We start from the raw sequence: 72,089 nt of genomic DNA on the forward strand, positions 1-72,089 counted from the left end.
CCGCGAGATGAGGCCCGATTCCCCTGCACTGCATGCAGAGCAATTCCGTGTTGCACATCACACAAGAAAGAAGCCTTGATTTCCTTGATGGCACTCCAGAGAAACCCCAAGAACACTGTTTCAAGGCTAGAGGATCCTGAGGTCACTGAAGCAAAACGAAAGAGCTCCGCGGACCAAGAATCAACTCGAGATGAGAGGTTAGTCCCTGGCTTCGACTCCAGAGGAATACCACCTTACCACAAGCACCTCAAGAGGAGGCTTCTCTCAGCTCTAGGTATGTGAGAGGGACCCTGAGTTTGCGGCCTCAAGTGGAATGGACACTGCGATGCCCTGACGCGAAATAACGCCGGATATCCCTGCAGTGCCTTGAATGCAGGCTCGTCTTGCATCTCCCAAGACTAAAGGATGTCTGAATCCCCTGTGGAGACCACAGAGAAAGACCTAGTTCCCCACCTCATCGCGACCGGAGGCCTCACATCCTTTGAAAACTCCAGAGGTACGCGGAGATCAGTGCCTCCAAAGGAGACGATGCCTGACTCCTCGTGAAACTTGATAGGAGTCCCAGGATTCCTGTGGCACATGGAAAAGGACCCTTGGTCTCCCGCATCAGCTGGAGATGCCTCCCAGTTGCACTGCCAACCTTCGAGGACAATCCCGAGTAGTCCCTCGCAACTAGGCAGGAGTCCTGCCGTCGCTGAACAAACACGTGGGTGGAAGGGCCATCCCCTTCGTAACTTGAGAATATACCCCAGGTTCCCGCCGCAACTCGAGAAAAACCATGAGACTTCCCCCTCGCCGCGAGATGAGGCCCGATTCCCCTGCACTGCGTGCAGAGCAATTCCGTGTTGCACATCACACATGAAAGGAGCCTTGATTTCCTTGATGGCACTCCAGAGAAACCCCAAGAACACTGTTTCAAGGCTAGAGGGATCCTGAGGTCACTGTAGCCACACGAAAGAGCTCCGTGGACCAAAAATCAACTCGAGATGAGAGGTTAGTCCCTGGCTTCGACTCCAGAGGAATAACACCTTACCACAAGCACCTCAAGAGGAGGCTTCTCTCAGCTCTAGGTATGTGAGAGGGACACTGAGTTTGCGGCCTCAAGTGGAATGGACACTGCGATGCCCTGACTTGAATTAAGGCCGCATATCCCTGCAGTGACTTGAATGCAGGCTCGTCTTGCATCTCCGAAGATGAAAGGATGTCTGAATCCCCTGTGGAGACCACTGAGAAAGACCTAGTTCCCCACCTCATCGCGACCGGAGGCCTCACATCCTTTGAAAATTCCAGAGGTATGCGGAGATCAGTGCCTCCAAGGGAGACGATGCCTGACTCCTCGTGAAACTTGATAGGAGTCCCAGGATTCCTGTGGCACGTGGAAAGGGACACTTGGTCTCCCGCCTCAGCTGGAGAGGCGTCCCAATTGCCCTGCCAAACCTCGAGGAGAATCCCGAGTTGTCCCTCGCAACTAGGCAGGAGTCCTAACGTCGCTGAACAAACACGTGGGTGGAAGGGCCATTCCTGTCGTAACTCGATAATATACCCCAGGTTCTCGCCGCAACTCGAGAAAAACCATGAGACTTCCCCCTCGGCGTGAGATGAGGCCCGATTCCCCTGCACTGCATGCAGAGCAATACCGTGTTGCACATCACACATGAAAGGAGTCTTGATTTCCTTGATGGCACTCCAGAGAAACCCCAAGAACACTGTTTCAAGGCTAGAGGGATCCTGAGGTCACTGTAGCAGCACGAAAGAGCTCCATGGACCAAAAATCAACTCGAGATGAGAGGTTAGTCCCTGGCTTCGACTCCAGAGGAATACCACCTTACCACAAGCACCTCAAGAGGAGGCTTCTCTCAGCTCTAGGTATGTGAGAGGGACCCTGAGTTTGCGGCCTCAAATGGAATGGACACTGCGATGCACTGACGCGAAATAAGGCCGGATATCCCTGCAGTGACTTGAATGCAGGCTCGTCTTGCATCTCCCAAGATGAAAGGATGTCTGAATCCCCTGTGGAGACCACAGAGAAAGACCTAGTTCCCCACCTCATCGCGACCGGAGGCCTCACATCCTTTGAAAACTCCAGAGGTACGTGGAGATTAGTGCCTCCAAAGGAGACGATGCCTGACTTCTCGTGAAACTTGATAGGAGTCCCAGGATTCCTGTGGCACGTGGAAAGGGACCCTTGGTCTCCCGCCTCAGCTGGAGAGGCGTCCCAATTGCCCTGTCAAGCCTCGAGGAGAATCCCGAGTTGTCCCTCGCAACTAGGCATGAGTACTGTCGTCGCTGAACAAACACGTGTGTGGAAGGGCCATCCTCGTCGTAACTCGAGAATATATCCCAGGTTACCGCCGCAACTCGAGAAAAACCATGAGACGTTCCCCTCGCCGCGAGATAAGGCCAGATTCCCCTGCAGTGCGTGCAGAGCAATTCCGTGCTGCACATCACACATGAAAGGAGCCTTGATTTCCTTGATGGCACTCCAGAGAAACCCCAAGAACACTGTTTCAAGGCTAGAGGGATCCTGAGGTCACTCTAGCAACACGAAAGAGCTCCGTGGACCACAAATCAACTGGAGATGAGAGGTTAGTCCCTGGCTTCGACTCCAGAGGAATGCCACCTACCACAAGCACCTCAAGAGGAGGCTTCTCTCAGCTCTAGGTATGTGAGAGGGACCCTGAGTTTGCGGCCTTAAGTGGAATGGACACCGCGATGCCCTGACTCGAAATAAGGCCGGATATCTCTGCAGTGACTTGAATGCCGGCTCGTCTTGCATCTCCCAAGATGAAAGGATGTCTTAATCCCCTGTGGAGACCACAGAGAAAGACCTAGTTCCCCACCTCATGGCGACCGGAGGCCTCACATCCTTTGAAAACTCCAGAGGTACGCGGAGATCAGTGCCTCCAAAGGAGGCGATGCCTGACTCCTCGTGAAACTTGATAGGAGTCCCAGGATTCCTGTGGCACGTGGAAAGGGACCCTTGGTCTCCCGCCTCAGCTGGAGAGGCGTCCCAATTGCCCTGCCAAGCCTCAAGGAGAATCCGGAGTTGTCCCTCGCAACTAGGCAGGAGTCCTGACGTCACTGAACAAACATGTGGGTGGAAGGGCCATCCCCGTCGTAACTCGAGAATATACCCCAGGTTCTCGCCGCAATTCGAGAAAAACCATGAGACTTCCCCCTCGCCGCGAGATGAGGCCCGATTCCCCTGCACTCCGTGCAGAGAAATTCCGTGTTGCACATCACACATGAAAGAAGCCTTGATTTCCTTGATGGCACTCCAGAGAAACCCCAAGAAGACTGTTTCAAGGCTAGAGGATCCTGAGGTCACTGAAGCAACACGAAAGAGCTCCGTGGACCAAGAATCAACTCGAGATGAGAGGTTAGTCCCTGGCTTCGACTCCAGAGGAATGCCACCTTACCACAAGCACCTCAAGAGGAGGCTTCTCTCAGCTCTAGGTATGTGAGAGGGACCCTGAGTTTGCGGCCTTAAGTGGAATGGACACCGCGATGCCCTGACTCGAAATAAGGCCGGATATCTCTGCAGTGACTTGAATGCCGGCTTGTCTTGCATCTCCCAAGATGAAAGGATGTCTGAATCCCCTGTGGAGACCACAGAGAAAGACCTAGTTCCCCACCTCATCGCGACCGGAGGCCTCAAATCCTTTGAAAACTCCAGAGGTACGCGGAGATCAGTGCCTCCAAAGGAGACGATGCCTGACTCCTCGTGAAACTTGATAGGAGTCCCAGGATTCCTGTGGCACGTGGAAAGGGACCCTTGGTCTCCCGCCTCAGCTGGAGAGGCGTCCCAATTGCCCTCCCAAGCCTCGAGCAGAATCCCGAGTTGTCCCTCGCAACTAGGAAGGAGTCCTGACGTCGCTGAACAAACACGTGGGTGGAAGGGCCATCCCCGTCGTAACTCGAGAATATACCCCAGGTTCTCGCCGCAACTCGAGAAAAACCATGAGACTTCCCCCTCGCTGTGAGATGAGGCCCGATTCCCCTGCACTGCATGCAGAGCAATTCCGTGTTGCACATCACACATGAAAGGAGTCTTGATTTCCTTGATGGCACTCCAGAGAAACCCCAAGAACACTGTTTCAAGGCTAGAGGGATCCTGAGGTCACTGTAGCAACACGAAAAAGCTCCGTGGACCAAAAATCAACTCGAGATGAGAGGTTAGTCCCTGGCTTCGACTCCAGAGGAATACCACCTTACCACAAGCACCTCAAGAGGAGGCTTCTCTCAGCTCTAGGTATGTGAGAGGGACCCTGAGTTTGCGGCCTCAAGTGGAATGGACACCGTGATGCCCTGACTCGAAATAAGGCCGAATATCCCTGCAGTGACTTGAATGCAGGCTCGTCTTGCATCTCCAAAGACGAAAGGATGTCTGAATCCCCTGTGGAGACCACAGAGAAAGACCTAGTTCCCCACCTCATCGCGACCGGAGGCCTCACATCCTTTAAAAACTCCAGAGGTACGCGGAGATCAGTACCTCCAAAGGAGACGATGCCTGACTCCTCGTGAAACTTGATAGGAGTCCCAGGATTCCTGTGGCACGTGGAAAGGGACCCTTGGTCTCCCGCCTCAGCTGGAGAGGCGTCCCAATTGCCCTGCCAAGCCTCAAGGAGAATCCGGAGTTGTCCCTCGCAACTAGGCAGGTGTCCTGACGTCACTGAACAAACATGTGGGTGGAAGGGCCATCCCCGTCTTAACTCGAGAATATACCCCAGGTTCTCGCCGCAACTCGAGAAAAACCATGAGACTTCCCCCTCGCCGCGAGATGAGGTCCGATTCCCCTGCACTCCGTGCAGAGCAATTCCGTGTTGCACATCACACATGAAAGGAGCCTTGATTTCCTTGATGGCACTCCAGAGAAACCCCAAGAACACTGTTTCAAGGCTAGAGGATCCTGAGGTCACTGAAGCAACACGAAAGAGCTCCGTGGACCAAGAATCAACTCGAGATGAGAGGTTAGTCCCTGGCTTCGACTCCAGAGGAAACCACCTTACCACAAGCACCTCAAGAGGAGGCTTCTCTCAGCTCTAGGTATGTGAGAGGGACCCTGAGTTTGCGGCCTCAAGTCGAAAGGACACTGTGATGCCCTGACTCGAAATAAGGCCGGATATCCCTGCAGTGACTTGAATGCAGGCTCGTCTTGCATCTCCCAAGACGAAAGGATGTCTGAATCCCCTGTGGAGACCACAGAGAAAGACCTAGTTCCCCACCTCATCGCGACCGGAGGCCTCACATACTTTGAAAACTCCAGACGTACGCGGAGATCAGTGCCTCCAAAGGAGACGATGCCTGACTTCTCGTGAAACTTGATAGGAGTCCCAGGATTCCTGTGGCACGTGGAACGGGACACTTGGTCTCCCGCCTCAGCTGGAGAGACGTCCCAATTGCCCTGCCAAGCCTCGAGGAGAATCCCGAGTTGTCCCTCGCAACTAGGCAGGAGTCCTGACGTCGCTGAACAAACACGTGGGTGGAAGGGCCATCCCCGTCGTAACTCGAGAATATACCCCAGGTTCCCGCCGCAACTCGAGAAAAACCATGAGACTTCCCCCTCGCCGCAAGATGAGGTCCGATTCCCCTGCACTGCATTCAAAGCAATTCCGTATTGCACATCAAACATGAAAGGAGCCTTGATGTCCTTGATGGCACTCCAGAGAAACCCCAAGAACACTGTTTCAAGGCTAGAGGGATCCTGAGGTCACTGTAGCAACCCGAAAGACCTCTGTGGACCAAAAATCAACTCGAGATGAGAGGTTAGTCTCTGGCTTCGACTCCAGAGGAATACCACCTTACCACAAGCACCTCAAGAGGAGGCTTCTCTCTGCTCTAGCTATGTGAGAGGGACCCTGAGTTTGCGGCCTCAAGTGGAATGGACACTGCGATGCCCTGACGCGAAATAAGGCGGGATATCCCTGCATTGACTTGAATGCAGGCTCGTCTTGCATCTCCCAAAATGAAAGGATGTCTGAATCCCCTGTGCAGACCACAGAGAAAGACCTAGTTCCCCACCTCATCGCGACCGGAGGCCTCACATCCTTTGAAAACTCCAGAGGTACGCGGAGATCAGTGCCTCCAAAGGAGACGATGCCTGATTCCTCGTGAAACTTGATAGGAGTCCCAGGATTTCTGTGGCAAACGGATAGGGACCCTTGGTCTCCCGCCTCAGCTGGAGAGGCGTCCCAATTGCCCTGCCAAGCCTCGAGGAGAATCCCGAGTTGTCCCTCGCAACTAGGCAGGAGTCCTGCAGTCGCTGAACAAACACATGTGTCGAAGGGCCATCCCCGTCGTAACTCGAGAATATACCCCAGGTTCCCGCCGCAACTCGAGAAAAACCATGAGACTTCCCCCTCGCCGAGAGATGAGGCCCGATTCCCCTGCACTACGTGCAGAGCAATTCCGTGTTGCACATCACACATGAAAGGAGCCTTGATTTCCTTGATGGCAATCCAGAGAAACCCCAAGAACACTGTTTCAAGGCTAGAGGGAAACTGAGGTCACTGTAGCAACACGAAAGAGCTCCGTGGACCAAAAATCAACTCGAGATGAGAGGTTAGTCCCTGGCTTCGACTCCAGAGGAATACCATCTTACCACAAGCACGTCAAGAGGAGTCTTCTCTCAGCTCTAGGTATGTGAGAGGGACCCTGAGTTTGCGGCCTCAAGTGGAATGGACACCGCGATGCCCTGACTCGAAATAAGGCCGGATATCCCTGCAGTGACTTGAATGCAGGCTCGTCTTGCATCTCCCAAGACGAAAGGATGTCTGAATCCCCTGTGGAGACCACAGAGAAAGACCTAGTTCCCCACCTCATCGCGACCGGAGGCCTCACATTCTTTGAAAACTCCAGAGGTACGCGGATATCAGTGCCTCCAAAGGAGACGATGCCTGACTCCTCGTGAAATTGATAGGAGTCCCAGGATTCCTGTGGCACGTGGAAAGGGACCCTTGGTCTCCCGCCTCAGCTGGAGAGGCGTCCCAATTGCCCTGCCAAGCCTCGAGGAGAATCCCGAGTTGTCCCTCGCAACTAGGCAGGAGCCCTGACGTCGCTGAAGAAACACGTGTGTGGAAGGGCCATCCCCGTCGTAACTCGAGAATATACCCCAGGTTCCCGCCGCAACTCGAGAAAAAACATGAGACTTCCCCTTCGTCGTGAGATGAGGCCCGATTCCCCTGCACTGCATGCAGAGCAATTCCGTGTTGCACATCAAACATGAAAGGAGCCTTGATATCCTTGATGGCAATCCAGAGAAACCACAAGAACACTGTTTCAAGGCTAGAGGGATCCTGAGGTCACTGTAGAAACACGAAAGAGCTCCGTGGATGAAAAATCAACTCGAGATGAGAGGTTAGTCCCTGGCTTCGACTCCAGACGTATACCACCTTACCACAAGCACCTCAAGAAGAGGCTTCTCTCAGCTCTAGGTATGTGAGAGGGACCCTGAGTTTGCGGCCTCAAGTGGAATGGACACCGCGATGCCCTGACTCGAAATAAGGCCGGATATCCCTGCAGTGACTTGAATGCAGGCTCGTCTTGCATCTCCCAAGACGAAAGGATGTCTGAATACCCAGTGTAGACCACAGAGAAAGACCTAGTTCCCCACCTCATCGCGACCGGAGGCCTCACATCCTTTGAAAACTCCAGAGGTACGCGGAGATCAGTGCCTCCAAAGGAGACGATGCCTGACTCCTCGTGAAACTTGATAGGATACCCAGGATTCCTGTGGCACGTGGAAAGGGACGCTTGGTCTCCCGCCTCAGCTGGAGAGGCGTCCCAATTGCCCTGCCAAGCCTCGAGGAGAATCCCGAGTTGTCCCTCGCAACTAGGCAGGAGTCCTGACGTCGCTGAACAAACACGTGGGTGGAAGGGCCATCCCTGTGGTAACTCGAGAATATACTCCAGGTTCCCGCCGCAACTCGAGAAAAACCATGAGACTTCCCCCTCGCCGCGAGATGAGGCCTGATTCCCCTGCACTGCGTGCACAGCAATTCCGTGTTGCACATCACACATGAAAGGAGCCTTGATTTCCTTGATGGCACTCCAGAGAAACCCCAAGAACACTGTTTCAAGGCTAGAGGGATCCCGAGGTAACTGTAGCAACACGAAAGAGCTCCGTGGACCAAAAATCAACTCGAGATGAGAGGTTAGTCCCTGGCTTCGACTCCAGAGGAATACCACCTTACCACAAGCACCTCAAGAGGAGGCTTCTCTCAGCTTTAGGTATGTGAGAGGGTCGCTGAGTTTGCGGCCTCAAGTGGAATGGACACCGCGATGCCCTGGCTCGAAATAAGGCCGGATATCCCTGCAGTGACTTGAATGCAGGCTCGTCTTGCATCTCCCAAGACGAAAGGATGTCTGAATCCCCTGTGGAGACCACAGAGAAAGACCTAGTTCCCCACCTCATCGCGACCGGAGGCCTCACATCCTTTGAAAACTCCAGAGGTACGCGGAGATCAGTGCCTCCAAAGGAGACGATGCCTGACTCCTCGTGAAACTTGATAGGAGTCCCAGGATTCCTGTGGCAAGTGGAAAGGGACCCTTGGTCTCCCGCCTCAGCTGGAGAGGCGTCCCAATTGCCCTGCCAAGCCTCGAGGAGAATCCCGAGTTGTCCCTCGCAACTAGGCAGGAGTCATGACGTCGCTGAAGAAACACGTGTGTGGAACGGCCATCCCCGTCGTAACTCGAGAATATAACCCAGGTTCCCGCCGCAACTCGAGAAAAACCATGAGACTTCCCCCTCGCCATGAGATGAGCCCCGATTCCCCTGCACTGCGTGCAGACCAATTCCGTGTTGCACATCACACATGAACGGAGCCTTGATTTCCTTGATGGCACTCCAGAGAAACCCCAAGAACACTGATACAAGGCTAGAGGGATCCCGAGGTCACTGTCGCAACACAAAAGTGCTCCGTGGACCAAAAATCAACTCGAGATGAGAGGTTAGTCCCTGGCTTCGACTCCAGAGGAATACCACCTTACCACAAGCACCTCAAGAGGAGGCTTCTCTCAGCTCTAGCTATCTGAGAGGGACCCTGAGTTTGCGGCCTAAGGTGGAATGGACACCGCGATGCCCTGACTCGAAATAAGGCCGGATATCCCTGCAGTCACTTGAATGCAGGCTCGTCTTGCATCTCCCAATACGAAAGGATGTCTGAATCCCCTGTGGAGACCACAGAGAAAGACCTAGTTCCCCACCTCATCGCGACCGGAGGCCTCACATCCTTTGAAAACTCCAGAGGTACGCGGAGATCAGTGCCTCCAAAGGAGACGATGCCTGACTCCTCGTGAAACTTGATAGGAGTCCCAGGATTCCTGTGGCACGTGGAAAGGGACCCTTGGTCTCCCGCCTCAGCTGGAGAGGCGTCCCAATTGCCCTGCCAAGCCTCGAGGAGAATCCCGAGTTGTCCCTCGCAACTAGGCAGGAGTCCTGCCGTCGCTGAACTAACACGTGTGTGGAAGGGCCATCCCCGTCGTAACTCGAGAATATACCCCAGGTTCCCGCCGCAACTCGAGAAAAACCATGAGACTTCCCCCTCGCCATGAGATGAGGCCCGATTCCCCTGCACTGCGTGCAGAGCAATTCCGTGTTGCACATCACACATGAAAGGAGCCTTGATTTCCTTGATGGCACTCCAGAGAAACCCAAAGAACACTGTTTCAAGGCTACTGGGATCCTGAGGTCACTGTAGCAACACGAAAGAGCTCCGTGGACCAAAAATCAACTCGAGATGAGAGGTTAGTCCCTGGCTTCGACTCCAGAGGAATACCACCTTACCACAAGCACCTCAAGAGGAGGCTTCTCTCAGCTCTAGCTATGTGAGAGGGACCCTGAGTTTGCGGCCTCAAGTGGAATGGACACCGCGATGCCCTGACTCGAAATGAGGCCGGATATCCCTGCAGTGACTTGAATGCAGGCTCGTTTGGCTTATTTCAAGACGAAAGGATGTCTGAATCCCCTGTAGAGACCACAGAGAAAGACCTAGTTCCCCACCTCATCGCGACCGGAGGCCTCACATCCTTTAAAAACTTCAGAGGTACGCGAAGATCAGTGCCTCCAATGGAGACGATGCCTGACTCCTTGTGAAACATGATAGGAGTCCCAGGATTCCTGTGGCACGTGGAAAGGGACCCTTGGTCTCCCGCCTCAGCTGGAGAGGAGTCCCAATTGCCCTGCCAAGCCTCGATGAGAATCCCGAGTTGTCCCTCGCAACTAGGCAGGAGTCCTGATGTCGCTGAACAAACACGTGTGTGGAAGGGCCATCCCCGTCGTAATTTCAGAATATAACCCAGCTTCCCGCCGCAACTTGAGAAAAACCATGAGACTTCCCCCTCGCCGCGAGATGAGGCCCGATTCCCCTGCACGGCGTGCAGAGCAATTCCGTGTTGCACATCACACATGAAAGGAGCCTTGATTTCCTTGATGGCACTCCAGAGAAACCCCAAGAACTCTGTTTCAAGGCTAGAGGGATCCTGAGGTCACTGTAGCAACACGAAAGACCTCCGTGGACCAAAAATCAACTCGAGATGAGAGCTTAGTCCCTGGCTTCGACTCCAGAGGAATACCACCTTACCACAAGCACCTCAAGAGGAGGCTTCTCTCAGCTCTAGCTATCTGAGAGGGACCCTGAGTTTGCGGCCTCACGTGGAATGGACACCGCGATGCCCTGACTCGAAATGAGGCCGGATATCCCTACAGTGACTTGAATGCAGGCTCGTCTTGCTTATCCCAAGACGAAAGGATGTCTGAATCCCCTGTAGAGACCACAGAGAAAGACCTAGTTCCCCACCTCATCGCGACCGGAGGCCTCACATCCTTTAAAAACTTCAGAGGTACGCGGAGATCAGTGCCTCCAATGGAGACGATGCCTGACTCCTCGTGAAACATGATAGGAGTCCCAGGATTCCTGTGGCACGTGGAAAGGGACCCTTGGTCTCCCGCCTCAGCTGGAGAGGCGTCCCAATTGCCCTGCCAAGCCTCGAGGAGAATCCCGAGTTGTCCCTCGCAACTAGGCAGGAGTCATGACGTCGCTGAAGAAACACGTGTGTGGAACGGCCATCCCCGTCGTAACTCGAGAATATAACCCAGGTTCCCGCCGCAACTCGAGAAAAACCATGAGACTTCCCCCTCGCCATGAGATGAGCCCCGATTCCCCTGCACTGCGTGCAGACCAATTCCGTGTTGCACATCACACATGAACGGAGCCTTGATTTCCTTGATGGCACTCCAGAGAAACCCCAAGAACACTGATACAAGGCTAGAGGGATCCCGAGGTCACTGTCGCAACACAAAAGTGCTCCGTGGACCAAAAATCAACTCGAGATGAGAGGTTAGTCCCTGGCTTCGACTCCAGAGGAATACCACCTTACCACAAGCACCTCAAGAGGAGGCTTCTCTCAGCTCTAGCTATCTGAGAGGGACCCTGAGTTTGCGGCCTAAGGTGGAATGGACACCGCGATGCCCTGACTCGAAATAAGGCCGGATATCCCTGCAGTCACTTGAATGCAGGCTCGTCTTGCATCTCCCAATACGAAAGGATGTCTGAATCCCCTGTGGAGACCACAGAGAAAGACCTAGTTCCCCACCTCATCGCGACCGGAGGCCTCACATCCTTTGAAAACTCCAGAGGTACGCGGAGATCAGTGCCTCCAAAGGAGACGATGCCTGACTCCTCGTGAAACTTGATAGGAGTCCCAGGATTCCTGTGGCACGTGGAAAGGGACCCTTGGTCTCCCGCCTCAGCTGGAGAGGCGTCCCAATTGCCCTGCCAAGCCTCGAGGAGAATCCCGAGTTGTCCCTCGCAACTAGGCAGGAGTCCTGCCGTCGCTGAACTAACACGTGTGTGGAAGGGCCATCCCCGTCGTAACTCGAGAATATACCCCAGGTTCCCGCCGCAACTCGAGAAAAACCATGAGACTTCCCCCTCGCCATGAGATGAGGCCCGATTCCCCTGCACTGCGTGCAGAGCAATTCCGTGTTGCACATCACACATGAAAGGAGCCTTGATTTCCTTGATGGCACTCCAGAGAAACCCAAAGAACACTGTTTCAAGGCTACTGGGATCCTGAGGTCACTGTAGCAACACGAAAGAGCTCCGTGGACCAAAAATCAACTCGAGATGAGAGGTTAGTCCCTGGCTTCGACTCCAGAGGAATACCACCTTACCACAAGCACCTCAAGAGGAGGCTTCTCTCAGCTCTAGCTATGTGAGAGGGACCCTGAGTTTGCGGCCTCAAGTGGAATGGACACCGCGATGCCCTGACTCGAAATGAGGCCGGATATCCCTGCAGTGACTTGAATGCAGGCTCGTCTGGCTTATTTCAAGACGAAAGGATGTCTGAATCCCCTGTAGAGACCACAGAGAAAGACCTAGTTCCCCACCTCATCGCGACCGGAGGCCTCACATCCTTTAAAAACTTCAGAGGTACGCGAAGATCAGTGCCTCCAATGGAGACGATGCCTGACTCCTTGTGAAACATGATAGGAGTCCCAGGATTCCTGTGGCACGTGGAAAGGGACCCTTGGTCTCCCGCCTCAGCTGGAGAGGAGTCCCAATTGCCCTGCCAAGCCTCGAGGAGAATCCCGAGTTGTCCCTCGCAACTAGGCAGGAGTCCTGATGTCGCTGAACAAACACGTGTGTGGAAGGGCCATCCCCGTCGTAATTTCAGAATATAACCCAGCTTCCCGCCGCAACTTGAGAAAAACCATGAGACTTCCCCCTCGCCGCGAGATGAGGCCCGATTCCCCTGCACGGCGTGCAGAGCAATTCCGTGTTGCACATCACACATGAAAGGAGCCTTGATTTCCTTGATGGCACTCCAGAGAAACCCCAAGAACTCTGTTTCAAGGCTAGAGGGATCCTGAGGTCACTGTAGCAACACGAAAGACCTCCGTGGACCAAAAATCAACTCGAGATGAGAGCTTAGTCCCTGGCTTCGACTCCAGAGGAATACCACCTTACCACAAGCACCTCAAGAGGAGGCTTCTCTCAGCTCTAGCTATCTGAGAGGGACCCTGAGTTTGCGGCCTCAAGTGGAATGGACACCGCGATGCCCTGACTCGAAATGAGGCCGGATATCCCTACAGTGACTTGAATGCAGGCTCGTCTTGCTTATCCCAAGACGAAAGGATGTCTGAATCCCCTGTAGAGACCACAGAGAAAGACCTAGTTCCCCACCTCATCGCGACCGGAGGCCTCACATCCTTTAAAAACTTCAGAGGTACGCGGAGATCAGTGCCTCCAATGGAGACGATGCCTGACTCCTCGTGAAACATGATAGGAGTCCCAGGATTCCTGTGGCACGTGGAAAGGGACCCTTGGTCTCCCGCCTCAGCTGGAGAGGCGTCCCAATTGCCCTGCCAAGCCTCGAGGAGAATCCCGAGTTGTCCCTCGCAACTAGGCAGGAGTCCTGCCGTCGCTGAACTAACACGTGTGTGGAAGGGCCATCCCCGTCGTAACTCGAGAATATACCCCAGGTTCCCGCCGCAACTCGAGAAAAACCATGAGACTTCCCCCTCGCCACGAGATGAGGCCTGATTCCCCTGCACTGCGTGCAGAGCAATTCCGTGTTGCACATCACACATGAAAGGAGCCTTGATTTCCTTGATGGCACTCCAGAGAAACCCAAAGAACACTGTTTCAAGGCTAGAGGGATCCTGAGGTCACTGTAGCAACACGAAAGAGCTCCGTGGACCAAAAATCAACTCGAGATGAGAGGTTAGTCCCTGACTTCGACTCCAGAGGAATACCACCTTACCACAAGCACCTCAAGAGGAGGCTTCTCTCAGCTCTAGCTATGTGAGAGGGACCCTGAGTTTGCGGCCTCAAGTGGAATGGACACCGCGATGCCCTGACTCGAAATGAGGCCGGATATCCCTGCAGTGACTTGAATGCAGGCTCGTCTGGCTTATTTCAAGATGAAAGGATGTCTGAATCCCCTGTAGAGACCACAGAGAAAGACCTAGTTCCCCACCTCATCGCGACCGGAGGCCTCACATCCTTTAAAAACTTCAGAGGTACGCGAAGATCAGTGCCTCCAATGGAGACGATGCCTGACTCCTTGTGAAACATGATAGGAGTCCCAGGATTCCTGTGGCACGTGGAAAGGGACCCTTGGTCTCCCGCCTCAGCTGGAGAGGAGTCCCAATTGCCCTGCCAAGCCTCGAGGAGAATCCCGAGTTGTCCCTCGCAACTAGGCAGGAGTCCTGATGTCGCTGAACAAACACGTGTGTGGAAGGGCCATCCCAGTCGTAATTCGAGAATATAACCCAGTTTCCCGCCGCAACTTGAGAAAAACCATGAGACATCCCCCTCGCCGAGAGATGAGGCCCGATTCCCCTGTACGGCGTGCAGAGCAATTCCGTGTTGCACATCACACATGAAAGGAGCCTTGATTTCCTTGATGGCACTCCAGAGAAACCCCAAGAACACTGTTTCAAGGCTAGAGGGATCCTGAGGTCACTGTAGCAACACGAAAGACCTCCGTGGACCAAAAATCAACTCGAGATGAGAGGTTAGTCCCTGGCTTCGACTCCAGAGGAATACCACCTTACCACAAGCACCTCAAGAGGAGGCTTCTCTCAGCTCTAGGTATGTGAGAGGGACCCTGAGTTTGCGGCCTCAAGTGGAATGGACACCGCGATGCCTTGACGCGAAATAAGGACGGATATCCGTGCAGTGACTTGAATGCAGGCTCGTCTTGCATCTCCCAAGACGAAAGGATGTCTGAATCCCCTGTGGAGACCACAGAGAAAGATCTAGCTCCCCACCTCATGGCGACCGGAGGCTTCACATCCCTTGAAAATTCCAGAGGTACACTGAGATCAGTGCCTCCAAAGGAGACGATGCCTGACTCCTCGTGAAACTTGATAGGAGTCCCAAGATTCCTGTGGCACGAGGAAAGGGACACTTCGTCTCCCGCCTCAGCTGGAGAGGCGTCCCAATTGCACTGCCAAGCCTCGAGGAGAATCCCGAGTTGTCGCTCGCAACTAGGCCGGAGTCCTGACGTCGCTGAACAAACACGTGGGTGGAAGGGCCATCCCCGTCGTAACTCGAGAATATACCCCAGGTTCCCGCCGCAACTCGAGAAAAACCATGAGACTTCCCCCTCGCCGCAAGATGAGGCCCGATTCCCCTGCACTGCATTCAAAGCATTTCCGTATTGCACATCAAACATGAAAGGAGCCTTGATTTCCTTGATGGCACTCCAGAGAAACCCCAAGAACACTGTTTCAAGGCTAGAGGGATCCTGAGGTCACTGTAGCAACACGAAAGAGCTCCGTGGACCAAAAATCAACTCGAGATGAGAGGTTAGTCCCTGGCTTTGACTCCAGAGGAATACCACCTTACCACAAGCACCTCGAGAGGAGGCTTCTCTCAGCTCTAGGTATGTGAGAGGGACCCTGAGTTTGCGGCCTCAAGTGGAATGGACACTGCGATGCCCTGACGCGAAATAAGGCCAGATATCCCTGCAGTGACTTGAATGCAGGCTCGTCTTGCATCTCCTAAGACGAAAGGATGTCTCAATCCCCTGTGGAGACCACAGAGGAAGACCTAGTTCCCCACTTCATGGCGACCGGAGGCATCACATCCTTTGAAAACTCCAGACGTACGCGGAGATCAGTGCCTCCAAAGAATACGATGCCTGACTCCTCGTGAAACTTGATATTAGTCCCATGATTCCTGTGGCACGTGGAAAGGGACCCTTGGTCTCCCGCCTCAGCTGGAGAGGCGTCCCAATTGCCCTGCCAAGCCTCGAGGAGAATCCCGAGTTGTCCCTTGCAACTAGGCAGGAGTCCTGACGTCGCTGAACAAACACGTGGGTGGAAGGCCCATCCCCGTCGTAATTGGAGAATATACCCCAGGTTCCCGCCGCAACTCGAGAAAAACCATGAGACTTCCCCCTCGCCGTTAGATGAGGCCCGATTTCCCTGCACTGCGTGCAGAGCAATTCCGCGTTGCACATCACACATGAAAGGAGACTTGATTTCCTTGATGGCACTCCAGAGAAACCCCAAGAACACTGTTTCCAGGCTAGAGGGATCCTGAGGTCACTGTAGCAACGCGAAAGAGCTCCGTGGACCAAAAATCAACTCGAGATGAGAGGTTATTCCCTGGCTTCGACTCCAGAGGAATACCACCTTACCACAAGCACCTCAAGAGGAGGCTTCTCTCAGCTCTAGGTATGTGAGAGGGACCCTGAGTTTGCGGCCTCAAGTGGAATGGACACCGCGATGCCCTGACTCGAAATAAGGCCGGATATCCCTGCAGTGACTTGAATGCAGGCTCGTCATACATCTCCCAAGACGAAAGGATGTCTGACTCCCCTGTGGAGACCACAGAAAAAGACCTAGTTCCCCACCTCATCGCGACCGGAGGCCTCACATCCTTTGAAAACTCCAGAGGGACGCGAAGATCAGTGCCTCCAAAGGAGACGATGCCTGACTCCTCGTGAAACTTGATAGAAGTTGCAGGATTCCTGTCGCACGTGTAAAGGGAAACTTGGTCTCCCGCCTCAGCTGGAGAGGCGTCCCAATTGCCCTGCCAAGCCTTGAGGAGAATCCCCAGTGGTCCCTCGCACCTGGGCAGGAGTCCTAACGTCGCTGAACAAACACGTGGGTGGAAGTGCCATCCCCATCTCAACTCGAGAATATACGCCAGGTTCCCACCGCAACTTGAGAAAAACCATGAGACTTTCCACTCGCCGCGAGATGAGGCATGATTCCCCTGCACTGTATGCAGAGCAATTCCGTGTTGCACATCAAACATGGAAGGAGCCTTGATTTCCTTGATGGTACTCCAGAGAAAGCCCAAGAACACTGTTTCAAGGCTAGAGAGATCCTGAGGTCACTGTAGCAAAACGAAAGAGCTCCGTGGACCAAGAATCAACTCGAGATGAGAGGTTAGCCCCTGGCTTCGACTCCAGAGGAATACCACCTTACCACAAGCACCTCAAGAGGAGGCTTCTCGCAGCTCTAGGTATGTGAGAGGGACCCTCATTTTGTGGCCTCATGTGGAATGGCACTGCAATGCCCTGACGCGAAACAAGGCCGGATATCCCTGCAGTGACTTGAATGCAGGCTCGTCTTACATCTCCCAAGACGAAAGGATGTCTGAATCTCCTGTGGAGACCACAGAGAAAGACCTAGTTCCCCACCTCATTGCGACCGGAGGCCTCACATCCTTTGAAAATTCCAGAGGTACGCGGAGATCAGTGCCTCCAAAGGAGACGATGCCTGACTCCTCGTGAAACTTGATAGGAGTCCCAGGATTACTGTGGCACGTGGAAAGCGACCCTTGGTCTCCCGCCTCAGCTGCAGAGGCGTCCCAATTGCCCTGCCAAGCCTCGAGGAGAATCCCTAGTTGTCCCTCACAACTAGGCAGGAGTCCTGACGTCGCTGTAAAAACACGTGGGTGGAAGGCCCATCCCCGTCGTAACTCGAGAATATACCCCAGGTTCCCGCCGCAACTCGAGAAAAACCATGAGACTTCCCCCTCGCCGTGAGATGAGGCAAGATTTCCCTGCACTGCGTGCAGAGCAATTCCGTGTTGCACATCACACATGAAAGGAGCCTTGATTTCCTTGATGGCACTCCAGAGAAACCCCAAGAACACTGTTTCAAGGCTAGAGGGATCCTGAGGTCACTGTAGCAACACGAAAGAGCTCCGTGGACCAAAAATCAACTCGAGATGAGAGGTTAGTCCCTGGCTTCGACTCCAGAGGAATACCACCTTACCACAAGCACCTCAAGAGGAGGCTTCTCTCAGCTCTAGGTATGTGAGAGGGACCCTGAGTTTGCGGCCTCAAGTGGAATGGACACCGCGATGCCCTGACTCGAAATAAGGCCGGATATCCCTGCAGTGACTTGAATGCAGGCTCGTCTTGCATCTCCCAAGATGAAAGGATGTCAGACTCCCCTGTGGAGACCACAGAAAAAGACCTAGTTCCCCACCTCATCGCGACCGGAGGCCTCACATCCTTTGAAAACTCCAGAGGGACGCGAAGATCAGTGCCTCCAAAGGAGACGATGCCTGACTCCTCGTGAAACTTGATAGAAGTTCCAGGATTCCTGTGGCACGTGTAAAGGGAAACTTGGTCTCCCGCCTCAGCTGGAGAGGCGTCCCAATTGCCCTGCCAAGCCTTCAGGAGAATCCCGAGTCGTCCCTCGCATCTAGGCAGGAGTCCTTCCGTCGCTGAACAAACGCGTGTGTGGAAGTGCCATCCCCATCTTAACTCGAGAATATACGCCAGGTTCCCACCGCAACTTGAGAAAAACCATGAGACTTCCCCCTCGCCGCGAGATGAGGCATGATTCTCCTGCACTGCATGCAGAGCAATTCCGTGTTGCACATCACACATGAAAGGAGCCTTGATTTCCTTGATGGCACTCCAGAGAAACCCCAAGAACACTGTTTCAAGGCTAGATGGATCCTGAGGTCACTGTAGCAACACGAAAGAGCTCCGTGGACCAAAAATCAACTCGAGATGAGAGGTTAGTCCCTGGCTTCGACTCCAGAGGAATACCACCTTACCACAAGCACCTCAAGAGGAGGCTTCTCTCAGCTCTAGGTATGTGAGAGGGACCCTGAGTTTGCGGCCTCAAGTGGAATGGACACCGCGATGCCCTGACTCGAAATAAGGCCGGATATCCCTGCAGTGACTTGAATGCAGGCTCGTCATACATCTCCCAAGACGAAAGGATGTCTGACTCCCCTGTGGGGACCACAGAAAAAGACCTAGTTCCCCACCTCATCGCGACCGGAGGCCTCACATCCTTTGAAAACTCCAGAGGGACGCGAAGATCAGTGCCTCCAAAGGAGACGATGCCTGACTCCTCGTGAAACTTGATAGAAGTTCCAGGATTCCTGTGGCATGTGTAAAGGGAAACTTGGTCTCCCGCCTCAGCTGGAGAGGCGTCCCAATTGCCCTGCCAAGCCTTGAGGAGAATCCCGAGTGGTCCCTCGCACCTGGGCAGGAGTCCTAACGTCGCTGAACAAACACGTGGGTGGAAGTGCCATCCCCATCTTAACTCGAGAATATACGCCAGGTTCCCACCGCAACTTGAGAAAAACCATGAGACTTTCGCCTCGCCGCGAGATGAGGCATGATTCCCCTGCACTGTATGCAGAGCAATTCCGTGTTGCACATCAAACATGGAAGGAGCCTTGATTTCCTTGATGGTACTCCAGAGAAAGCCCAAGAACACTGTTTCAAGGCTAGAGAGATCCTGAGGTCACTGTAGCAAAACGAAAGAGCTCCGTGGACCAAGAATCAACTTGAGATGAGAGGTTAGCCCCTGGCTTCGACTCCAGAGGAATACCACCTTACCACAAGCACCTCAAGAGGAGGCTTCTCGCAGCTCTAGGTATGTGAGAGGGACCCTGATTTTGTGGCCTCATGTGGAATGGCACTGCAATGCCCTGACGCGAAACAAGGCCGGATATCCCTGCAGTGACTTGAATGCAGGCTCGTCTTACATCTCCCAAGACGAAAGGATATCTGAATCTCCTGTGGAGACCACAGAGAAAGACCTAGTTCCCCACCTCATTGCGACCGGAGGCCTCACATCCTTTGAAAATTCCAGAGATACGCGGAGATCAGTGCCTCCAAAGGAGACGATGCCTGACTCCTCGTGAAACTTGATATTAGTCCCATGATTCCTGTGGCACGTGGAAAGGGACCCTTGGTCTCCCGCCTCAGCTGGAGAGGCGTCCCAATTGCCCTGCCAAGCCTTCAGGAGAATCCCGAGTCGTCCCTCGCATCTAGGCAGGAGTCCTACCGTCGCTGAACAAACACGTGTGTGGAAGTGCCATCCCCATCTTAACTCGAGAATATACGCCAGGTTCCCACCGCAACTTGAGAAAAACCATGAGACTTCCCCCTCGCCGCGAGATGAGGCATGATTCCCCTGCACTCTATGCAGAGCAATTCCGTGTTGCACATCAAACATGGAAGGAGCCTTGATTTCCTTGATGGTACTCCAGAGAAACCCCCAGAACACTGTTTCAAGGCTAGAGGGATCCTGAGGTCACTGTAGCAAAACGAAAGAGCACCGTGGACCAAGAATCAACTCGAGATGAGAGGTTAGCCCCTGGCTTCGACTCCAGAGGAATACCACCTTACCACAAGCACCTCAAGAGGAGGCTTCTCGCAGCTCTAGGTATGTGAGAGGGACCCTGATTTTGCGGGTCATGTGGAATGGCACTGCAATGCCCTGACGCGAAACAAGGCCGGATATCCCTGCAGTGACTTGAATGCAGGCTCGTCTTGCATCTCCCAAGACGAAAGGATGTCTGAATCTCCTGTGGAGACCACAGAGAAAGACCTAGTTCCCCACCTCATTGCGACCGGAGGCCTCACATCCTTTGAAAATTCCAGAGGTACGCGGAGATCAGTGCCTCCAAAGGAGTCGATGCCTGACTCCTCGTGAAACTTGATATTAGTCCCATGATTCCTGTGGCACGTGGAAAGGGACCCTTGGTCTCCCTCCTCAGCTGGAGAGGCGTCCCAATTGCCCTGCCAAGCCTCGAGGAGAATCCCGAGTTGTCCCTCGCAACTAGGCAGGAGTCCTGACGTCGCTGAACAAACACGTGGGTGGAAGGCCCATCCCCGTCGTAACTCGAGATTATACCCCAGGTTCCCGCCGCAACTCGAGAAAAACCATGAGACTTCCCCCTCGCCGCGAGATGAGGCCTGATTCCCCTGCCCTGCATGCGGAGCAATTCCGTGTTGCACATCACACATGAAAGGAGCCTTGATTTCCTTGATGGCACTCCAGAGAAACCCCAAGAACACTGTTTCAAGGCTAGAGGGATCCTGAGGTTACTGTAGCAACACGAAAGAGCTCCGTGGACCAAAAATCAACTCGAGATGAGAGGTCAGTCCCTGGCTTCGACTCCAGAGGAATACCACCTTACCACAAGCACCTCAAGAGGAGGCTTCTCTCAGCTCTAGGTATGTGAGAGGGACCCTGAGTTTGCGGCCTCAAGTGGAATGGACACTGCAATGCCCTGACGCGAAATAAGGCCGGATATCCCTGCAGTGACTTGAATGCAGGCTCGTCTTGCATCTCCCAAGACGAAAGGATGTCTGAATCCCCTGTGGAGACCACAGACAAAGACCTAGTTCCCCACCTCATCGCGACCGGAGGCCTCACAACCTTTGAAAACTTCAGAGGTACACGGAGATCAGTGCCTCCAAAGGAGACGATGCCTGACTCCTCGTGAAACTTGATAGGAGTCCCAGGATTCCTGTGGCATGTGGAAAGGGACCCTTGGTCTCCTGCCTCAGCTGGAGAGGCCTCCCAATTGCCCTGCGAAGCCTCGAGGAGAATCCCGAGTTGTCCCTCGCAACTGGCAGGAGTCCTGACGTCGCTGAACAAACACGTCGGTGGAAGGGCCATCCCCGTCGTAACTCGAGAATATACCCCAGGTTCCCGCCGCAACTCGAGAAAAACCATGAGACTTCCCCCTCGCCGCGAGATGAGGCCCGATTCCCCTGCACTGCGTGCAGAGCAATTCCGTGTTGCACATCACACATGAAAGGAGCCTTGATTTCCTTGATGGCACTGCAGAGAAACCCCAAGAACACTGTTTCAAGGCTAGAGGGATCCTGAGGTCACTGTAGCAACACGAAAGAGCTCCGTGGACCAAAAATCAACTCGAGATGAGAGGTTAGTCCCTGGCTTCGCCTCCAGAGGAATATCACCTTACCACAAGCACCTCAAGAGGAGGCTTCTCTCAGCTCTAGGTAAGTGAGAGGGACCCTGAGTTTGCGGTCTCAAGTAGAATGGACACCGCGATGCCCTGACGCGAAATAAGGCCGGATATCCCTGCAGTGACTTGAATGCAGGCTCGTCTTGCATCTCCCAAGACGAAAGGATGTCTGAATCCCCTGTGGAGACCACAGAGAAAGATCTAGTTTCCCACCTCATCGCGACCGGAGACCTCACATCCTTTGAAAACTCCAGAGGTACGCGGAGATCAGTGCCTCCAAAGGAGACGATGCCTGACTCCTCGTGAAACTTGATAGGAGTCCCAGGATTCCTGTGGCACATGGAAAGGGACACTTGGTCTCCCGCCTCAGCTGGAGAGGCGTCCCAATTGCCCTGCCAAGCCTCGAGGAGAATCCCGAGTTGTCCCTCGCAACTAGGCAGGAGTCCTGACGTCGCTGAACAAACACGTGGTTGGAAGGGCCATTCCCGTCATAACTCGAGAATATACCCCAGGGTCCCGCCGCAACTCGAGAAAAACCATGAGACTTCCCCCTCGCCGCGAGATGAGGCTCGATTCTCCTGCACTGCATGCAGAGCAATTCCGTGTTGCACAGCAAACATGAAAGGAGCCTTGATTTCCTTGATGGCACTCCAGAGAAACCCCAAGAAAACTGTTTCAAGTCTAGAGGGATCCTGAGGTTACTGTAGCAACACAAAAGGGCTCCGTGGACCAAAAATCAACTCGAGATGAGAGGTTAGTCCCTGGCTTCGACTCCAGAGGAATACCACCTTACCACAAGCACCTCAAGAGGAGGCTTCTCTCAGCTCTAGGTATGTGAGAGGGACCCTGAGTGTGCGGCCTCAAGTGGAATGGACACCGCGATGCCCTGACTCGAAATAACGCCGGATATCCCTGCAGTGAGTTGAATGCAGGCTCGTCTTGCATCTCCCAAGACGAAAGGATGTCTGAATCCCCTGTGGAGACCACAGAGAAAGACCTAGTTCCCCACCTTATCGCGACCGGAGGCCTCACATCCTTTGAAAACTTCAGAGGTACGCGGAGATCAGTGCCTCCAAAGGAGACGATGCCTGACTCCTCGTGAAACTTGATAGGAGTCCCAAGATTCCTGTGCACGTGGAAAGGGACACTTGGTCTCCCGTCTCAGCTGGAGAGGCGTCCCAATTGCCCTGCCAAGCCTCGAGGAGAATCCCGAGTTGTCCCTCGCAACTAGCAGGAGTCCTGCCTTCACTGAACAAACACGTGTGTGGAAGGGCCATCCCCGTCGTAACTCGAGAATATACCCCAGGTTCCCGCCGCAACTCGAGAAAAACCATGAGACTTCCCCCTCGCCGCGAGCTGAGGCCTGATTCCCCTGCCCTGCATGCGGAGCAATTCCGTGTTGCACATCACACATGAAAGGAGCCTTGATTTCCTTGATGGCACTCCACAGAAACCCCAAGAACACTGTTTCAAGGCTAGAGGGATCCTGAGGTCACTGTAGCAAAACGAAAGAGTTCCATGGACCAAGAATCAACTCGAGATGAGAGGTTAGCCCCTGGCTTCGACTCCAGAGGAATACCACCTTACCACAAGCACCTCAAGAGGAGGCTTCTCGCAGCTCTAGGTATGTGAGAGGGACCCTGATTTTGCGGGTCATGTGGAATGGCACTGCAATGCCCTGACGCGAAACAAGGCCGGATATCCCTGCAGTGACTTGAATGCAGGCTCGTCTTGCATCTCCCAAGACGAAAGGATGTCTGAATCTCCTGTGGAGACCACAGAGAAAGACCTAGTTCCCCACCTCATTGCGACCGGAGGCCTCACATCCTTTGAAAATTCCAGAGGTACGCGGAGATCAGTGCCTCCAAAGGAGTCGATGCCTGACTCCTCGTGAAACTTGATATTAGTCCCATGATTCCTGTGGCACGTGGAAAGGGACACTTGGTCTCCCGCCTCAGCTGGAGAGGCGTCCCAATTGCCCTGCCAAGCCTCGAGGAGAATCCCGAGTTGTCCCTCGCAACTAGGCAGGCGTCCTGACGTCGCTGAACAAACACGTGGGTGGAAGGCCCATCCCCGTCGTAACTCGAGATTATACCCCAGGTTCCCGCCGCAACTCGAGAAAAACCATGAGACTTCCCCCTCGCCGCGAGATGAGGCCCGATTTCCCTGCACTGCGTGCAGAGCAATTCCGTGTTGCACATCACACATGAAAGGAGCCTTGATTTCCTTGATGGCACTCCAGAGAAACCCCAAGAACACTGTTTCAAGGCTAGAGGGATCCTGAGGTCACTGTAGCAACGCGAAAGAGCTCCGTGGACCAAAAATCAACTCGAGATGAGAGGTTAGTCCCTGGCTTCGACTCCAGAGGAATACCACCTTACCACAAGCACCTCAAGAGGAGGCTTCTCTCAGCTCTAGGTATGTGAGAGGGACCCTGAGTTTGCGGCCTCAAGTGGAATGGACACCGCCATGCCCTGACTTGAAATAAGGCCGGTTATCCCTGCAGTGACTTGAATGCAGGCTCGTCTTGCATCTCCCAAGACGAAAGGTTGTCTGAATTCCCTGTGGAGACCACAGGAAAGACCTAGTTCCCCACCTCATCGCGACCGGAGGCCTCAAATCCTTTGAAAACTCCAGAGGTACGCGGAGATCAGTGCCTCCAAAGGAGACGATGCCTGACTCCTCGTGAAACTTGATAGGAGTCCCAGGGTTCCTGTGGCATGTGGAAAGGGAACCTTGGTCTCCTGCCTCAGCTGGAGAGGCCTCCCAATTGCCCTGCGAAACCTCGAGGAGAATCCCGAGTTGTCCCTCGCAACTAGGCAGGAGTCCTGACGTCGCTGAACAAACACGTCGGTGGAAGGGCCATCCCCGTCGTAACTCGAGAATATACCCCAGGGTCCCGCCGCAACGCGAGAAAAACCATGAGACTTCCCCCTCGCCGTGAGATGAGGCTCGATTCCCCTGCACTGCATGCAGAGCAATTCCGTGTTGCACATCAAACATGAAAGGAGACTTGATTTCCTTGATGGCACTCCAGAGAAACACCAAGAACACTGTTTCAAGGCTAGAGGGATCCTGAGGTTACTGTAGCAACACGAAAGAGCTCCGTGGACCAAAAATCAACTCGAGATGAGAGGTTAGTCCCTGGCTTCGACTCCAGAGGAATACCACCTTACCACAAGCACCTCAAGAGGAGGCTTCTCTCAGCTCTAGTTATGTGAGAGGGACCCTGAGTTTGTGGCCTCAAGTGGAATGGACACTGCGATGCCCTGACGCGAAATAAGGCCGGATATCCCTGCAGTGACTTGAATGCAGGCTCGTCTTGCATCTCCCAAGATGAAAGGATGTCTGAATCCCCTGTGGAGACCACAGAGAAAGACGTAATTCCCCACCTCATCGCGACCGGAGGCCTCACATCCTTTGAAAACTCCAGGGGTACGCGGAGATCAGTGCCTCCAAAGGAGACGATGCCTGACTCCTCGTGAAACTTGATAGGAGTCCCAGGATTCCTGTGGCACGTGGAAAGGGACACTTGGTCTCCCGCCTCAGCTGGAGAGGCGTCCCAATTGCCCTGCCAAGCCTCGAGGAGAATCCCGAGTTGTCCCTCGCAACTAGGCAGGAGTCCTGACGTCGCTGAACAAACACGTCGGTGGAAGGGCCATCCCCGTCGTAACTCGAGAATATACCCCAGCGTCCCGCCGCAACTCGAGAAAAACCATGAGACTTCCCCCTCGCCGCGAGATGAGGCCCGATTCCCCTGCACTGCGTGCAGAGCAATTCCGTGTTGCACATCACACATGAAAGGAGCCTTGATTTCCTTGATGGCACTGCAGAGAAACCCCAAGAACACTGTTTCAAGGCTAGAGGGATCCTGAGGTCACTGTAGCAACACGAAAGAGCTCCGTGGACCACAAATCAACTCGAGATGAGAGGTTAGTCCCTGCCTTCGCCTCCAGAGGAATATCACCTTACCACAAGCACCTCAAGAGGAGGCTTCTCTCAGCTCTAGGTAAGTGAGAGGGACCCTGAGTTTGCGGTCTCAAGTAGAATGGACACCGCGATGCCCTGACGCGAAATAAGGCCGGATATCCCTGCAGTGACTTGAATGCAGGCTCGTCTTGCATCTCCCAAGACGAAAGGATGTCTGAATCCCCTGTGGAGACCACAGAGAAAGATCTAGTTTCCCACCTCATCGCGACCGGAGACCTCACATCCTTTGAAAACTCCAGAGGTACGCGGAGATCAGTGCCTCCAAAGGAGACGATGCCTGACTCCTCGTGAAACTTGATAGGAGTCCCAGGATTCCTGTGGCACATGGAAAGGGACACTTGGTCTCCCGCCTCAGCTGGAGAGGCGTCCCAATTGCCCTGCCAAGCCTCGAGGAGAATCCCGAGTTGTCCCTCGCAACTAGGCAGGAGTCCTGACGTCGCTGAACAAACATGTGGCTGGAAGGGCCATTCCCGTCATAACTCGATAATATACCCCAGGTTCCCGCCGCAACTCGAGAAAAACCATGAGACTTCCCCCTCGTCGCGAGATGAGGCTCGATTCTCCTGCACTGCATGCAGAGCAATTCCGTGTTGCACAGCAAACATGAAAGGAGCCTTGATTTCCTTGATGGCACTCCAGAGAAACCCCAAGAACACTGTTTCAAGGCTAGAGGGATCCTGAGGTTACTGTAGCAACACGAAAGAGCTCCGTGGACCAAAAATCAACTCGAGATGAGAGGTTAGTCCCTGGCTTCGACTCCAGAGGAATACCACCTTACCACAAGCACCTCAAGAGGAGGCTTCTCTCAGCTCTAGGTATGTGAGAGGGACCCTGAGTGTGCGGCCTCAAGTGGAATGGACACCGCGATGCCCTGACTCGAAATAACGCCGGATATCCCTGCAGTGAGTTGAATGCAGGCTCGTCTTGCATCTCCCAAGACGAAAGGATGTCTGAATCCCCTGTGGAGACCACAGAGAAAGACCTAGTTCCCCACCTTATCGCGACCGGAGGCCTCACATCCTTTGAAAACTTCAGAGGTACGCGGAGATCAGTGCCTCCAAAGGAGACGATGCCTGACTCCTCGTGAAACTTGATAGGAGCCCCAAGATTCCTGTGCACGTGGAAAGGGACACTTGGTCTCCCGTCTCATCTGGAGAGGCGTCCCAATTGCCCTGCCAAGCCTCGAGGAGAATCCCGAGTTGTCCCTCGCAACTAGCAGGAGTCCTGCCTTCACTGAACAAACACGTGTGTGGAAGGGCCATCTCCGTCGTAACTCGAGAATATACCCCAGGTTCCCGCCGCAACTCGAGAAAAACCATGAGACTTCCCCCTCGCCGCGAGATGAGGCCTGATTCCCCTGCCCTGCATGCGGAGCAATTCCGTGTTGCACATCACACATGAAAGGAGCCTTGATTTCCTTGATGGCACTCCAGAGAAACCCCAAGAACACTGTTTCAAGGCTAGAGGGATCCTGAGGTCACTGTAGCAACACGAAAGAGCTCCGTGGACCAAAAATCAACTCGAGATGAGAGGTTAGTCCCTGGCTTCGACTCCAGAGGAATACCACCTTACCACAAGCACCTCAAGAGGAGGCTTCTCTCAGCTCTAGGTATGTGAAAGGGACCCTGAGTTTGCGGTCTCAAGTAGAATGGACACCGCGATGCCCTGACTCGAAATAAGGCCGGATATCCCTGCAGTGACTTGAATGCAGGCTCGTCTTGCATCTCCCAAGACGAAAGGATGTCTGAATCCCCTGTGGAGACCACAGAGAAAGATCTAGTTCCCCACCTCATCGCGACCGGAGGTCTCACATCCTTTGAAAACTCCAGAGGTACGCGGAGATCAGTGCCTCCAAAGGAGACGATGCCTGACTCCTCGTGAAACTTGATAGGAGTCCCAGGATTCCTGTGGCACATGGAAAGGGACCCTTGGTCTCCCGCCTCACCTGGAGAGGCGTCCCAATTGCCCTGCCAAGCCTCGAGGAGAATCCCGAGTTGTCCCTCGCAACTAGGCAGGAGTCCTGACGTCGCTGAACAAACACGTGGCTGGAAGGGCCATTCCCGTCATAACTCGAGAATATACCCCAGGGTCCCGCCGCAACTCGAGAAAAACCATGAGACTTGCCCCTCGCCGCGAGATGAGGCTCGATTCTCCTGCACTGCATGCAGAGCAATTCCGTGTTGCACAGCAAACATGAAAGGAGCCTTGATTTCCTTGATGGCACTCCAGAGAAACCCCAAGAAAACTGTTTCAAGTCTAGAGGGATCCTGAGGTTACTGTAGCAACACAAAAGGGCTCCGTGGACCAAAAATCAACTCGAGATGAGAGGTTAGTCCCTGGCTTCGACTCCAGAGGAATACCACCTTACCACAAGCACCTCAAGAGGAGGCTTCTCTCACCTCTAGGTATGTGAGAGGGACCTTGAGTTTGCGGCCTCAAGTGGAATGGACACTGTGATGCCCTGACGCGAAATAAGGCCGGATATCCCTGCAGTGAATTGAATGCAGGCTCGTCTTGCATCTCCCAAGATGAAAGGATGTCTGAATCCCCTGTGGAGACGACAGAGAAAGACCTAGTTTCCCACCTCATCGCGACCGGCGGCCTCACATCCTTTGAAAACTCCAGAGGTACGCGGAGATCAGTGCCTCCAAAGGAGACGGTGCCTGACTCCTCATGAAGCTTGATAGGAGTCCCAGGATTACTGTGGCACGTGGAAAGCGACCCTTGGTCTCCCGCCTCAGCTGGAGAGGCGTCCCAATTGCCCTGCCAAGCCTCGAGGAGAATCCCGAGTTGTCCCTCGCAACTAGGAAGGAGTCCTGCCTTCGCTGAACAAACACGTGTGTGGAAGGGCCATCCCCGTTGTAACTCGAGAATATACCCCAGGTTCCCGCCGCAACTGGAGAAAAACCATGAGACTTCCCCCTCGCCGCGAGATGAGGCCTGATTCCCCTGCACTGCATGCAGAGCAATTCCGTGTTGCACATCACACATGAAAGGAGCCTTGATTTCCTTGATGGCACTCCAGAGAAACCCCAAGAACACTGTTTCAAGGCTAGAGGGATCCTGAGGTCACTGTAGCAACACGAAAGAGCTCCGTGGACCAAAAATCAACTCGAGATGAGAGGTTAGTCCCTGGCTTCGACTCCAGAGGAATACCACCTTACCACAAGCACCTCAAGAGGAGGCTTCTCTCAGCTCTAGGTATGTGAGAGGGACCCTGAGTTTGTGGCCTCAAGTGGAATGGACACCTCGATGCCCTGACTCGAAATAAGGCCGGATATCCCTGCAGTGACTTGAATGCAGGCTCGTCTTCCATCTCCCAAGATGAAAGGATGTCTGAATCCCCTGTGGAGACCACAGAAAAAGACCTAGTTCCCCACCTCATCGCGACCGGAGGCCTCACATCCTTTGAAAACTCCAGAGGGACGCGAAGATCAGTGCCTCCAAAGGAGACGATGCCTGACTCCTCGTGAAACTTGATAGAAGTTCCAGGATTCCTGTGGCACGTGGAAAGGGACACTTGGTCTCCCGCCTCAGCTGGAGAGGCGTCCCAATTGCCCTGCCAAGCCTTGAGGAGAATCCCGAGTGGTCCCTCGTATCTAGGCAGGAGTCCTGCCGTCGCTGAACAAACACGTGGGTGGAAGTGCCATCCCCATCTTAACTCGAGAATATACGCCAGGTTCCCACCGCAACTTGAGAAAAACCATGAGACTTCCCCCTCGCCGCGAGATGAGGCATGATTCCCCTGCACTGTATGCAGAGCAATTCCGTGTTGCACATCAAACATGGAAGGAGCCTTGATTTCCTTGATGGTACTCCAGAGAAACCGCAAGAACACTGTTTCAAGGCTAGAGGGATCCTGAGGTCACTGTAGCAAAACGAAAGAGCTCCGTGGACCAAGAATCAACTCGAGATGAGAGGTTAGTCCGTGGCTTCGACTCCAGAGGAATACCACCTTACCACAAGCACCGCAAGAGGAGGCTTCTCGCAGCTCTAGGTATGTGAGAGGGACCCTGATTTTGCGGCCTCATGTGGAATGGCACTGCAATGCCCTGACGCGAAACAAGGCCGGATATCCCTGCAGTGACTTGAATGCAGGCTCGTCTTGCATCTCCCAAGACGAAAGGATGTCTGAATCTCCTGTGGAGACCACAGAGAAAGACCTAGTTCCCCACCTCATTGCGATCGGAAGCCTCACATCCTTTGAAAATTCCAGAGGTACGCGGAGATAAGTGCCTCCAAAGGAGACGATGCCTGACTCCTCCTGAAATTTGATATTAGTCCCATGATTCCTGTGGCACGTGGAAAGGGACCCTTGGTCTCCCGCCTCAGCTGGAGAGGCGTCCCAATTGCCCTGCCAAGCCTCGAGGAGAATCCCGAGTGGTCCCTCGTATCTAGGCAGGAGTCCTGCCGTCGCTGAACAAACACGTCGGTGGAAGGGCCATCCCCGTCGTAACTCGAGAATATACCCCAGCGTCCCGCCGCAACTCGAGAAAAACCATGAGACTTCCCCCTCGCCGCGAGATGAGGCCCGATTCCCCTGCACTGCTTGCAGAGCAATTCCGTGTTGCACATCACACATGAAAGGAGCCTTGATTTCCTTGATGGCACTGCAGAGAAACCCCAAGAACACTGTTTCAAGGCTAGAGGGATCCTGAGGTCACTGTAGCAACACGAAAGAGCTCCGTGGACCACAAATCAACTCGAGATGAGAGGTTAGTCCCTGGCTTCGCCTCCAGAGGAATATCACCTTACCACAAGCACCTCAAGAGGAGGCTTCTCTCAGCTCTAGGTAAGTGAGAGGGACCCTGAGTTTGCGGTCTCAAGTAGAATGGACACCGCGATGCCCTGACGCGAAATAAGGCCGGATATCCCTGCAGTGACTTGAATGCAGGCTCGTCTTGCATCTCCCAAGACGAAAGGATGTCTGAATCCCCTGTGGAGACCACAGAGAAAGATCTAGTTTCCCACCTCATCGCGACCGGAGACCTCACATCCTTTGAAAACTCCAGAGGTACGCGGAGATCAGTGCCTCCAAAGGAGACGATGCCTGACTCCTCGTGAAACTTGATAGGAGTCCCAGGATTCCTGTGGCACATGGAAAGGGACACTTGGTCTCCCGCCTCAGCTGGAGAGGCGTCCCAATTGCCCTGCCAAGCCTCGAGGAGAATCCCGAGTTGTCCCTCGCAACTAGGCAGGAGTCCTGACGTCGCTGAACAAACATGTGGCTGGAAGGGCCATTCCCGTCATAACTCGATAATATAACCCAGGTTCCCGCCGCAACTCGAGAAAAACCATGAGACTTCCCCCTCGTCGCGAGATGAGGCTCGATTCTCCTGCACTGCATGCAGAGCAATTCCGTGTTGCACAGCAAACATGAAAGGAGCCTTGATTTCCTTGATGGCACTCCAGAGAAACCCCAAGAACACTGTTTCAAGGCTAGAGGGATCCTGAGGTTACTGTAGCAACACGAAAGAGCTCCGTGGACCAAAAATCAACTCGAGATGAGAGGTTAGTCCCTGGCTTCGACTCCAGAGGAATACCACCTTACCACAAGCACCTCAAGAGGAGGCTTCTCTCAGCTCTAGGTATGTGAGAGGGACCCTGAGTGTGCGGCCTCAAGTGGAATGGACACCGCGATGCCCTGACTCGAAATAACGCCGGATATCCCTGCAGTGAGTTGAATGCAGGCTCGTCTTGCATCTCCCAAGACGAAAGGATGTCTGAATCCCCTGTGGAGACCACAGAGAAAGACCTAGTTCCCCACCTTATCGCGACCGGAGGCCTCACATCCTTTGAAAACTTCAGAGGTACGCGGAGATCAGTGCCTCCAAAGGAGACGATGCCTGACTCCTCGTGAAACTTGATAGGAGCCCCAAGATTCCTGTGCACGTGGAAAGGGACACTTGGTCTCCCGTCTCATCTGGAGAGGCGTCCCAATTGCCCTGCCAAGCCTCGAGGAGAATCCCGAGTTGTCCCTCGCAACTAGCAGGAGTCCTGCCTTCACTGAACAAACACATGTGTGGAAGGGCCATCTCCGTCGTAACTCGAGAATATACCCCAGGTTCCCGCCGCAACTCGAGAAAAACCATGAGACTTCCCCCTCGCCGCGAGATGAGGCCTGATTCCCCTGCCCTGCATGCGGAGCAATTCCGTGTTGCACATCACACATGAAAGGAGCCTTGATTTCCTTGATGGCACTCCAGAGAAACCCCAAGAACACTGTTTCAAGGCTAGAGGGATCCTGAGGTCACTGTAGCAACACGAAAGAGCTCCGTGGACCAAAAATCAACTCGAGATGAGAGGTTAGTCCCTGGCTTCGACTCCAGAGGAATACCACCTTACCACAAGCACCTCAAGAGGAGGCTTCTCTCAGCTCTAGGTATGTGAAAGGGACCCTGAGTTTGCGGTCTCAAGTAGAATGGACACCGCGATGCCCTGACTCGAAATAAGGCCGGATATCCCTGCAGTGACTTGAATGCAGGCTCGTCTTGCATCTCCCAAGACGAAAGGATGTCTGAATCCCCTGTGGAGACCACAGAGAAAGATCTAGTTCCCCACCTCATCGCGACCGGAGGTCTCACATCCTTTGAAAACTCCAGAGGTACGCGGAGATCAGTGCCTCCAAAGGAGACGATGCCTGACTCCTCGTGAAACTTGATAGGAGTCCCAGGATTCCTGTGGCACATGGAAAGGGACCCTTGGTCTCCCGCCTCACCTGGAGAGGCGTCCCAATTGCCCTGCCAAGCCTCGAGGAGAATCCCGAGTTGTCCCTCGCAACTAGGCAGGAGTCCTGACGTCGCTGAACAAACACGTGGCTGGAAGGGCCATTCCCGTCATAACTCGAGAATATACCCCAGGGTCCCGCCGCAACTCGAGAAAAACCATGAGACTTGCCCCTCGCCGCGAGATGAGGCTCGATTCTCCTGCACTGCATGCAGAGCAATTCCGTGTTGCACAGCAAACATGAAAGGAGCCTTGATTTCCTTGATGGCACTCCAGAGAAACCCCAAGAAAACTGTTTCAAGTCTAGAGGGATCCTGAGGTTACTGTAGCAACACAAAAGGGCTCCGTGGACCAAAAATCAACTCGAGATGAGAGGTTAGTCCCTGGCTTCGACTCCAGAGGAATACCACCTTACCACAAGCACCTCAAGAGGAGGCTTCTCTCACCTCTAGGTATGTGAGAGGGACCTTGAGTTTGCGGCCTCAAGTGGAATGGACACTGTGATGCCCTGACGCGAAATAAGGCCGGATATCCCTGCAGTGAATTGAATGCAGGCTCGTCTTGCATCTCCCAAGATGAAAGGATGTCTGAATCCCCTGTGGAGACGACAGAGAAAGACCTAGTTTCCCACCTCATCGCGACCGGCGGCCTCACATCCTTTGAAAACTCCAGAGGTACGCGGAGATCAGTGCCTCCAAAGGAGACGGTGCCTGACTCCTCATGAAGCTTGATAGGAGTCCCAGGATTACTGTGGCACGTGGAAAGCGACCCTTGGTCTCCCGCCTCAGCTGGAGAGGCGTCCCAATTGCCCTGCCAAGCCTCGAGGAGAATCCCGAGTTGTCCCTCGCAACTAGGAAGGAGTCCTGCCTTCGCTGAACAAACACGTGTGTGGAAGGGCCATCCCCGTTGTAACTCGAGAATATACCCCAGGTTCCCGCCGCAACTGGAGAAAAACCATGAGACTTCCCCCTCGCCGCGAGATGAGGCCTGATTCCCCTGCACTGCATGCAGAGCAATTCCGTGTTGCACATCACACATGAAAGGAGCCTTGATTTCCTTGATGGCACTCCAGAGAAACCCCAAGAACACTGTTTCAAGGCTAGAGGGATCCTGAGGTCACTGTAGCAACACGAAAGAGCTCCGTGGACCAAAAATCAACTCGAGATGAGAGGTTAGTCCCTGGCTTCGACTCCAGAGGAATACCACCTTACCACAAGCACCTCAAGAGGAGGCTTCTCTCAGCTCTAGGTATGTGAGAGGGACCCTGAGTTTGTGGCCTCAAGTGGAATGGACACCTCGATGCCCTGACTCGAAATAAGGCCGGATATCCCTGCAGTGACTTGAATGCAGGCTCGTCTTCCATCTCCCAAGATGAAAGGATGTCTGAATCCCCTGTGGAGACCACAGAAAAAGACCTAGTTCCCCACCTCATCGCGACCGGAGGCCTCACATCCTTTGAAAACTCCAGAGGGACGCGAAGATCAGTGCCTCCAAAGGAGACGATGCCTGACTCCTCGTGAAACTTGATAGAAGTTCCAGGATTCCTGTGGCACGTGGAAAGGGACACTTGGTCTCCCGCCTCAGCTGGAGAGGCGTCCCAATTGCCCTGCCAAGCCTTGAGGAGAATCCCGAGTGGTCCCTCGTATCTAGGCAGGAGTCCTGCCGTCGCTGAACAAACACGTGGGTGGAAGTGCCATCCCCATCTTAACTCGAGAATATACGCCAGGTTCCCACCGCAACTTGAGAAAAACCATGAGACTTCCCCCTCGCCGCGAGATGAGGCATGATTCCCCTGCACTGTATGCAGAGCAATTCCGTGTTGCACATCAAACATGGAAGGAGCCTTGATTTCCTTGATGGTACTCCAGAGAAACCGCAAGAACACTGTTTCAAGGCTAGAGGGATCCTGAGGTCACTGTAGCAAAACGAAAGAGCTCCGTGGACCAAGAATCAACTCGAGATGAGAGGTTAGTCCCTGGCTTCGACTCCAGAGGAATACCACCTTACCACAAGCACCGCAAGAGGAGGCTTCTCGCAGCTCTAGGTATGTGAGAGGGACCCTGATTTTGCGGCCTCATGTGGAATGGCACTGCAATGCCCTGACGCGAAACAAGGCCGGATATCCCTGCAGTGACTTGAATGCAGGCTCGTCTTGCATCTTCCAAGACGAAAGGATGTCTGAATCTCCTGTGGAGACCACAGAGAAAGACCTAGTTCCCCACCTCATTGCGATCGGAAGCCTCACATCCTTTGAAAATTCCAGAGGTACGCGGAGATAAGTGCCTCCAAAGGAGACGATGCCTGACTCCTCCTGAAATTTGATATTAGTCCCATGATTCCTGTGGCACGTGGAAAGGGACCCTTGGTCTCCCGCCTCAGCTGGAGAGGCGTCCCAATTGCCCTGCCAAGCCTCGAGGAGAATCCCGAGTTGTCCCTCGCAACTAGGCAGGAGTCCTGCCTTCGCTGAACAAACACGTGTGTGGAAGGGCCATCCCCGTCGTAACTCGAGAATATACCCCAGGTTCCCGCCGCAACTCGAGAAAAACCATGAGACTTCCCCCTCGCCGCGAGATGAGGCCCGATTCCGCTGCACTGCGTGCAGAGCAATTTCGTGTTGCACATCACACATGAAAAGAGCCTTGATTTCCTTGATGGCACTCCAGAGAAACCCCAAGAACACTGTTTCAAGGCTAGAGGGATCCTGAGGTCACTGTAGCCACACGAAAGAGCTCCGTGGACCAAATATCAACTCGAGATGAGAGGTTAGTCCCTGGCTTCGACTCCAGAGGCATACCACCTTACCACAAGCACCTCAAGAGGAGGCTTCTCTCAGCTCTAGGTATGTGAGAGGGACCCTGAGTTTGCGGCCTCAATTGGAATGGACACCGCGATGCCCTGACTCGAAATAAGGCCGGATATCCCTGCAGTGACTTGAATGCAGGCTCGTCTTGCATCTCCCAAGACAAAAGGATGTCTGAATCCCCTGTGGAGACACAGAGAAAGACCTAGTTCCCCACCTCATCGCGACCGGAGGCCTCACATCCTTTGAAAACTCCAGAGGTACGCGGAGATCAGTCCCTCCAAAGGAGACGATGCCTGACTCCTCGTGAAACTTGATAGGAGTCCCAGGATTCCTGTGGCACGTGGAAAGGGACACTTGGTCTCCCGCCTCAGCTGGAGAGGCGTCCCAATTGCCCTGCCAAGCCTCGAGGAGAATCCCGAGTTGTCCCTCGCAACTAGGCAGGAGTCCTGACGTCGCTGTACAAACACCTGGGTGGAAGGGCCATCCCCGTCGCAACTCGAGAATATACCCCAGGTTCCCGCCGCAACTCGAGAAAAACCATGAGACTTCCCCCTCGCCGCGAAATGAGGCCTGATTCCCCTGCCCTGCATGCGGAGCAATTCCGTGTTGCACATCACACATGAAAGAAGCCTTGATTTCCTTGATGGCACTCCAGAGAAACCCCAAGAACACTGTTTCAAGGCTAGAGGGATCCTGAGGTCACTGTAGCAACACGAAAGAGCTCCGTGGACCAAAAATCAACTCGAGATGAGAGGTTAGTCCCTGGCTTCGACTCCAGAGGAATACCACCTTACCACAAGCACCTCAAGAGGAGGCTTCTCTCAGCTCTAGGTATGTGAGAGGGACCCTGAGTTTGCGGTCTCAAGTAGAATGGACACCGCGATGCCCTGACTCGAAATAAGGCCGGATATCCCTGCAGTGACTTGAATGCAGGCTCGTCTTGCATCTCCCAAGACGAAAGGATGTCTGAATCCCCTGTGGAGACCACAGAGAAAGATCTAGTTCCCCACCTCATCGCGACCGGAGGCCTCACATCCTTTGAAAACTCCAGAGGTACGCGGAGATCAGTGCCTTCAAAGGAGACGATGCCTGACTCCTCGTGAAACTTGATAGGAGTCCCAGGATTCCTGTGGCACATGGAAAGGGACCCTTGGTCTCCCGCCTCACCTGGAGAGGCGTCCCAATTGCCCTGCCAAGCCTCGAGGAGAATCCCGAGTTGTCCCTCGCAACTAGGCAGGAGTCCTGACGTCGCTGAACAAACACGTGACTGGAAGGGCCATTCCCGTCATAACTCGAGAATATACCCCAGGGTCCCGTCGCAACTCGAGAAAAACCATGAGACTTCCCCCTCGCCGCGAGATGAGGCTCGATTCTCCTGCACTGCATGCAGAGCAATTCCGTGTTGCACAGCAAACATGAAAGGAGCCTTGATTTCCTTGATGGCACTCCAGAGAAACCCCAAGAACACTGTTTCAATGCTAGAGGGATCCTGAGGTTACTGTAGCAACAGAAAAGAGCTCCGTGGACCAAAAATCAACTCGAGATGAGAGGTTAGTCCCTGGCTTCGACTCCAGAGGAATACCACCTTACCACAGGCACCTCAAGAGGAGGCTTCTCTCACCTCTAGGTATGTGAGAGGGACCTTGAGTTTGCGGCCTCAAGTGGAATGGACACTGCGATGCCCTGACGCGAAATAAGGCCGGATATCCCTGCAGTGAATTGAATGCAGGCTCGTCTTGCATCTCCCAAGATGAAAGGATGTCTGAATCCCCTGTGGAGACGACAGGGAAAGACCTAGTTCCCCACCTCATCGCGACAGGCGGCCTCACATCCTTTGAAAACTTCAGAGGTACGGGGAGATCAGTGCCTCCAAAGGAGACGATGCCTGACTCCTCATGAAACTTGATAGGAGTCCCAGGATTCCTGTGGCACGTGGAAAGCGACCCTTGGTCTCCCGCCTCAGCTGGAGAGGCGTCCCAATTGCCCTGCCAAGCCTCGAGGAGAATCCCGAGTTGTCCCTCGCAACTAGGAAGGAGTCCTGCCTTCGCTGAACAAACACGTGTGTGGAAGGGCCATCCCCGTTGTAACTCGAGAATATACCCCAGGTTCCCGCCGCAACTCGAGAAAAACCATGAGACTTCCCCCTCGCCGCGAGATGAGGCCTGATTCCCCTGCACTGCATGCAGAGCAATTTCGTTTTGCACATCACACATAAAAGGAGCCTTGATTTCCTTCATGGCACTCCAGAGAAACCCCAAGAACACTGTTTCAAGGCTAGAGGGATCCTGAGGTCACTGTAGCAACACGAAAGAGCTCCGTGGACCAAAAATCAACTCGAGATGAGAGGTTAGTCCCTGGCTTCGACTCCAGAGGAATACCACCTTACCACAAGCACCTCAAGAGGAGGCTTCTCTCAGCTCTAGGTATGTGAGAGGGACCCTGAGTTTGCGGCCTCAAGTAGAATGGACACCGCGATGCCCTGACTCGAAAAAAGGTCGGATATCCCTGCAGTGACTTGAATGCAGGTTCGTCTTCCATCTCCCAAGAAGAAAGGATGTCTGAATCCCCTGTGGAGACCACAGAGAAAGACTGAGTTCCCCACCTCATTGCGACCGGAGGCCTCACATACTTTGAAAACTTCCGAAGTACATGGAGATCAGTGCCTCCAAAGGAGACGATGCCTGACTCCTCGTGAAACTTGATAGGAGTCCCAGGATTCCTGTGCACGTGGAAAGGGACACTTGGTCTCCCGCCTCAGCTGGAGAGGCGTCCCAATTGCCCTGCAAGCCTCGAGGAGAATCCTGAGTTGTCCCTCGGAACTAGGCAGGAGTCCTGAGGTGGCTGAACAAACACGTGGTTGAAAGGGCCATCCCCGTCGTAACTCGAGAATATACCCCAGGTTCCCGCCGCAACTCGAGAAAAACCATGAGACTTCCCCCTCGCCACGAGATGAGGCCCCATTCCCCTGCACTGCGTGCAGAGCAATTCCGTGTTGCACATCACACATGAAAGGAGCCTTGATTTCCTTGATGGCACTCCAGAGAAACCCCAAGAACACTGTTTCAAGGCTAGAGGGATCCTGAGGTCACTGTAGCAACACGAAAGAGCTCCGTGGACCAAAAATCAACTCGAGATGAGAGGTTAGTCCCTGGCTTCGACTCCAGAGGAATACCACCTTACCACAAGCACCTCAAGAGGAGGCTTCTCTCAGCTCTAGCTATGTGCTGAGTTTGCGGCCTCAAGTGGAATGGACACCGCGATGCCCTGACTCGAAATAAGGCCGGATATCCCTGCAGTGACTTGAATGCAGGCTCGTCTTGCATCTCCCAAGACGAAAGGATGTCCGAATCCCCTGTGGAGACCACAGACAAAGAACTAGTTCCCCACCTCATCGCGACCGGAGTCCTCACATCCTTTGAAAACTCCAGAGGTACGCAGAGATCAGTGCCTCCAAAGGCGACGATGCCTGACTCCTCGTGAAACTTGATAGGAGTCCCAGGATTCCTGTGGCACGTGGAAAGGGACCCTTGGTCTCCCGCCTCAGCTGGAGAGGCGTCCCAATTGCCCTGCCAAGCCTCGAGGAGAATCCCGAGTTGTCCCTCGCAACTAGGCAGGAGTCCTGACGTCGCTGAACAAACACGTGGTTGGAAGGGCCATCCCCGTGGTAACTCGAGAATATACGCCAGGTTCCCGCCGCAACTCGAGAAAAACCATGAGACTTCCCCCTCGCCGCGTGATGAGGCCCGATTCCCCTGCACTGCGTGCAGAGCAATTCAGTGTTGCACATCACACATGAAAGGAGCCTTGATTTCCTTGATGGCACTCCAGAGAAACCCCAAGAACACTGTTTCAAGGCTAGAGGGATCCTGAGGTCACTGTAGCCACACGAAAGAGCACCGTGGCCCAAAAATCAACTCGAGATGAGAGGATAGTCCCTGGCTTCGACTCCAGATTAATACCACCTTAACACAAGCACCTCAAGAGGAGGCTTCTCTCAGCTCTAGGTATGAGAGAGGGACCCTGAGTTTGCAGCCTCAAGTGGAATGGACACTGCGATGCCCTGACTCGAAATAAGGCCGGATATCCCTGCAGTGACTTGAATGCATGCGTGTCTTGCATCTCCCAAGACGAAAGGATGTCTGAATCCCCTGTGGAGACCTCAGAGAAAGATCTAGTTCCCCACCTCATCGCGACCGGAGGCGTCACATCCTTTGAAAACTCCAGAGGTACGCGCAGATCAGTGCCTCCAAAGGAGACGATGCCTGACTCCTCGTGAAACTTGATAGGAGTCCCAGGATTGCTGTGGCACGTGGAAAGGGACCCTTGGTCTCCCGCCTCAGCTGGAGAGGCGTCCCAATTGCCCTGCCAAGCCTCGAGGAGAATCCCGAGTTGTCCCTCACAACTAGGCAGGAGTCCTGACGTCGCTGAACAAACACGTGGTTGGAAGTGCCATCCCCGTCGTAACTCGAGAATATACCCCAGGTTCCCGCCGCAACTCGAGAAAAACCATGAGACTTCCCCCTCGCCGCGTTATGAGGCCCGATTCCCCTGCACTGCGTGCACAGCAATTCCGTGTTGCACATCACACAAGAAAGGAACCTTGATTTCCTTGATGGCACTCCAGAGAAACCCCAAGAACACTGTTTCAAGGATAGAGGGATCCTGAAGTCACTGTAGCAACACGAAAGAGCTCCGTGGACCAAAAATCAACTCGAGATGAGAGGTTAGTCCCTGGCTTCGACTCCAGAGGAATACCACCTTACCACAAGAACCTCAAGAGGAGGCTTCTCTCAGCTCTAGGTATGTGAGAGGGACCCTGAGTTTGCGGCCTCAAGTGGAATGGACACTGCGATGCCCTGACGCGAAATAAGGCCGGATATCCCTGCAGTGACTTGAATGCAGGCTCGTCTTGCATCTCCCAAGATGAAAGGATGTCTGAATCCCCTGTGTAGACCACAGAGAAAGACCTAGTTCCCCACCTCATCGCGACCGGAGGCCTCACATCCTTTGAAAACTCCATAGGTACGCGGAGATCAGTGCCTGCAAAGGAGACGATGCCTGACTACTCGTGAAACTTGATAGGAGTCCCAGGATTCCTGTGGCACGTGGAAAGGGACCCTTGGTCTCCCGCCTCGGATGGAGAGGCGTCCCAATTTCCCTGCCAAGCCTCGAGGAGAATCCCGAGTTGTCCCTCGCAACTAGGCAGGAGTCCTGCCATCGCTGAACAAACACGTGTGTGGAAGGGCCATAACCTTCGTAACTCGAGAATATACCCCAGGTTCCCGCCGCAACTCGAGAAAAAAAATGAGACTTCCCCCTCGCCGCGAGATGAGGCCCGATTCCCCTGCACTGCGTGCAGAGCAATTCCGTGTTGCACATCACACATGAAAGGAGCCTTGATTTCCTTGATGGCACTCCAGAGAAACCCCAAGAACACTGTTTCAAGGATAGAGGGATCCTGAGGTCACTGTAGCAACACGAAAGAGCTCCGTGGACCAAAAATCAACTCGAGATGAGAGGTTAGTCCCTGGCTTCGACTCCAGAGGAATACCACCTTACCACAAGCACCTCAAGAGGAGGCTTCTCTCAGCTCTAGGTATGTGAGAGGGACCCTGAGTTTGCGGCCTCAAGTGGAATGGACACCGCGATGCCCTGACTCGAAATAAGGCCGGATATCCCTGCAGTGACTTGAATGCATGCGTGTCTTGCATCTCCCAAGACGAAAGGATGTCTGAATCCCCTGTGGAGACCTCAGAGAAAGATCTAGTTCCCCACTTCATCGCGACCGGAGGCGTCACATCCTTTGAAAACTCCAGGGGTACGCGCAGATCAGTGCCTCCAAAGGAGACGATGCCTGACTCCTCGTGAAACTTGATAGGAGTCCCAGGATTCCTGTGGCACATGGAAAGGGACCCTTGGTCTCCCGCCACAGCTGTAGAGGCGTCCCAATTGCCCTGCCAAGCCTGGAGGAGAATCCCGAGTTGTCCGTCGCAACTAGGCAGGAGTCCTGCCGTCGCGGAACAAACACGTGGTTGGAAGTGCCATCCCCGTCGTAACTCGAGAATATACCCCAGGTTCCCGCCGCAACTCGAGAAAAACCATGAGACTTCCCCCTCGCCGCGAGATGAGGCCCGATTCCCCTGCACTGCGTGCAGAGCAATTCCGTGTTGCACATCACACATGAAAGGAGCCTTGATTTCCTTGATGGCACTCCAGAGAAACCCCAAGAACACTGTTTCAAGGCTAGAGGGATCCTGAGGTCACTGTAGCAACACGAAAGAGCTCCGTGGACCAAAAATCAACTCGAGATGAGAGGTTAGTCCCTGGCTTCGACTCCAGAGGAATACCACCTTACCACAAGCACCTCAAGAGGAGGCTTCTCTCAGCTCTAGGTATCTGAGAGGGACCCTGATTTTGTGGCCTCAAGTGGAATGGACACCGCGATGCCCTGACTCGAAATAAGGCCGGATATCCCTGCAGTGACTTGAATGCAGGCTCGTCTTGCATCTCCCAAGATGAAAAGATGTCTGAATCTCCTGTGGAGACCACAGAGAAAGACCTAGTTCCCCACCTCATCGCGACCGGAGGCCTCACATCGTTTGAAAACTCCAGAGGTACGCGGAGATCAGTGCCTCCAAAGGAGACGATGCCTGACTCCTCTTGAAACTTGATAGGAGTCCCAGGATTCCTGTGGCACGTGGAAAGGGACCCTTGGTCTGCCGCCTCAGCTGGAGAGGCGTCCCAATTGCCCTGCCAAGCCTCGAGGAGAATCCCGAGTTGTCCGTCGCAACTAGGCAGGAGTCCTGCCGTCGCTGAACAAACACGTGGGTGGAAGTGCCATCCCCGTCGTAACTCGAGAATATACCCCAGGTTCCCGCCGCAACTCGAGAAAAAACATGAGACTTCCCCCTCGCCGCGATATGAGCCCCGATTCCCCTGCACTGCGTGCAGAGTAATTCCGTGTTGCACATCACACATGAAAGGAGCCTTGATTTCCTTGATGGCACTCCAGAGAAACCCCAAGAACACTGTTTCAAGGATAGAGGCATCCTGAGGTCACTGTAGCAACACGAAAGAGCTCCGTGGACCAAAAATCAACTCGAGATGAGAGGTTAGTCCCTGGCTTCGACTCCAGAGGAATACCACCTTACCACAAGCACCTCAAGAGGAGGCTTCTCTCAGCTCTAGGTATGTGAGAGGGACCCTGAGTTTGCGGCCTCAAGTGGAATGGACACCGCGATGCCCTGACGCGAAATAAGGCCGGATATCCCTGCAGTGAATTGAATGCAGGCTCGTCTTGCATCTCCCAAGACGAAAGGATGTCTGAATCCCCTGTGGAGACCACAGAGAAAGACCTAGTTCCCCACCTCATGGCGACCGGAGGCCTCACATCCTTTGAAAACTCCAGAGGTACCCGGAGATCAGTGCCTCCAAAGGAGACGATGCCTGACTCCTCGTGAAAGTTGATAGGAGTTCCACGATTCCTGTGGCACATGGAAAGGGACCCTTGGTCTCCCGCCTCAGCTGGAGAGGCGTCCCAATTGCCCTGCCAAGCCTCGAGGAGAATCCCGAGTTGTCCCTCGCAACTAGGCAGGAGTCCTGACGTCGCTGAACAAACACATGTGTAGAAGGGCCATCCCAGTCGTAACTCGAGAATATACCCCAGGTTCCCGCCGCAACTCGAGAAAAACCATGAGACTTCCCCCTCGCCGCGATATGAGGCCCGATTTCCCTGCACTGCGTGCAGAGCAATTCCGTGTTGCACATCACACATGAAAGGAGCCTTAATTTCCTTGATGTCACTCCAGAGAATCCCCAAGAACACTGTTTCAAGGCTAGAGGGATCCTGAGGCCACTGTAGCAACACGAAAGAGCTCCGTGGACCAAAAATGAACTCGAGATGAGAGGTTAGTCCCTGGCTTCGACTCCAGAGGTATACCACCTTACCACAAGCATCTCAAGAGGAGGCTTCTCTCAGCTCTAGGTATGTGAGAGGGACCCTGAGTTTGCGGCCTCAAGTGGAATGGACACAGCGATGCCCTGACTCGAAATAATGCCGGATATCCCTGCAGTGACTTGAATGCAGGCTCGTCTCGCATCTCCCAAGATGAAAGGATGTCTGAATCCCCTGTGGAGACCACAGAGAAAGACCTAGTTTCCCACCTCATGGCGACCGGAGGCCTCACATCCTTTGAAAACTCCAGGGGTACGCGGAGATCAGTGCCTCCAAAGGAGACGATGCCTGACTCCTCGTGAAACTTGATAGGAGTCCCAGGATTCCTGTGGCACGTGGAAAGGGACCCTTGGTCTCCGGCCTCAGCTGGAGAGGCGTCGCAATTGCCCTGCCAAGCCTCGAGGAGAATCCCGAGTTGTCCCTCGCAACTAGGCAGGAGTCCTGACGTCGCTGAACAAACATGTGGGTGGAAGGGCCATCCCAGTCGTAACTCGAGAATATACCCCAGGTTCCCGCCGCAACTCGAGAAAAACCATGAGACTTCCCCCTCGCCTCGAGATGAGGCCCGATTCCCCTGCACTGCGTGCAGAGCAATTCCGTGTTGCACATCACACATGAAAGGAGCCTTGATTTCCTTGGTGGCACTCCAGAGAAACCCCAAGAACACTGTTTCAAGGCTAGAGGGATCCTGAGGTCACTCTAGCAACACGAAAGAGCTCCGTGGACCAGAAATCAACTCGAGATGAGAGGTTAGTCGCTGGCTTCGACTCCAGACGAATACCACCTTACCACAAGCACCTCAAGAGGAGGCTTCTCTCAGCTCTAGCTATGTGCTGAGTTTGCGGCCTCAAGTGGAATGGACACCGCGATGCCCTGACTCGAAATAAGGCCGGATATCCCTGCAGTGACTTGAATGCAGGCTCGTCTTGCATCTCCCAAGACGAAAGGATGTCCGAATCCCCTGTGGAGACCACAGAAAAAGACCTAGTTCCCCACCTCACCGCGACCGGAGGCCTCACACCCTTTGAAAACTCCAGAGGTACGCGGATATCAGTGCCTCCAAAGGAGACGATGCCTGACTCCTCGTGAAACTTGATAGGAGTCCCAGGATTCCTGTGGCACGTGGAAAGGGACACTTGGCCTCCCGCCTCAGCTGGAGAGTCGTCGCAATTGCCCTGCCAAGCCTCGAGGAGAATCCCGAGTTGTCCCTCGCAACTAGGCAGGAGTCCTGCCATCGCTGAACAAACACGTGGGTGGCAGGGCCATCCCCGTCGTAACTCGAGAATATACCGCAGGTTCCAGCCGCACCTCGAGAAAAACCATGAGACTTCCCCCTCGCCGCCAGATGAGGCCCGATTCCCCTGCACTGCGTGCAGAGCAATTCCGTGTTGCACATCACACATGAAAGGAGCCTTAATTTCCTTGATGGCACTCCAGAGAAACCCCAAGAACACTGTTTCAAGGCTAGAGGGATCCTGAGCCCACTGTAGCAACACGAAAGAGCTCCGTGGACCAAAAATCAACTCGAGATGAGAGGTTAGTCCCTGGCTTCGACTCCAGAGGAATACCACCTTACCACAAGCACCTCAAGAGGAGGCTTCTCTCAGCTCTAGGTATGTGAGAGGGACCCTGAGGTTGCGGCCTCAAGTGGAATGGACACCGCGATGCCCTGACTCGAAATAAGGCCGGATATCCCTGCAGTGACTTGAATGCAGGCTCGTCTTGCATCTCCAAAGACGAAAGGATGTCTGAATCCCCTGTGGAGACCACAGAGAAAGACCTAGTTCCCCACCTCATCGCGACCGGAGGCCTCACATCCTTTGAAAACTTCAGAGGTACGCGGAAATCAGTGCCTCCAAAGGAGACGATGCCTGACTCCTCGTGAAACTTGATAGGAGTCCCAGGATTCCTGTGGCACGTGGAAAGGGACCCTTGGTCTCCCGCCTCAGCTGGAGAGGCGTCCCGATTGCCCTGCCAAGCCTCGAGGAGAATCCCGAGTTGTCCCTCGCAACTAGGCAGGAGTCCTGCCGTCGCTGAACAAACACTTGGTTGGAAGGGCCATCCCCGTCGAAACTCGAGAATATACCCCAGGTTACCGCCGCAACTCGAGAAAAACCATGAGACTTCCCCCTCGCCGTGATATGAGGCCCGATTCCCCTGCACTGCGTGCAGAGCAATTCCGTGTTGCACATCACACATGAAAGGAGCCTTGATTTCCTTGATGGCACTCCAGAGAAACCCCAAGAACACTGTTTCAAGGCTAGAGGGATCCTGAGGTCACTGTAGCAACAGGAAAGAGCTCCGTGGACCACAAATCAACTCGAGATGAGAGGTTAGTCCCTGGCTTCGACTCCAGAGGAATACCACCTTACCACAAGCACCTCAAGAGGAGGCTTCTCTCAGCTCTAGCTATGTGCTGAGTTTGCGGCCTCAAGTGGAATGGACACCGCGATGCCCTGACTCGAAATAAGGCCGGATATCCCTGCAGTGACTTGAATGCAGGCTCGTCTTGCATCTCCCAAGACGAAAGGATGTCCGAATCCCCTGTGGAGACCACAGAAAAAGACCTAGTTCCCCACCTCATCGCGACCGGAGGCCTCACATCCTTTGAAAACTCCAGAGGTACACGGAGATCAGTGCCTCCAAAGGAGACGATGCCTGACTCCTCGTGAAACTTGATAGGAGTCCCAGGATTCCTGTGGCACGTGGAAAGGGACCCTTGGTCTCCCGCCTCAGCTGGAGAGGCGTCCCAATTGCCCTGCCAAGCCTCCAGGAGAATCCCGAGTTGTCCCTCTCAAATAGGCAGGAGTCCTGACGTTGCTGAACAAACACGTGGGTGGAAGGGCCATCCCCGTCGTAACTCGAGAATATACCGCAGGTTCCAGCCGCAACTCGAGAAAAACCATGAGACTTCCCCCTCGCCGCGAGATGAGGCCCGATTCCCCTGCACTGCGTGCAGAGCAATTCCGTGTTGCACATCACACATGAAAGGAGCCTTGATTTCCTTGATGGCACTCCAGAGAAACCCCAAGAACACTGTTTCAAGGCTAGAGGGAACCTGAGGTCACTGTAGCAACACGAAAGAGCTCCGTGGACCAAAAGTCAACTGGAGATGAGAGGTTAGTCCCTGGCTTCGACTCCAGAGGAATACCACCTTACCACAAGCACCTCAAGAGGAGGCTTCTCTCAGTTCTAGGTATGTGAGAGGGACCCTGAGTTTGCGGCCTCAAGTGGAATGGACACCGCGATGCCCTGACTCGAAATAAGGCCGGATATCCCTGCAGTGACTTGAATGCAGGCTCGTCTTGCATCTCCCAAGACGAAAGGATGTCTGAATCCCCTGTGGAGACCACAGAGAAAGACCTAGTTCCCCACCTCATCGCGACCGGAGGCCTCACATCCTTTGAAAACTCCAGAGGTACGCGGAGATCAGTGCCTCCAAAGGAGACGATGCCTGACTCCTCGTGAAACTTGATAGGAGTCCCAGGATTCCTGTGGCACGTGGTAAGGGACCCTTGGTCTCCCGCCTCAGCTGCAGAGGCGTCCCAATTGCCCTACCAAGCCTCGAGGAGAATCCCGAGTTGTCCCTCGCAACTAGTCAGGAGTCCTGACTTGGCTGAACAAACACGTGGGTGGAAGGGACATCCCCGTCGTAACTCAAGAATATACCCCAGGTTCCCGCCGCAACTCGAGAAAAACCATGAGACTTCCCCCTCGCCGCGAGATGAGGCCCGATTCCCCTGCACTGCGTGCAGAGCAATTCCGTGTTGCACATCACACATGAAAGGAGCCTTGATTTCCTTGATGGCACTCCAGAGAAACCCCAAGAACACTGTTTCAAGGCTGGAGGGATCCTGAGGTCCCGGTAGCAGCACGAAAGAGCTCCGTGGACCATGAATCAACTCGAGATGCGAGGTTAGTCCCTGGCTTCGACTCCAGAGGAATACCACCTTACCACAAGCACCTCAAGAGGAGGCTTCTCTCAGCTCTAGGTATGTGAGAGGGACCCTGAGTTTGCGGCCTCAAGTGGAATGGAGACCGCGATGCCCTGACTCGAAATAAGGCCGGATATCCCTGCAGTGACTTGAATGCAGGCTCGTCTTGCATCTCCCAAGACGAAAGGATGTCTGAATCCCCTGTGGAGACCACAGAGAAAGACCTAGTTCCCCACCTCATCGCGACCGGAGGCCTCACATCCTTTGAAAACTCCAGAGGTATGCGGAGATCAGTGCCTCCAAAGGAGACGATGCCTGACTCCTCGTGAAACTTGATAGGAGTCCCAGGATTCCTGTGGCACGTGGAAAGGGAACCTGGGTCTCCCGCCTCAGCTGGAGAGGCGTCGCAATTGCCCTGCCAAGCCTCGAGGAGAATCCCGAGTTGTCCCTCGCAACTAAGCAGGAGTCCTGACGTCGCTGAACAAACACGTGGGTGGAAGGGCCATCCCCGTCGTAACTCGAGAATATACCCTAGGTTCCTGCCGCAACTCGAGAAAAACCATGAGACTTCCCCCTCGCCGCGAGATGAGGCCCGATTCCCCTGCACTGCGTGCAGAGCAATTCCGTGTTGCACATCACACATGAAAGGAGCCTTGATTTCCTTGATGGCACTCCAGAGAAACCCCAAGAACACTGTTTCAAGGCTAGAGGTATCCTGAGGTCACTGTAGCAACACGAAAGAGCTCCGTGGACCACAAATCAACTCGAGATGAGAGGTTAGTCCCTGGCTTCGACTCCAGAGGAATACCACCTTACCACAAGCACCTCAAGAGGAGGCTTCTCTCAGCTCTATGTATGTGAGAGGGACCCTGAGTTTGCGGCCTCAAGTGGAATGGAGACCGCGATGCCCTGACGCGAAATAAGGCCGGATATCCCTGCAGTGACTTGAATGCAGGCTCGTCTTGCATCTCCCAAGACGAAAGGATGCCTGAATCCCATGTGGAGACCACAGAGAAAGACTTAGTTCCCCACCTCATCGCGACCGGAGGCCTCACATCCTTTGAAAACTGTAGAGGTACGCGGAGATCAGTGCCTCCAAAGGAGACGATGCCTGACTCCTCGTGAAACTTGATAGGAGTCCCAGGATTCCTGTGGCACGTGGAAAGGGACCCTTGGTCTCCCGCCTCAGCTGGAGAGGAGTCGCAATTGCCCTGCCAAGCCTCGAGGAGAATCCCGAGTTGTCCCTCACAACTAGGCAGGAGTCCTGACTTCGCTGAACAAACACGTGGGTGGAAGGGCCATCCCCGTCGTAACTCGAGAATATACCCCAGGTTCCCGCCGCAACTCGAGAAAAACCATGAGACTTCCCCCTCGCCGCGAGATGAGGCCCGATTCCCCTGCACTGCGTGCAGAGCAATTCCGTGTTGCACATCACACATGAAAGGAGCCTTGATTTCCTTGATGGCACTCCAGAGAAACCCCAAGAACACTGTTTCAAGGTTGAGGGATCCTGAGGTCACTGTAGCAACACGAAAGAGCTCCATGGACCAACAATCAACTCGAGATAAGAGGTTAGTCCCTGGCTTCGACTCCAGAGGAATACCACCTCACCACAAGCACCTCAAGAGGAGGCTTCTCTCAGCTCTAGGTATGTGAGAGGGACCCTGAGTTTGCGGCCTCAAGTGGAATGGACACCGCGATGCCCTGACGCGAAATAAGGCCGGATATCCCTGCAGTGACTTGAATGCAGGCTCGTCTTGCATCTCCCAAGACGAAAGGATGCCTGAATCCCATGTGGAGACCACAGTGAAAGACTTAGTTCCCCACCTCATCGCGACCGGAGGCCTCACATCCTTTGAAAACTCTAGAGGTACGCGGAGATCAGTGCCTCCAAAGGAGACGATGCCTGACTCCTCGTGAAACTTGATAGGAGTCCCAGGATTCCTGTGGCACGTGGAAAGGGACCCTTGGTCTCCCGCCTCAGCTGGAGAGGCGTCCCAATTGCCCTGCCAAGCCTCGAGGAGAATCCCGAGTTGTCCCTCGCAACTAGGCAGGAGTCCTGACGTCGCTGAACAAACACGTGGGTGGAAGGGCCATCCCCGTCGTAACTCGAGAATATACCCCAGGTTCCCGCCGCAACTCGAGAAAAACCATGAGACTTCCCCCTCGCCACGAGATGAGGCCCGATTCCCCTGCACTGCGTGCAGAGCAATTCCGTGTTGCACATCACACATGAAAGGAGCCTTGATTTCCTTGATGGCACTCCAGAGAAACCCCAAGAACACTGTTTCAAGGCTGGAGGGATCTTGAGGTCCCTGTAGCAGCACGAAAGAGCTCCGTGGACCATGAATCAACTCGAGATGAGAGATTAGTCCCTGGCTTCGACTCCAGAGGAATACCACCTTACCACAAGCACCTCAAGAGGAGGCTTCTCTCAGCTCTAGGTATGTGAGAGGGACCCTGAGATTGCGGCCTCAAGTGGAATGGAGACCGCGATGCCCTTACTCGAAATAAGGCCGGATATCCCTGCAGTGACTTGAATGCAGGCTCGTCTTGCATCTCCCAAGACGAAAGGATGTCTGAATCCCCTGTGGAGACCACAGAGAAAGACCTAGTTCCCCACCTCATCGCGACCGGAGGCCTCACATCCTTTGAAAACTCCAGAGGTACTCGGAGATCAGTGCCTCCAAAGGAGACGATGCCTGACTCCTCGTGAAACTTGATAGGAGTCACAGGATTCCTGTGGCACGTGGAATGGGACCCTTGGTCTCCCGCCTCAGCTGGAGAGGGGTCCCAATTGCCCTGGCAAGCCTCGAGGAGAATCCCGAGTTGTCCCTCGTAACTTGGCAAGAGTCCTGACGTCGCTGAACAAACACGTGGGTGGAAGGGCCATCCCCGTCGTAACTCGAGAATATACCCCAGGTTCCCGCCGCAACTCGAGAAAAACCATGAGACTTCCCCCTCGCCGCGAGATGAGGCCCGATTCCCCTGCACTGCGTGCAGAGCAATTCCGTGTTGCACATCACACATGAAAGGAGCCTTGATTTCCTTGATGGCACTCCAGAGAAACCCCAAGAACACTGTTTCAAGGTTGAGGGATCCTGAGGTCACTGTAGCAACACGAAAGAGCTCCGTGGACCAAAAATCAACTCGAGATGAGAGGTTAGTCCCTGGCTTCGACTCCAGAGGAATACCACCTTACCACAAGCACCTCAATAGGAGGCTTCTCTCAGCTCTAGCTATGTGAGAGGGACCCTGAGTTTGCGGCCTCAAGTGGAATGGACACCGCGATTCCCTGATTCGAAATAAGGCCGGATATCCCTGCAGTGACTTGAATGCAGGCTCGTCTTGCATCTCCCAAGACGAAAGGATGTCTGAATCCCCTGTGGAGACCACAGAGAATGACCTAGTTCCCCACCTCATCGCCACCGGAGGCCTCACATCCTTTGAAAACTCCAGAGGTACGCGGAGATCAGTGCCTCCAAAGGAGACGATGCCTGACTCCTCGTGAAACTTGATAGGAGTCACAGGATTCCTGTGCACGTGGAAAGGGACCCTTGGTCTCCCGCCTCAGCTGGAGAGGCGTCCCAATTGCCCTGCCAAGCCTCGAGGAGAATCCCGAGTTGTCCCTCGCAACTAGGCAGGAGTCCTGACGTCGCTGAACAAACACGTGGGTGGAAGGGCCATCCCCGTCGTAACTCGAGAATATACCCCAGGTTCCCGCCGCAACTCGAGAAAAACCATGAGACTTCCCCCTCGCCGCGAGATGAGGCCCGATTCCCCTGCACTGCATGCAGAGCAATTCCGTGTTGCACATCACACATGAAAGGAGCCTTGATTTCCTTGATGGCACTCCAGAGAAACCCCAAGAACACTGTTTCAAGGCTAGAGGGATCCTGAGGTCACTGTAGCAACACGAAAGAGCTCCATGGACCAACAATCAACTCGAGATAAGAGGTTAGTCCCTGGCTTCGACTCCAGAGGAATACCACCTCACCACAAGCACCTCAAGAGGAGGCTTCTCTCAGCTCTAGGTATGTGAGAGGGACCCTGAGTTTGCGGCCTCAAGTGGAATGGACACCGCGATGCCCTGACGCGAAATAAGGCCGGATATCCCTGCAGTGACTTGAATGCAGGCTCGTCTTGCATCTCCCAAGACGAAAGGATGCCTGAATCCCATGTGGAGACCACAGTGAAAGACTTAGTTCCCCACCTCATCGCGACCGGAGGCCTCACATCCTTTGAAAACTCTAGAGGTACGCGGAGATCAGTGCCTCCAAAGGAGACGATGCCTGACTCCTCGTGAAACTTGATAGGAGTCCCAGGATTCCTGTGGCACGTGGAAAGGGACCCTTGGTCTCCCGCCTCAGCTGGAGAGGCGTCCCAATTGCCCTGCCAAGCCTCGAGGAGAATCCCGAGTTGTCCCTCGCAACTAGGCAGGAGTCCTGACGTCGCTGAACAAACACGTGGGTGGAAGGGCCATCCCCGTCGTAACTCGAGAATATACCCCAGGTTCCCGCCGCAACTCGAGAAAAACCATGAGACTTCCCCCTCGCCGCGAGATGAGGCCCGATTCCCCTGCACTGCATGCAGAGCAATTCCGTGTTGCACATCACATATGAAAGGTGCCTTGATTTCCTTGATGGCACTCCAGAGAAACCCCAAGAACACTGTTTCAAGGTTGAGGGATCCTGAGGTCACTGTAGCAACATGAAAGAGCTCCGTGGACCAAAAATCAACTCGAGATGAGAGGTTAGTCCCTGGCTTCAACTCCAGAGGAATACCACCTAACCACAAGCACCTCAAGAGGAGGCTTCTCTCAGCTCTAGCTATGTGAGAGGGACCCTGAGTTTGCGGCCTCAAGTGGAATGGACACCGCGATTCCCTGACGCGAAATAAGGCCGGATATCCCTGCAGTGACTTGAATGCAGGCTCGTCTTGCATCTCCCAAGACGAAAGGATGTCTGAATCCCCTGTGGAGACCACAGAGAATGACCTAGTTCCCCACCTCATCGCGACCGGAGGCCTCACATCCTTTGAAAACTCCAGAGGTACGCGGAGATCAGTGCCTCCAAAGGAGACGATGCCTGACTCCTCGTGAAACTTGATAGGAGTCCCAGGATTCCTGTGGCACGTGGAAAGGGACCCTTGGTCTCCCGCCTCAGCTGCAGAGGCGTCCCAATTGCCCTGCCAAGCCTCGAGGAGAATCCCGAGTTGTCCCTCGCAACTAGGCAGGAGTCCTGACATCGCTGAACAAACACGTGGGTGGAAGGGCCATCCCCTTCGTAACTCGAGAATATACCCCAGGTTCCCGCCGCAACTCGAGAAAAACCATGAGACTTCCCCCTCGCCGCGAGATGAGGCCCGATTCCCCTGCACTGCGTGCAGAGCAATTCCGTGTTGCACATCACACATGAAAGGAGCCTTGATTTCCTTGATGGCACTCCAGAGAAACCCCAAGAACACTGTTTCAAGGTTGAGGTATCCTGAGGTCACTGTAGCAACATGAAAGAGTTCCGTGGCCCAAAAATTAACTCGAGATGAGAGGTTAGTCCCTGGCTTCGATTCCAGAGGAATACCACCTTACCACAAGCACCTCAAGAGGAGGCTTCTCCCAGCTCTATGTATGTGAGAGGGACCCTGAGTTTGCGGCCTCAAGTGGAATGGACACCGCGATGCCCTGACTCGAAATAAGGCCGGATATCCCTGCAGTGACTTGAATGCAAGCTCGTCTTGCATCTCAAAAGACGAAAGGATGTCTGAATCCCCTGTGGAGACCACAGAGAAAGACCTAGTTCACCACCTCATCGCGACTGGAGGCCTCACATCCTTTGAAAACTCCAGAGGTACTCGGAGATCAGTGCCTTCAAAGGAGACGATGCCTGACTCCTCGTGAAACTTGATTGGAGTCCCAGGATTCCTGTGGCACGTGGAAAGGGACTTTGGTCTCCCACCTCAGCTGGAGAGGCGTCCCAATTGCCCTGCCAAGCCTCGAGGTGAATCCCCAGTGGTCCCTCACAACTAGGCAGGAGTCCTGACGTCGCTGAACAAACACGTGGGTGGAAGGTCCATCCCCGTCGTAACTCGAGAATATACCCCAGGCTCCCGACGTAACTCGAGAAAAACCATGAGACTTCCCCCTCGCCGCGAGATGAGGCCCGATTCCCCTGCACTGCGTGCAGAGCAATTCCGTGTTGCACATCACACATGAAAGGAGCCTTGATTTCCTTGATGGCACTCCAGAGAAACCCCAAGAACACTGTTTCAAGGCTAGAGGGATCCTGAGGTCACTGTAGCAACACGAAAGAGCTCCGTGGACCAAAAATCAACTCGAGATGAGAGGTTAGTCCCAGGCTTCGACTCCAGGGGAATACCACCTTACCACAAGCACCTCAAGAGGAGGCTTCTCTCAGCTCTAGGTATGTGAGAGGGACCCTGATTTTGCGGCCTCAATTGGAATGGACACTGCAATGCCCTGACGCAAAATAAGGCCGGATATCCCTGCAGTGACTTGAATGCAGGCTCGTCTTGCATCTCCCAAGATGAACGGATGTCTGAATCCCCTGTGGAGACCGCAGAGAAAGACCTAGTTCCCCTCCTCATCGCGACCGGAGGCCTCACATCCTTTGAAAACTCCAGAGGTACGCGGAGATCAGTGCCTCCAAAGGAGACAATGCCTGACTCCTCGTGAAACTTGATAGGAGTCCCAGGATCCCTGTGGCACATGGAAAGGGATCCTTGGTCTCCCGACTCAGCAGAAGATTCGTCCCAATTGCCCTGCAAAGCCTCGAGGAGAATCCCGAGTTGTCCCTCGCAACTAGGCAGGAGTCCTGACATGGCTGAACAAACACGTGGGTGGAAGGGCCATCCCCGTCGTAACTCGAGAATATACCCCAGGTTCCCATCGCAACTCGAGAAAAACCATGAGACTTCCCCCTCGACGCAAAATAAGGACCGATACCCTGCACTGCGTGCAGAGCAATTCCGTGTTGCCCATCACACATGAACGGAGCCTTGATTTCCTTGATGGCACTCTAGAGAATCCCCAAGAACACTGTTTCAAGGTTGAGGGATCCTGAGGTCACTGTAGTAACACGAAAGAGCTCCGTGGACCAAAAATCAACTCGAGATGAGATGTTAGTCCCTGGCTTCGACTCCAGAGGAATACCAACTTACCACAAGCACCTCAAGAGGAGGCTTCTCTCAGCTCTAGGTATGTGAGAGGGACCCTGAGTTTGCGGCCTCAAGTGGAATGGACACCGCGATGCCCTGGCTCGAAATAAGGCCGGATATCCCTGCAGTGACTTGAATGCAGGCTCGTCTTGCATCTCCCAAGACGAAAGGATGTCTGAATCCCCTGTGGAGACCACAGAGAAAGACCTAGTTCCCCACCTCATCGCGACCGGAGGCCTCACATCCTTTGAAAACTCCAGAGGTACTCGGAGATCAGTGCCTTCAAAGGAGACGATGCCTGACTCCTCGTGAAACTTGATTGGAGTCCCAGGATTCCTGTGGCACGTGGAAAGGGACTTTGTTCTCCCACCTCAGCTATAGAGGCGTCCCAATTGCCCTGCCAAGCCTCGAGGAGAATCCCGAGTTGTTCCTCGCAACTAGGCAGGAGTCCTGACGTCGCTGAACAAACACGTGGGTGGAAGGGCCATCCCCGTCGTAACTCGAGAATATACCCCAGGCTCCCGCCGCAACTCGAGAAAAACCATGAGACTTCCCCCTCGCCGCGAGATGAGGCCCGATTCCCCTGCACTGCGTGCAGAGCAATTCCGTGTTGCACATCACACATGAAAGGAGCCTTGATTTCCTTGATGGCACTCCAGAGAAACCCCAAGAACACTGTTTCAAGGCTAGAGGGATGCTGAGGTCACTGTAGCAACACGAAAGAGCTCCGTGGACCCAAAATCAACTCGAGATGAGAGGTTAGTCCCAGGCTTCGACTCCAGGGGAATACCACCTTACCACAAGCACCTCAAGAGGAGGCTTCTCTCAGCTCTAGGTATGTGAGAGGGACCCTGAGTTTGCGGCCTCAAGTGGAATGGACACCGCGATGCCCTGACTCGAAATAAGGCCGGATATCCCTGCAGTGACTTGAATGCAGGCTCGTCTTGCATCTCCCAAAATGAACGAATGTCTGAATCCCCTGTGGAGACCACAGAGAAAGACCTAGTTTCCCACCTCATGGCGACCGGAGGCCTCACATCCTTTGAAAACTCCAGAGGTAAGCGGAGATCAGTGCCTCCAAAGGAGACGATGCCTGACTCCTCGTGAAACTTGATAGGAGTCCCAGGATCCCTGTGGCACGTTTAAAGGGATCCTTGGTCTCCCGACTCAGCGGAAGAGTCGTCCCAATTGCCCTGCAAAGCCTCGAGGAGAATCCCGAGTTGTCCCTCGCAACTAGGGCGGAGTCCTGACGTCGCTGAACAAACACGTGTGTGGAAGGGCCATCCCCGACGTAACCCGAGAATATACCCCAGGTTCTCGCCGCAACTCGAGAAAAACCATGAGACTTCCCCCTCGCCGCGAGATGAGGCCCGATTCCCCTGCACTGCGTGCAGAGCAATTCCGTGTTGCACATCACACATGAAAGGAGCCTTGATTTCCTTGATGGCACTCCAGAGAAACCCCAAGAACACTGTTTCAAGGCTAGAGGGATCCTGAGGTCACTGTAGCAAAACGAAAGAGCTCCGGGGACCAAAAGTCAACTCGAGATGAGAGGTTCGTCCCTAGCTTCGACTCCAGGGGAATACCACCTTACCACAAGCACTTCAAGAGGAGGCTTCTCTCAGCTCTAGGTATGTGAGAGGGACCCTGATTATGCGGCCTCGAGTGGAATGGACACTGCGATGCCCTGACTCGAAATCAGGCCGGATATCCCTGCAGTGACTTGAATGCAGGCTCGTCTTGCATCTCCCAAGATGAAAGGATGTCTGATTCCCTGTGGAGACCACAGAGAAAGACCTAGTTCCCCACCTCATCGCGACCGGAGGCCTCACATCCTTTGAAAACTCCAGAGGTACGCGGAGATCAGTGCCTCCAAAGGAGACGATGCCTGACTCCTCGTGAAACTTGATAGGAGTCCCAGGATTCCTGTGCACGTGGAAAGGGACCCTTGGTCTCCCGCCTCAGCTGGAGAGGGGTCCCAATTGCCCTGGCAAGCCTCGAGGAGAATCCCGAGTTGTCCGTCGCAACTAGGCAGGAGTCCTGCCGTCGCTGAACACACACGTGGTTGGAAGGGCTATCCCCGTCGTAACTCGAGAATATACAACAGGTTCCCGCCACAACTCGAGAAAAACCATGAGACTTCCCCCTCACCGCGATATGAGGCCCGATTCCCCTGCACTGCGTGCAGAGCAATTCGGTGTTGCACATCACACATGAAAGGAGCCTTGATTTCCTTGATGGCACTCCAGAGAAACCCCAAGAACACTGTTTCAAGGCTAGGGGGATCCTGAGGTCACTGTAGCAACAGGAATGAGCTCCGTGGACCAACAATCAACTCGAGATGAGAGGTTAGTCCCTGGCTTCGAATCCAGAGGAATACCACCTTACCACAAGCACCTCAAGAGGAGGCTTCTCTCAGCTCAAGGTATGTGAGAGGGACCCTGAGTTTGCGGCCTCAAGTGGAATGGACACCGCGATGCCCTGTCTGGAAATAAGGCCGGATATCCCTGCAGTGACTTGAATGCAGGCTCGTCTTGCATCTCCCAAGACGAAAGGATGTCTGAATCCCCTGTGGAGACCTCAGAGAAAGATCTAGTTCCCCACCTCATCGCGACCGGAGGCCTCACATCCTCTGAAAACTCCAGAGGTACATGGAGATCAGTGCCTCCAAAGGAGACGATGCCTGACTCCTCGTGAAACTTGATAGGAGTCCCAGGATTCCTGTGGCACATGGAAAGGGACACTTGGTCTCCCGCCTCAGCTGGAGAGGCGTCCCAATTGCCCTGCCAAGCCTCGAGGAGCATCCCGAGTTGTCCCTCGCAAATAGGCAGGAGTCCTGACGTCGCTGAACATACACGTGGGTGGAAGGGCCATCCCCGTCGTAACTCGAGAATATACCCCAGGCTCCCGCCGCAACTCGAGAAAAACCATGAGAATTCCCCCTCGCCGCGAGATGAGGCCCGATTCCCCTGCACTGCGTGCAGAGCAATTCCGTGTTGCACATCACACATGAAAGGAGCCTTGATTTCCTTGATGGCACTCCAGAGAAACCCCAAGAACACTGTTTCAAGGCTAGAGGGATGCTGAGGTCACTGTAGCAACACGAAAGAGCTCCGTGGACCAAAAATCAACTCGAGATGAGAGGTTAGTCCCAGGCTTCGACTCCAGGGTAATACCACCTTACCACAAGCACCTCAAGAGGAGGCTTCTCTCAGCTCTAGGTATGTGAGAGGGACCCTGAGTTTGCGGCCTCAAGTGGAATGGACACCGCGATGCCCTGACTCGAAATAAGGCCGGATATCCCTGCAGTGACTTGAATGCAGGCTCGTCTTGCATCTCCCAAAATGAACGAATGTCTGAATCCCCTGTGGAGACCACAGAGAAAGACCTAGTTCCCCACCTCATGGCGACCGGAGGCCTCACATCCTTTGAAAACTCCAGAGGTACGCGGAGATCAGTGCCTCCAAAGGAGACGATGCCTGACTCGTCGTGAAACTTGATAGGAGTCCCAGGATCCCTGTGGCACGTGGAAAGGGATCCTTAGTCTCCCGACTCAGCGGAAGAGTCGTCCCAATTGCCCTGCAAAGCCTCGAGGAGAATCCCGAGTTGTCCCTCGCAACTAGGGCGGAGTCCTGCCGTCGCTGAACACACACGTGGTTGGAAGGGCCATCCCCGTCGTAACTCGAGAATATACAACAGGTTCCCGCCACAACTCGAGAAAAACCATGAGACTTCCCCCTCACCGCGATATGAGGCCCGATTCCCCTGCACTGCGTGCAGAGAAATTCGGTGTTGCACATCACACATGAAAGGAGCCTTGATTTCCTTGATGGCACTCCAGAGAAACCCCAAGAACACTGTTTCAAGGCTAGGGGGATCCTGAGGTCACTGTAGCAACAGGAATGAGCTCCGTGGTCCAACAATCAACTCGAGATGAGAGGTTAGTCCCTGGCTTCGAATCCAGAGGAATACCACCTTACCACAAGCACCTCAAGAGGAGGCTTCTCTCAGCTCAAGGTATGTGAGAGGGACCCTGAGTTTGCGGCCTCAAGTGGAATGGACACCCCGATGCCCTGACTCGAAAAAGGCCGGATATCCCTGCAGTGACTTGAATGCAGGCTCGTCTTGCATCTCCCAAGACGCAAGGATGTCTGAATCCCCTGTGGAGATCTCAGAGAAAGATCTAGTTCCCCACCTCATCGCGACCGGAGGCCTCACATCCTCTGAAAACTCCAGAGGTACACGGAGATCAGTGCCTCCAAAGGAGACGATGCCTGACTCCTCGTGAAACTTGATAGGAGTCCCAGGATTCCTGTGGCACATGGAAAGGGACACTTGGTCTCCCGCCTCAGCTGGAGAGGCGTCCCAAATGCCCTGCCAAGCCTCGAGGAGAATCCCGAGTTGTCCCTCGCAAATAGGCAGGAGTCCTGACGTCGCTGAACAAACACGTGGGTGGAAGGGCTATCCCCGTCGTAACTCGAGAATATACCCCAGGTTCCCGCCGCAACTCGAGAAAAACCATGAGACTTCCCCCTCGCCGCGAGATGAGGCCCGATTCCCCTGCACTGCGTTCAGAGCAATTCCGTGTTGCACATCACACATGAAAGGACCCTTGATTTCCTTGACGGCACTCCAGAGAAACCCCAAGAACACTGTTTCAAGGCTAGAGGGATCCTCAGGTCACTGTAGCAACACGAAAGAGCTCCGTGGACCAAGAATCAACTCGAGATGAGAGGATAGTCCCTGGCTTCGACTCCAGAGGAATACCACCTTACCACAAGCACCTCAAGAGGAGGTTTCTCTCAGCTCTAGGTATGTGAGAGGGACCCTGATTTTGCAGCCTCAAGTGGAATGGACACTGCGATGCCCTGACTCGAAATAAGCCCGGATATCCCTGCAGTGACTTGAATGCAGGCTCGTCTTGCATCTCCCAAGACGAAAGGATGTCTGAATCCCCTGTGGAGACCACAGAGAAAGACCTAGTTCCCCACCTCATCGCGAACGGAGGCCTCACATCCTTTGAAAACTCCAGAGGTACGCGGAGATCAGTGCCTCCAAAGGAGAGGATGCCTGACTCCTCGTGAAACTTGATAGGAGTCCCAGGATTCCTGTGGCACGTGGAAAGGGACCCTTGGTCTCCTGCCTCAGCTGGAGAGGCGTCCCAATTGCCCTGCCAAGCCTCGAGGAGAATCCCGAGTTGTCCCTCGCAACTAGGCAGGAGTCCTGACATCGCTGAACAAACACGTGGGTGGAAGGGCCATCCCCGTCGTAACTCGAGAATATACCCCAAGTTCCCGCCGCAACTCGAGAAAAACCATGAGACTTCCCCCTCGCCGCGAGATGAGGCCCGATTCCCCTGCACTGCGTGCAGAGCAGTACCGTGTTGCACATCACACATGAAAGGAGCCTTGATTTCCTTGATGGCACTCCAGAGAAACCCCAAGAACACTGTTTCAAGGTTGAGGGATCTTGAGGTCACTGTAGCAACATGAAAGAGTTCCGTGGCCCAAAAATCAACTCGAGATGAGAGGTTAGTCCCTGGCTTCGACTCCAGAGGAATACCACCTTACCACAAGCACCTCAAGAGGAGGCTTCTCTCAGCTCTATGTATGTGAGAGGGACCCTGAGTTTGCGGCCTCAAGTGGAATGGACACCGCGATGCCCTGACTCGAAATAAGGCCGGATATCCCTGCAGTGACTTGAATGCAAGCTCGTCTTGCATCTCAAAAGACGAAAGGATGTCTGAATCCCCTGTGGAGACCACAGAGAAAGACCTAGTTCACCACCTCATCGCGACTGGAGGCCTCACATCCTTTGAAAACTCCAGAGGTACTCGGAGATCAGTGCCTTCAAAGGAGACGATGCCTGACTCCTCGTGAAACTTGATTGGAGTCCCAGGATTCCTGTGGCACGTGGAAAGGGACTTTGGTCTCCCACCTCAGCTGGAGAGGCGTCCCAATTGCCCTGCCAAGCCTCGAGGAGAATCCCGAGTGGTCCCTCACAACTAGGCAGGAGTCCTGACGTCGCTGAACAAACACGTGGGTGGAAGGGCCATCCCCGTCGTAACTCGAGAATATACCCCAGGCTCCCGACGCAACTCGAGAAAAACCATGAGACTTCCCCCTCGCCGCGAGATGAGGCCCGATTCCCCTGCACTGCGTGCAGAGCAATTCCGTGTTGCACATCACACATGAAAGGAGACTTGATTTCCTTGATGGCACTCCAGAGAAACCCCAAGAACACTGTTTCAAGGCTAGAGGGATGCTGAGGTCACTGTAGCAACACGAAAGAGCTCCGTGGACCAAAAATCAACTCGAGATGAGAGGTTAGTCCCTGGCTTCGACTCCAGGGGAATACCACCTTACCACAAGCACCTCAAGAGGAGGCTTCTCTCAGCTCTAGGTATGTGAGAGGGACCCTGAGTTTGCGGCCTCAATTGGAATGGACACTGCAATGCCCTGACGCAAAATAAGGCCGGATATCCCGGCAGTGACTTGAATGCAGGCTCGTCTTGCATCTCCCAAGATGAACGGATGTCTGAATCCCCTTTGGAGACCGCAGAGAAAGACCTAGTTCCCCTCCTCATCGCGACCGGAGGCCTCACATCCTTTGAAAACTCCAGAGGTATGCGGAGATCAGTGCCTCCAAAGGAGACAATGCCTGACTCCTCGTGAAACTTGATAGGAGTCCCAGGATCCCTGTGGCACGTGGAAAGGGATCCTTGGTCTCCCGACTCAGCGGAAGATTCGTCCCAATTGCCCTGCAAAGCCTCGAGGAGAATCCCGAGTTGTCCCTCGCAACTAGGCAGGAGTCCTGACATGGCTGAAAAAACACGTGGGTGGAAGGGCCATCCCCGTCGTAACTCGAGAATATACCCCAGGTTCCCATCGCAACTCGAGAAAAACCATGAGACTTCCCCCTCGACGCAAAATAAGGACCGATACCCTGCACTGCGTGCAGAGCAATTCTGTGTTGCCCATCACACATGAAAGGAGCCTTGATTTCCTTGATGGCAGTCCAGAGAAACCCCAAGAACACTGTTTCAAGGTTGAGGGATCCTGTGGTCACTGTAGCAACACGAAAGAGCTCCGTGGACCAAAAATCAACTCGAGATGAGAGGTTAGTCCCTGGCTTCGACTCCAGAGGAATACCACCTTACCACAAGCACCTCAAGAGGAGGCTTCTCTCAGCTCTAGGTATGTGAGAGGGACCCTGAGTTTGCGGCCTCAAGTGGAACGGAGACCGCGATGCCCTGACTCGAAATAAGGCCGGATATCCCTGCAGTGACTTGAATGCAGGCTCGTCTTGCATCTCCCAAGATTAAAGGATGTCTGAATCCCCTGTGGAGACCGCAGAGAAAGAACTAGTTCCCCACCTCATGGGGACCGGAGGCCTCACATCCTTTGAAAATTCCAGAGGTCCGCGGAGATCAGTGCCTCCAAAGGAGACGATGCCTGACTCCTCGTGAAACTTGATAGGAGTCCCCGGATACCTGTGGCACGTGGAAAGGGACACTTGGTCTCCCGCCTCAGCTGGAGAGGCGTCCCAATTGCCCTGCCAAGCCTCGAGGAGAATCCCGAGTTGTCCCTCGCAAGTAGGCAGCAGTCCTGACGTCGCTGAAGAAACACGTGTGTGGAAGGGCCATCCCCTTCGTAACTCGAGAATATACCCCAGGTTCCCGCCGCAACTCGAGAAAAACCATGAGACTTCCCCCTCGCCGCGAGATGAGGCCCGATTCCCTTTCACTGCGTGCAGAGCAATTCCGTGTTGCACATCACACATGAAAGGAGCCTTGATTTCCTTGATGGCACTCCAGAGAAACCCCAAGAACACTGTTTCAAGGTTGAGGGATCCTGAGGTCGCTGTAGCAACATGAAAGAGTTCCGTGGACCAAAAATCAACTCGAGATGAGAGGTTAGTCCCTTGCTTCGACTCCAGAGGAATACCACCTCACCACAAGCACCTCAAGAGGAGGCTTCTCTCAGCTCTAGTTATGTGAGAGGGACCCTGAGTTTGCGGCCTCAAGTGGAATGGACACCGCGATGCCCTGACTCGAAATAAGGCCGGATATCCCTGCAGTGACTTGAATGCAGGCTCGTCTTGCATCTCCCAAGACGAAAGGATTTCTGAATCCCCTGTGGAGACCACAGAGAAAGACCTAGTTCCCCACCTCATCGCGACCGGAGGCCTCACATCCTTTGAAAACTCCAGAGGTATGCGGAGATCAGTGCCTCCAAAGGAGACGATGCCTGACTCCTCGTGAAACTTGATAGGAGTCCCAGGATTCCTGTGGCACATGGAAAGGGACTTTGGTCTCCCACCTCAGCTGGAGAGGCGTCCCAATTGCCCTGCCAAGCCTCGAGGAGAATCCCGAGTTGTCCCTCGCAACTGGGCAGGAGTCCTGACGTCGCTGAACAAACACGTGGGTGGAAGGGCCATCCCCGTCGTAACTCGAGAATATACCCCAGGCTCCCGCCGCAACTCGAGAAAAACCATGAGACTTCCCCCTCGCCACGAGATGAGGCCCGATTCCCCTGCACTGCGTGCAGAGCAATTCCGTGTTGCACATCACACATGAAAGGAGCCTTGATTTTCTTGATGGCACTCCAGAGAAACCCCAAGAACACTGTTTCCAGGCTAGAGGGATGCTGAGGTCACTGTAGCAACGCGAAAGAGCTCCGTGGATCAAAAATCAACTCAAGATGAGAGGTTAGTCCCAGGCTTCGACTCCAGGGGAATACCAGCTTACCACAAGCACCTCAAGAGGAGGCTTCTCTCAGCTCTAGGTATGTGAGAGGGACCCTGATTTTGCGGCCTCAATTGGAATGGACACTGCAATGCCCGGACGCAAAATAAGGCCGGATATCCCTGCAGTGAATTGAATGCAGGCTCGTCTTGCATCTCCCAAGATGAACGGATGTCTGAATCCCCTGTGGAGACCGCAGAGAAAGACCTAGTTCCCCACCTCATCGCGACCGGAGGCCTCACATCCTTTGAAAACTCCAGAGGTACACGGAGATCAGTGCCTCCAAAGGAGACGATGCCTGACTCCTCGTGAAACTTGATAGGAGTCCCCGGATACCTGTGGCACGTGGAAAGGGACACTTGGTCTCCCGCCTCAGCTGGAGAGGCGTCCCAATTGCCCTGCCAAGCCTCGAGGAGAATCCCGAGTTGTCCCTCGCAAGTAGGCAGCAGTCCTGACGTCGCTGAAGAAACACGTGTGTGGAAGGGCCATCCCCTTCGTAACTCGAGAATATACCCCAGGTTCCCGCCGCAACTCGAGAAAAACCATGAGACTTCCCCCTCGCCGCGAGATGAGGCCCGATTCCCTTCCACTGCGTGCAGAGCAATTCCGTGTTGCACATCACACATGAAAGGAGCCTTGATTTCCTTGATGGCACTCCAGAGAAACCCCAAGAACACTGTTTCAAGGTTGAGGGATCCTGAGGTCGCTGTAGCAACATGAAAGAGTTCCGTGGACCAAAAATCAACTCGAGATGAGAGGTTAGTCCCTGGCTTCGACTCCAGAGGAATACCACCTCACCACAAGCACCTCAAGAGGAGGCTTCTCTCAGCTCTATGTATGTGAGAGGGACCCTGAGTTTGCGGCCTCAAGTGGAATGGACACCGCGATGCCCTGACTCGAAATAAGGCCGGATATCCCTGCAGTGACTTGAATGCAGGCTCGTCTTGCATCTCCCAAGACGAAAGGATGTCTGAATCCCCTGTGGAGACCACAGAGAAAGACCTAGTTCCCCACCTCATCGCGACCGGAGGCCTCACATCCTTTGAAAACTCCAGAGGTATGCGGAGATCAGTGCCTCCAAAGGAGACGATGCCTGACTCCTCGTGAAACTTGATAGGAGTCCCAGGATTCCTGTGGCACATGGAAAGGGACTTTGGTCTCCCACCTCAGCTGGAGAGGCGTCCCAATTGCCCTGCCAAGCCTCGAGGAGAATCCCGAGTTGTCCCTCGCAACTGGGCAGGAGTCCTGACGTCGCTGAACAAACACGTGGGTGGAAGGGCCATCCCCGTCGTAACTCGAGAATATACCCCAGGCTCCCGCCGCAACTCGAGAAAAACCATGAGACTTCCCCCTCGCCACGAGATGAGGCCCGATTCCCCTGCACTGCGTGCAGAGCAATTCCGTGTTGCACATCACACATGAAAGGAGCCTTGATTTCCTTGATGGCACTCCAGAGAAACCCCAAGAACACTGTTTCAAGGCTAGAGGGATGCTGAGGTCACTGTAGCAACACGAAAGAGCTCCGTGGATCAAAAATCAACTCAAGATGAGAGGTTAGTCCCAGGCTTCGACTCCAGGGGAATACCAGCTTACCACAAGCACCTCAAGAGGAGGCTTCTCTCAGCTCTAGGTATGTGAGAGGGACCCTGATTTTGCGGCCTCAATTGGAATGGACACTGCAATGCCCAGACGCAAAATAAGGCCGGATATCCCTGCAGTGAATTGAATGCAGGCTCGTCTTGCATCTCCCAAGATGAAAGGATGTCTGAATCCCCTGTGGAGACCGCAGAGAAAGACCTAGTTCCCCACCTCATCGCGACCGGAGGCCTCACATCCTTTGAAAACTCCAGAGGTACGCGGAGATCAGTGCCTCCAAAGGAGACAATGCCTGACTCCTCGTGAAACTTGATAGGAGTCCCAGGATCCCTGTGGCACGTGGAAAGGGATCCTTGGTCTCTCGACTCAGCGGAAGAGTCCTCCCAATTGCCCTGCAAAGCTTCGAGGAGAATCCCGAGTTGTCCCTCGCAACTAGGCCGGAGTCCTGACGTGGCTGAACAAACACGTGGGTGGAAGGGCCATCCCCGACGTAACTCGAGAATATAGCCCAGGTTCCCGCCGCAACTCGAGAAAAACCATGAGACTTCCCCCTCGCCGCGAGATGAGGCCTGATTCATCTGCACTGCGTGCAGAGCAATTCCGTGTTGCACATCATACATGAAAGGAGCCTTGATTTCCTTGATGGCACTCCAGAGAAACCCCAAGAACACTGTTTCAAGGCTAGAGGGATCCTGAGGTCACTTTAGCAACACAAAAGAGCTCCGTGGACCAAAAATCAACTCGAGATGAGAGGTTAGTCCCTGGCTTCGACTCCAGAGGAATACCACCTTACCAAAAGCACCTCAAGAGGAGGCTTCTATCAGCTCTATGTATGTGAGAGGGACCCTGAGTTTGCGGCCTCAAGTGGAATGGACACCGCGATGCCCTGACTCAAAATAAGGCCGGATATCCCTGCAGTGACTTGAATGCAGGCTCGTCTTGCATCTCCCAAGACGAAAGGATTTCTGAATCCCCTGTGGAGACCACAGAGAAAGACCTAGTTCCCCACCTCATCGCGACCGGAGGCCTCACATTCCTTGAAAACTCCAGAGGTACGCGGAGATCAGTGCCTCCAAAGGAGACGATGCCTGACTCCTCGTGAAACTTGATAGGAGCCCCAGGATTCCTGTGGCACGTGGAAAGGGACCCTTGGTCTCCCGCCTCAGCTGGAGAGGCGTCCCAATTGCCCTGCCAAGCCTCGAGGAGAATCCCGAGTTGTCCCTCGCAACTAGGCAGGAGTCCTGATGTGGGTGAACAAACACGTGGGTGGAAGGGCCATCCCCGTCGTAACTCGAGAATATACCCCAGGTTCCCATCGCAACTCGAGAAAAACCATGAGACTTCCCCCTCGACGCAAAATAAGGCCCGATATCCTGCACTGCGTGCAGAGCAATTCCGTGTTGCACATCACACATGAAAGGAGACTTGATTTCCTTGATGGCACTCCAGAGAAACCCCAAGAACACTGTTTCAAGGCTAGAGGGATCTTGAGGTCACTGTAGCAACACGAAAGAGCTCCGTGGACCAAAAGTCAACTCGAGATGAGAGGTTAGTCCCTGGCTTCGACTCCAGGGGAATACCACCTTACCACAAGCACCTCAAGAGGAGGCTTCTCTCAGCTCTAGGTATGTGAGAGGGACCCTGAGTTTGCGGCCTCAAGTGGAACGGAGACCGCGATGCCCTGACTCGAAATAAGGCCGGATATCCCTGCAGTGACTTGAATGCAGGCTCGTCTTGCATCTCCCAACATTAAAGGATGTCTGAATCCCCTGTGGAGACCGCAGAGAAAGAACTAGTTCCCCACCTCATGGCGACCGGAGGCCTCACATCCTTTGAAAACTCCAGAGGTCCGCGGAGATCAGTGCCTCCAAAGGAGACGATGCCTGACTCCTCGTGAATCTTGATAGGAGTCCCCGGATTCCTGTGGCACGTGGAAAGGGACACTTGGTCTCCCGCCTCAGCTGGAGAGGCGTCCCAATTGCCCTGCCAAGCCTCGAGGTGAATCCCGAGTTGTCCCTCGCAACTAGGCAGGAGTCTGACGTCGCTGAACAAACACGTGGGTGGAAGGGCCATCCCCGTCGTAACTCGAGAATATACCCCAGGTTCCCGCCGCAACTCGAGAAAAACCATGAGACTTCCCCCTCGCCGCGAGATGAGGCCCGATTCCCCTGCACTGCGTGCAGAGCAATTCCGTGTTGCACATCACACATGAAAGGAGCCTTGATTTCCTTGATGGCACTCCAGAGAAACCCCAAGAACACTGTTTCAAGGTTGAGGGATCCTGAGGTCACTGTAGCAACACGAAAGAGCTCCGTGGACCAAAAATCAACTCGAGATGAGATGTTAGTCCCTGGCTTCGACTCCAGAGTAATACCAACTTACCACAAGCACCTCAAGAGGAGGCTTCTCTCAGCTCTAGGTATGTGAGAGGGACCCTGAGTTTGCGGCCTCAAGTGGAATGGACACCGCGATGCCCTGGCTCGAAATAAGGCCGGATATTCCTGCAGTGACTTGAATGCAGGCTCGTCTTGCATCTCCCAAGACGAAAGGATGTCTGAATCCCCTGTGGAGACCACAGAGAAAGACCTAGTTCCCCACCTCATCGCGACCGGAGGCCTCACATCCTTTGAAAACTCCAGAGGTACGTGGAGATCAGTGCCTTCAAAGGAGACGATGCCTGACTCCTCGTGAAACTTGATTGGAGTCCCAGGATTCCTGTGGCACGTGGAAAGGGACTTTGTTCTCCCACCTCAGCTAGAGAGGCGTCCCAATTGCCCTGCCAAGCCTCGAAGAGAATCCCGAGTTGTTCCTCGCAACTAGGCAGGAGTCCTGACGTCGCTGAACAAACACGTGGGTGGAAGGGCCATCCCCGTCGTAACTCGAGAATATACCCCAGGCTCCCGCCGCAACTCGAGAAAAATCATGAGAATTCCCCCTCGCCGCGAGATGAGGCCCGATTCCCCTGCACTGCGTGCAGAGCAATTCCGTGTTGCACATCACACATGAAAGGAGCCTTGATTTCCTTGATGGCACTCCAGAGAAACCCCAAGAACACTGTTTCAAGGCTAGAGGGATGCTGAGGTCACTGTAGCAACACGAAAGAGCTCCGTGGACCAAAAATCAACTCGAGATGAGAGGATAGTCCCAGGCTTCGACTCCAGGGGAATACCACCTTACCACAAGCACCTCAAGAGGAGGCTTCTCTCAGCTCTAGGTATGTGAGAGGGACCCTGATGTTGCGGCCTCAAGTGGAATGGACACCGCGATACCCTGACTGGAAATAAGGCCGGATATCCCTGCAGTGACTTGAATGCAGGGTCGTCTTGCATCTCCCAAGATGAAAGGATGTCTGAATCACCTGTGTAGACCACAGAGAAAGACCTAGTTCCCCACCTCATCGCGACCGGAGGCCTCATATCCTTTAACAACTCCAGAGGTACGCGGAGATCATTGCCTCCAAAGGAGACGATGCCTGACTCCTCCTGAAACTTGATAGGAGTCCCAGGATTCCTGTGGCACGTGGAAAGGGACACTTGGTCTCCCGCCTCAGCTGGAGAGGCATCCCAATTGCCCTGCCAAGCCTCGAGGAGAATCCCGAGTTTTCCCTGGCAACTAGGCAAGAGTCCTGACGTCGCTGAACAAACACGTGCGTGGAAGGGCCATCCCCATCGTAATTCGAGAATATACCCCAGGTTCCCGCCGCAACTCGAGAAAAACCATGAGACTTCCCCCTCGCCGCGAGATGAGGCCCGATTCCCCTGCACTGCGTTCAGAGCAATTCCGTGTTGCACATCACACATGAAAGGACCCTTGATTTCCTTGACGGCACTCCAGAGAAACCCCAAGAACACTGTTTCAAGGCTAGAGGGATCCTCAGGTCACTGTAGCAACACGAAAGAGCTCCGTGGACCAAGAATCAACTCGAGATGAGAGGATAGTCCCTGGCTTCGACTCCAGAGGAATACCACCTTACCACAAGCACCTCAAGAGGAGGTTTCTCTCAGCTCTAGGTATGTGAGAGGGACCCTGATTTTGCAGCCTCAAGTGGAATGGACACTGCGATGCCCTGACTCGAAATAAGCCCGGATATCCCTGCAGTGACTTGAATGCAGGCTCGTCTTGCATCTCCCAAGACGAAAGGATGTCTGAATCCCCTGTGGAGACCACAGAGAAAGACCTAGTTCCCCACCTCATCGCGAACGGAGGCCTCACATCCTTTGAAAACTCCAGAGGTACGCGGAGATCAGTGCCTCCAAAGGAGAGGATGCCTGACTCCTCGTGAAACTTGATAGGAGTCCCAGGATTCCTGTGGCACGTGGAAAGGGACCCTTGGTCTCCTGCCTCAGCTGGAGAGGCGTCCCAATTGCCCTGCCAAGCCTCGAGGAGAATCCCGAGTTGTCCCTCGCAACTAGGCAGGAGTCCTGACATCGCTGAACAAACACGTGGGTGGAAGGGCCATGCCCGTCGTAACTCGAGAATATACCCCAAGTTCCCGCCGCAACTCGAGAAAAACCATGAGACTTCCCCCTCGCCGCGAGATGAGGCCCGATTCCCCTGCACTGCGTGCAGAGCAGTACCGTGTTGCACATCACACATGAAAGGAGCCTTGATTTCCTTGATGGCACTCCAGAGAAACCCCAAGAACACTGTTTCAAGGTTGAGGGATCTTGAGGTCACTGTAGCAACATGAAAGAGTTCCGTGGCCCAAAAATCAACTCGAGATGAGAGGTTAGTCCCTGGCTTCGACTCCAGAGGAATACCACCTTACCACAAGCACCTCAAGAGGAGGCTTCTCTCAGCTCTATGTATGTGAGAGGGACCCTGAGTTTGCGGCCTCAAGTGGAATGGACACCGCGATGCCCTGACTCGAAATAAGGCCGGATATCCCTGCAGTGACTTGAATGCAAGCTCGTCTTGCATCTCAAAAGACGAAAGGATGTCTGAATCCCCTGTGGAGACCACAGAGAAAGACCTAGTTCACCACCTCATCGCGACTGGAGGCCTCACATCCTTTGAAAACTCCAGAGGTACTCGGAGATCAGTGCCTTCAAAGGAGACGATGCCTGACTCCTCGTGAAACTTGATTGGAGTCCCAGGATTCCTGTGGCACGTGGAAAGGGACTTTGGTCTCCCACCTCAGCTGGAGAGGCGTCCCAATTGCCCTGCCAAGCCTCGAGGAGAATCCCGAGTGGTCCCTCACAACTAGGCAGGAGTCCTGACGTCGCTGAACAAACACGTGGGTGGAAGGGCCATCCCCGTCGTAACTCGAGAATATACCCCAGGCTCCCGACGCAACTCGAGAAAAACCATGAGACTTCCCCCTCGCCGCGAGATGAGGCCCGATTCCCCTGCACTGCGTGCAGAGCAATTCCGTGTTGCACATCACACATGAAAGGAGACTTGATTTCCTTGATGGCACTCCAGAGAAACCCCAAGAACACTGTTTCAAGGCTAGAGGGATGCTGAGGTCACTGTAGCAACACGAAAGAGCTCCGTGGACCAAAAATCAACTCGAGATGAGAGGTTAGTCCCTGGCTTCGACTCCAGGGGAATACCACCTTACCACAAGCACCTCAAGAGGAGGCTTCTCTCAGCTCTAGGTATGTGAGAGGGACCCTGAGTTTGCGGCCTCAATTGGAATGGACACTGCAATGCCCTGACGCAAAATAAGGCCGGATATCCCGGCAGTGACTTGAATGCAGGCTCGTCTTGCATCTCCCAAGATGAACGGATGTCTGAATCCCCTTTGGAGACCGCAGAGAAAGACCTAGTTCCCCTCCTCATCGCGACCGGAGGCCTCACATCCTTTGAAAACTCCAGAGGTATGCGGAGATCAGTGCCTCCAAAGGAGACAATGCCTGACTCCTCGTGAAACTTGATAGGAGTCCCAGGATCCCTGTGGCACGTGGAAAGGGATCCTTGGTCTCCCGACTCAGCGGAAGATTCGTCCCAATTGCCCTGCAAAGCCTCGAGGAGAATCCCGAGTTGTCCCTCGCAACTAGGCAGGAGTCCTGACATGGCTGAAAAAACACGTGGGTGGAAGGGCCATCCCCGTCGTAACTCGAGAATATACCCCAGGTTCCCATCGCAACTCGAGAAAAACCATGAGACTTCCCCCTCGACGCAAAATAAGGACCGATACCCTGCACTGCGTGCAGAGCAATTCTGTGTTGCCCATCACACATGAAAGGAGCCTTGATTTCCTTGATGGCAGTCCAGAGAAACCCCAAGAACACTGTTTCAAGGTTGAGGGATCCTGTGGTCACTGTAGCAACACGAAAGAGCTCCGTGGACCAAAAATCAACTCGAGATGAGAGGTTAGTCCCTGGCTTCGACTCCAGAGGAATACCACCTTACCACAAGCACCTCAAGAGGAGGCTTCTCTCAGCTCTAGGTATGTGAGAGGGACCCTGAGTTTGCGGCCTCAAGTGGAACGGAGACCGCGATGCCCTGACTCGAAATAAGGCCGGATATCCCTGCAGTGACTTGAATGCAGGCTCGTCTTGCATCTCCCAAGATTAAAGGATGTCTGAATCCCCTGTGGAGACCGCAGAGAAAGAACTAGTTCCCCACCTCATGGGGACCGGAGGCCTCACATCCTTTGAAAATTCCAGAGGTCCGCGGAGATCAGTGCCTCCAAAGGAGACGATGCCTGACTCCTCGTGAAACTTGATAGGAGTCCCCGGATACCTGTGGCACGTGGAAAGGGACACTTGGTCTCCCGCCTCAGCTGGAGAGGCGTCCCAATTGCCCTGCCAAGCCTCGAGGAGAATCCCGAGTTGTCCCTCGCAAGTAGGCAGCAGTCCTGACGTCGCTGAAGAAACACGTGTGTGGAAGGGCCATCCCCTTCGTAACTCGAGAATATACCCCAGGTTCCCGCCGCAACTCGAGAAAAACCATGAGACTTCCCCCTCGCCGCGAGATGAGGCCCGATTCCCTTTCACTGCGTGCAGAGCAATTCCGTGTTGCACATCACACATGAAAGGAGCCTTGATTTCCTTGATGGCACTCCAGAGAAACCCCAAGAACACTGTTTCAAGGTTGAGGGATCCTGAGGTCGCTGTAGCAACATGAAAGAGTTCCGTGGACCAAAAATCAACTCGAGATGAGAGGTTAGTCCCTTGCTTCGACTCCAGAGGAATACCACCTCACCACAAGCACCTCAAGAGGAGGCTTCTCTCAGCTCTAGTTATGTGAGAGGGACCCTGAGTTTGCGGCCTCAAGTGGAATGGACACCGCGATGCCCTGACTCGAAATAAGGCCGGATATCCCTGCAGTGACTTGAATGCAGGCTCGTCTTGCATCTCCCAAGACGAAAGGATTTCTGAATCCCCTGTGGAGACCACAGAGAAAGACCTAGTTCCCCACCTCATCGCGACCGGAGGCCTCACATCCTTTGAAAACTCCAGAGGTATGCGGAGATCAGTGCCTCCAAAGGAGACGA

The sequence above is a fragment of the Cervus elaphus genome, chromosome 19 (genome assembly GCF_910594005.1).
Source record: "Cervus elaphus chromosome 19, mCerEla1.1, whole genome shotgun sequence".
Taxonomy (NCBI): Eukaryota; Metazoa; Chordata; class Mammalia; order Artiodactyla; family Cervidae; genus Cervus; species Cervus elaphus.